Here is a 72,089-nt window from a genome sequence, read left to right on the forward strand (position 1 = left end):
CCTGTACTATTTGCTTCTCTATTTCTATGGAAGAACGGAGATTGCGGACATTAGATGTCAAGAGAATAGTATCAGTCCATGTGGACAGAATAAAGCCTTTCGGACAGGTTGATGCTTTGTTTATTACATTTGGTCCTGCACGTAGAGCATTGAAACCATCAAGGACTACCCTGAATAGGAGGTTGAAACTGGCAATTATAACTGCATATGAGACACAAGTGGAACCTTTGATGGGAGGCCGACAAGCTTTATTGTCGCCTCCTGGGCAGCTGTTAAAACTAAATCAATGCCAGAGATTTGTAGTGCAGCAACGTGGTCATCCCCTAACACATTCAAGAATCACAATAGGGTTGTATTTGGGGTAAATGTTTCTTCTGTTTTCGGTTCTTGTTGGTTAAATGCAGAACAGAATTATGATTGAATTGTTTATTGAAATTAAGACTGCATGTTGTTTTTACTTATCAAATCTACTTTTAAGATCCCGTTTTAACTTCTACTTATATTTATTTATTAATCTATGATGATGATCTGGAGCAGTCATTTTTTATTAATATTTTCTAAATTATATGATGCAGTTAAGTGAAGGAGTACCTATTTTAATATTGGATGTTCTTGTTTTTATGATGAATAATCGAAATAAAGACTTTATTGAATTGAATTGAATTGAATTGTTTATTGACTGTAATCTTTAATTCTATTAAAATTGAAAATTGAAGCATCACATGTGTTACACTGGTTTTATGATGAAGTCAATGTCATGCTTGGGGGGGCAGCTCATGGAGCAAGGACAGTGACGGGACAGGCAAAGAAGGAGGTAATGGCCGGTTACTTACAAGCATTCTTCATTTCTCCGAGTCTTAGGCTTCCCCGTCATAGTCCAGGTTTCACATCCCTCCTTGCCTAGTGGGGTTTTTCAACTTCAGATTTAGGGGTGCTTAAATATTACAGGATGTGAGGTTAGTGTACTTCCTTTTTATATCATGAGACAGGAAAAGAGGTGGGCTATGTTGGACAGATGGGAAACAGGTAATTCAAGACTGGTGACTATTCTGGAAACAGGCGCATTCACTCATGGATTAAGGACTGTTGTGGGGGAGTTTAGGACTCGGAGTAATGAAGATTACAGGTAAATAATCCACATTTAGAGCAAGTGGTCAGCCATTGTGGCATTTCTAAAAACAAAATTATAATATGTATGCTTGTTTATGAAAACTGGGGTATCTTGTCAAAATATATTCTTACATTTTTTGTATTTTTACATGAATAGCAGACTTCTGGCATATTTACAAGAAACTGGCAGAGCGCTGTGTCACCCCAAAATCGGTATCGCCGCACTACAACACTTTCAAAGTGCAAGGATGCACCGTATTCACAAGAATGAGGCGGACCCCTGCGTTACCCCTAGCACTGGTGCTAAAAAAGCTGCCTAGTGCCAATGCAGGCACCCTAGCGCCATTTTGTTAGGGTGCCTGCCCTGCTGGGGAAATTGTTTATGTGCTGGAAGGGACACTTTCCTGTACATAAACAATCTTTATAGGCGATTTCCTCTAACTATGTGTGCGGAAGAATGCAGCACACGTGGAAAGAGCAAAATACGAGGAGAAGTATAACATTTCTACTCATATCGCCTGCTAAAGATCAGGTATTCCCTAGCGGTATTTTTGTCGCTACCCCATACCTTGTACATATGGTGCCGCCTCAAAAAGCAATGGGTGCTGTGGCAGAAAGCCGACTGCAACAGCCATTGCACTCCCCTTTTAGACTACGTGCTGCATGATTAGGGGCCTTTTTAAAAGGTGGCGTTCAGCCACCTTAAGTGGCTTAACGCCGCCTTGTAATTAAGGCAAAGGAGTTAACGCCACCAGAATGTCAGAAAAAGTGACATTCTGGTGGCATTAACTCCTTGGAAATATGCCCCTACATTTTTAAGGGTGACAAGAGTTTGGATGGCAAGACTCTTATGTTTTTGATTTCCCTGCTGAGTGTACCGATAGGGGCATTGATTTAATTTTTACTAGTTTTGTGATAGCATGAACATAAAGAGGGGAAGGAAACATAACATCTACCAAAGCCTACGAGCAAGAACAGAATAAAGCATACAAGACAAAAACGGAAAATAGAAAAGAATAAAAGGAGAACTTTAAGGAGAAAGTGCTGTTTGCAATTAGGATTAATGAAGACAATGCAAGGTGTATTTGGAATAGTACAGTTAGATCATATTTAGATGCTTACGTGTTACCTAACGGAATTAAGTATGAAACTGCATCATTTGGTTTTGAAATACATTATGTTACAAACCATTGTAAAATGGATTCTTAGTCCTCACACTGTGTCTAAATATTGATTTGCAACAAGTGTTATCACCAAATGAAAGCTGACATTTCCAACATTGCTGGAGCAAGCAATTGTGCACATTGTTGCACTAGAGGATCATTCCAAAGAAGTGGTTATCACATGCAAATGTTGTTTAATGTTATGCTGTACACACAATACAGTAGGTCTAAATGATGAATTCAACAGAGTAACCAATCGCATGCAAAGTGGTGCTGTGCGATAACATTGACACCACAGTATGAGGTCAAAGTGCATTAGTGGTAGTACCATTTCAAAAAGTACATAGTTATGCTATTGAATTGAATAAATTACCATAACATGTATCTCGTATACAACAGTATTAGTCAAAATAGAAATAGAAGAAAGATCTCCTTTAGGTTAAGGAACCATTAGCGTGTGTCTGACAGCCGTTTAGAGGGGGGTGAAACTGCCTATATCCTTTGGCTGGTAGTTAAGCTGTGCTGTCTGCTCCACGAGTATTCCTCCTCCTCATAGTTAGATCTTTTTGCAAGAACTCCTCTGTTTTAATTCTTTTTTCCTTTGCATTGTCTGGATGGTGAGAATAACTTTTGTTCCGTGTCCATTTTATGAGTGATGAGAGTCATTCTATGTGTGTTTTCTGGTGGATGAAAATAAATGAAATTTCTTGTGTATTCTCTGGTGGGTGTATAACTCTGATTGGTTGTGATTTTTTTCAAGTTTATTTGAATAATTGTGATTCCTTCGCCATTTCTCATTGCTGATTATAACTATGATAATCTGCGTATTCTCTGGAATATGAGAATAAATTACTTGTATTCCTGAATTAGTGAGAACCATTAGAATTCACTATGGTGCATAGTCTCAATGACTTATCGCATAGTTATCTGCACTTTATCGCAGCCAAAGTGGCGATAAATGTATCACCCTATTCACAAGCTGGTGCTAACAGCCAATATCAACAGTTTCCCTGCAATAGCAGCCGCAAAAAAAGCATTGCCACAGATGACACCGTCAACTAATGGTAATGATATGCAGAGTAGGCTTTCCCGTGCAAAAACCCACAACAACACCACTTCTTAACATTCTCAACGACCAGCCAGATTGGCGATAAGACCCCAAAACAGGCGAAAAGGCATAACAGCAGCAGGGATTGAACACCTGTTCTTACCTGGTGTTAAATCGGACGACAACCTGCACCATAAAAGGGACCCCAGCCCAGAGCCACACCTGAAGAACAACAGATGCCATGGAGCTACTGATCATGCAGCTCGGAGCCCCAAAATGGCCACAACACCCACTGCCACCACCCCCAGGCCCGCCCCCGCAACCCCCCCGGACTACCACAGAGGCAGCGCAGACAAATACCCGGACCTTCAGAAAATGCACCAGCCTCACAGACTTACCACCAAAGCATGTCATTGCCCACTACAGGCGTAAAAGGACAACCATCCTTCGCATCCTGATCATCATTGCCCACAGGCTGACGGTACCAACACAGAGGACAACCAACATCCCTCCGCAGACAAAGCTGCTGGCTGTGCTGCACCTGTTGGCCTCTGGTACCTTCCAACCAACAACTGCCAGAGTCAGAGGAGTCTCACAGCCAGCCCTATCAAAGTTCATCACAACTGTCTTGGATGCCATCATCAGCTTGGCACCCCAGCACCTTCACTTCCCCCACACTGCGCACGAACAGTTGGAGACCAAGCAAGGCTTCTACGCCATAGCTGGCTTCCTGCACATGTTGGGGGCAATAGATTACACACATGTACTACTTGTGCCCCCTGCCGACAGTGCACCCAATTACCGCAACAGAAAGCACATACATTCCATCAATGTGCAGGCAATAGTGGATCACCGGGGACTCTTTACCAATGTTGTCGCAAACTACCCAGGCAGTGTGCATGATTCCTACATCTTCCGACAGTCAACCAGCTCTTCCAGGTTGGCACCTACGGAAATGCACTGCTCATTAGAAAGTACCAAATGAACACACCATACACCTCAACTCCACAATCATGCAACTCACAACTCTGGGAATGCACATGTTACAAACTCAGATATAACATGCCAAACAAGATGCCCACCTACCAGACATGACAGCACAACTTACTGTGGTAACACGGGTTAGCCATGTATATAAGCTATCAACGGCATGGCACCTCAGCCGCACAATAGCAGATTGTGGAGAGAAGAGGGAACCAGGCATGTGGGAAGGAGGCAAGTGACCCATCAATGAGAATGTACACAATGCCAAGTGTGGCGTGGATGTGCTGGACAGACTGCAGTATGCAGACCACAGACATATCCATTTCGACATACACTTCTGGTGTTTGGAGTGTAGTGGACAGTGGATGCAATCATGTTACCTCAGTCAGTGGGGAAGATCGCGGAAATGTAGCTTGTTACGCCTTCCCCGTAAGCGTGAGTGGAGTGGGCTGGCCCGGCGTACACCAGGCTAGCGTAGGGGTGTGAATAAAAAGCACTTAGCTCTGGGCGTGGTTCACTTCCGAAATGTCTGCCAGGGTGGCACCTCTCACCCCGCTACGAGGCCGACGCTGTGAGCGGAGTTGCCTGCGATCCTGTGCGCCTGCTGCACCCCAGGCCGCTGGTCCCCAGACCGGTCTTGCCCACCCCTTCGCACCCAGGTCTCACTGCTCACCTGCCGACACCGGTGTGTGTCAAAGAGGACCCACCACATGCCGGTGCAAGCTCCAAGCCCGAGGCCCACGACCTTGGCATCCTCCTCAGACCATCGCTTGATTTATTTATGGCAGAGTTTATATCATTGTACAGGCCTCATCGCAGACTACATCCCCTTTCAGACCTAGTGCCACTAACTCTGTGCCCTGCAATTCATGGACACTCTCTGGTGGAACTTTGGTGGCGTCTGAGTATATGGCCTGTGGGTTGTCTTCATCATCATGTAGCTGATACTGACTTGGTGTTAAGAATGAGCCTGTAGCATTCATCTCCTCCATATTGCCTGTTTCTGCTTGGTTCTGCCTTCTGCATCATGTCCTGGAAGAACACCTTCCACTGTACCCCGTAACACTCGGCGACTTTCTCCTTGGACATCAACGAGGTCCCGCTCAGCTCTCGGGGCCCTACCTCAGTGCACCGCAAGTCACCGCCCCGTGGCGCTGTGCATGTGCTGGCCGCAGTGCATCCGGGGCCACTAACTGTGCAGCTCAAGTCATGGACGCTTGCTATGTGAACTTTGAACTTCTGATTGTCTGATCACTGTTGTAGTAGTTGCCAGCACCAACCAACCTCTGAGGGCTGGCTTACACTCACCACACACCCATCCAGCACAGGCGTCACTGGACATGTGACCCTGTCAATAAATGGTGCCGGGCACACGTGCCAGTAGCCAGTTCCACAAACTATCTAAGTGTGTCTGTGTGGTCATTATGTATGCATGAGGGCCTCGGGCCCTACCACATTAAATTGTGCTGTGTACAGCGGACGCAACTGTGTCACTTCAGGCAGTGGGGAAGACCTGGGACATGAAGATGTGTCGTACCCCCCTGTAAGCATAAGTGGAGTGGACTGGCGTACGACAGTCCAGCGTAGGGGGTGTGGTTCATCAACCCGGGGCTCTGGGCATGGTTACGTTTTGGCCTTGCAAAGGAAGTAACTAATGCGTGTGTCTCTGTTGTAGTGTTGGCGCCACCCATCCCTCAATGGACAATGTTGCAATGTAGCGTGCCCCCGGAGTGCGGGCTCATCAGAAGGGCTAAATGAAGGAGCGCAAGCGCGCTCGGGGTCCGGGATCATACATGCCAACTGTTGTGTGTGTCGGTATTACCGCAGCATAAGCCAAAGGTCTACCCTCAACTGCATCGCAAGTTGAGCCAGCCATGAACTCTACATCTGTGTCCACCCTATCCTTACCATAGGCCTACACATACGTGGCCGCCCACCTTCAACGCGCAACATCACAGTATTGTTGTCAGGCTTGTGAACATGCGGAGACAGGCAAAAGAGTGGTGTGCCGTAGGAGTGCAAGTGATGCAACCGCACTGCACACACTAGTAAATAGGCCCGGGGGAGGGCGGAGCAGCAGTGAGGCTATGTAATACGCATTGATGCCACTCATTTGCTACAAGCAATACATGTCAAGCAGAAATCACTAAGTCACACATATCACACACCAATGAACCAGTGAGACTGCCAACACATCAGGCAGAACCAACTATTGACTCATGTCTCTCTGCACTGTCACAGGGGATCAAGAATATGCAATCTGTCCTTGGATGATGATGACACCCCTCCGAGACCCGAACACACAGGCCCAGAGGCAGGACAATGCGCCCCACAAACACACCAGGGGCATTGTGGAACGCACATTTGGCATGTTGAAGTCACGTTTCAGGTGCCTGGTCATCACAGGAGGAAGGCTCCTGTACAGCCCAGACATCGTGTGCAAGATGATCGTTGCATGTTGTGTGTTGCACAACATATGTGTACGCACCAATGCCCCATGGATACAAGTGCCAGATGCACCAAACGATGATGAGTAATATGAGGCAGATGGACCACACCCCACTGCAGCTGCGGCAGGAATAGCCCGTATAAGTGCAGCATGTAGTGCTAACAATCTCATAATTTGAAAATAGATGGTGGGTGTCTCACCTCTGTACAAAGAGGCTGTTTACGGTGTCACATAGTCGAAATGCCATTTCAGTGTGTCAAAGATAGTATGGAATCCCACTCCTCAGCGTTTCACGTGTCCCAAATTATTACATAAAGGCTGTCATTTGTGACCTACAGTTGACAACACGCCTTATTTTGGGGTCAAATATGTACAACCATGATGAAGGGATGCATCCTGTGACTCAAGTCCCACAACATGAGCAACATGGAGTTAAGGGGAATCACTGTCCCAACATTCGCAGATGCTTTCATACTTGATTAATTATTGACATGACACGTCTGTGTGTATTAGTATGTATTATTCACGTTCAGTGGAGTGTTGAAGCTGTCTTAGCAATGGGCCCTTCAGACAACACTTTACAATGTTGCCCTGTGGAGGGCCAGCCAGAGTCCTTTAGGAATTGACAAGTTACTCGGAAGGGGAAGAATCCAGTCCGCAGGCTAATTGCTGTTTCATTGTTTTACAAACAATATATGGCAGTCCATGTCAAGGTGAAAGGTTAGTGTCATAGAGTGTATCGGGGGACAGTGGAAGGTGGTATTCCAGGGCATGAAGCAGAGGGCAGAACCAAGCAGAAAGAAGCCATATGACAGAGATGAGAGCTACTGCTTCCTTCTTTCCACTAAGGCAGATTCATCCTCATCTTCGTCCTCTAACGTTTCATGTGCCTCACATGTGGGTGGTGGTGTTTGGTCTGCAGCACTGTGTGACACTGACACATCAGGGGCCTGAGATGTGGATGTAGAAGTAGCAGCAGCATTCATCTGCACAATGTCTTGTGGCATCACTCCCATGATGAGGATCTGCAGGGCATGGAAGATCCCATCTACAGCTTTCTCGTGTGCAGTAGTGGTAGCCATTCTTTGCGCCTGCATCCGCTCCATGTTCTCCATGACACTCCTCATGTTTCCCAAATCACGCATGACATCGTTGTAGCCACTCTGACTAGACAGTTGTTGTTGTCTCCAAGTCATGACTCCAGCGACACCAGCCATGGATTGTTGGAGGGCATGGGGCAGACTGTGGGTGTCCGTTAGGGAGTGTGAGTGGTCTCTGATGGGACATAGATACCCACAAATGGCATCTAGTTCGGCTGCCACGAGGTCGAACCCCACCGACACCTGTTGAGCCGGCTCCTTCTGGCGGTCTAACACACAGCGTTGGAACGCCATGTGTTGTTCAGTGAGGTGCTAGGAGCCAGACGTGGTAGTGGGTGCTTCCTGCTGTGTGGTCTGTGCACGGGGTGGGCTCACCTCAATGGTGCTGGGCTGCCCTGCTACTGGAGGAGGGGTGCGGTGGTTGTCCATGAACCGTTGGAGTACGTCCTAGTCGTTGTCCTGGGGGACGTCTCCATTATCACTGACGTGAAGTTGGGTCTGCTCTGCAGGAGGTGTTCATTGTCCCTCTGCAATGTCAAGGGGAGATGCAGTTTCACAGTGTGTTTGATGTATGTTGAGACATTGGCGAAGTTTACATAGAGACTGTATGACAATGTACATTGTGACTGTGAGGAGATGCTTATTTTATGCGGGACAGTGGACATTTGTACTACATCATGGATGTGGGGCTGTACTTGTACATTGTCATCTCACCATTTTTTTTCCTGCATTTATGGTGCATTTTCCCGCATGAAGCTTGGGAATTGCAGGCCTGTTGCTGGCTATCGGTGATTTTTGTATCGCAGTTTGGGACATTGACGCTTTTTCCGCCTTCGTGTTTCACATTTTTTAGGCGGTGTGTTCATTTTAACACGGTAATTTGACGCGTTATAGTGAGACTAATGCATGGTACCGCCGTGTTGACAATACAACGTTAACACAGCGTTATTTTCCTGCGATGGGCTGCGATGTGGAAAGTTGTGTTAAGCTAGTTTGCGATAATTATCATACGTTCTTGAGAATGTCCCCCTATGTTTTATCAGGTTGTCTATAAAAACTCTGAATAATGTACATTCTATGGTTTGTGTGAATAATTCTGAATCCTTTGAGTATTCTGTGGCACTGAGTACGACTTTGATTTTCTGTCTGGTAGGTAGGACTAATTCTCAATCACTCTGTATTCTCTATTTGGAGATAACAAAACTCTGGTTTTAAGGCCAGTCTGGACACTTGTATAATATACCCATATTTTATTCCCCTCTCCCTCTCTCACAACAATATAGATAAAGTGATCATCGAGACAGAATACTCCATTTCCATGTTACCTCATGACTTCTGGAATGCAAACTATTTCTCTGCTCTCTTAAACACAATTAATTTGGTCCAAACTAATTACATAACTATTTAGGTTTCAAGTCATTCAATTTGCAAACTAAATGGTGGCAGTGGCGGCTCCTCAAGGGAGTGCTGTGGGGTGGTAGGGCAGGCCGGGGAGGGGCAGGGTGGGGGGTAGTAAACTCCGGCATACGGCCGAACAGAGTCAAGTAAATAAATAAAACGAGTTACATTGCGTGCGCAGCATGACCATTTGGCCGTTCGGTCGTATGCCGGAGTTTACTACCCCCCACCTGTGCACTCTCTGATTAGGGAGAATAACTGTGATTCCCTTGAGCTCTTAAGTTAGTAAGAGTAAATCAAAGTGTCTGAGTGTATGCCCTGCACTACGAATATACCTTGGATTCCTTTTGTATTCTCTGCAGAGGGAGAATATATGATGCTTGTGCATTCTCTGGTGGTTGCGAACAATTCGACTACTTGTATATTCCTTGTAATCTGTTGTGTATGAGAACAACTCTGATTCTTGGTTTATTTTCTATATAATGAGAATAATTATGGCTTCCAGAGTACTCTTTTCTTGGTGAAAATAACACTAAAATCACGTGTATCCTCTGGTGAGTAGGAATAATCCTGATTCCCCTTGTATTCTGTGGCTAATGAGAATAATGTAATTCCTTATGTATTAACAGGAAGGTGTAAATAACTGATTCCCTGCATACTCAAGTTTGTAAAAACAACTAAGATTCCCTGTGTATTTTCCAGTGGATGGGACAAGCTGAATCTGTGTGCCTTCTCTGACTGTGGTTTTCTTGCATTCTCTTCTCAGGCTAGTGAGAGTAAATCTGATTTTCTGGTTTTATCTGGAATGTGAAAATACCTCTGATTTATTTTTTAATCTTTGGTGAGTCCGAGTAATTCTGATCTCCAGTGCTTTCTTTGGTTGGATTGAAAACTTTGAACTCCTTGTATATTAGCTGGTGTGCTATAACAGCGGAGTCCGGTGTGCTGTCAGGTCGGTGAAAATAACTCCAGGGCTTTAAGTGGAATGAAAAAATTAGGGGGTCTCTCAAATGGGCGTGGCCGATATGATTAGAGGCGTGGCTTAAAAATATGCATGTGGAAAAATATGTGCTGCACGCCTGGTATTTTGCTGCTTTGGTCATTGCATACAGATATATAATACAGCAAACAACATTACACCTACAACAAGTCAGGGCTATTGGCTTAGCCAATGGATGTTAGTTGTGTAAGATGAATATTCAACAACGATGGCTTCGTTTTATAGAATATTGAAAATCTTTCAGTTCTGAAATGATGAGACTGAAAGAACTATAGTGAATCTCTTGGCAGTTACCTCAAAGGCAGTAAAGGGTGGCACTGCTGCGGAGTTAAGATTTTTTTTCATCCTCAGGGCAAAAATGTAGAGCCTGATAGAGGCCTGTCTCATCACCTGCTTTTTCGAACTGCCGGTGCTGAGCACCGGCAGGACCCGGCACCACTTAAAGCCCTGAATAGCTCTACTCACTCTGCGAGCCTATGTATTCTGCAGTTGGTGAGAACAACACTCTCTCCCTCTGGGCACTGAATGGCGGATTAGAATAAATCTGAATTTCTTTTTATTCTATGGATGGTTAGAATTACTCTGATCCTGCACATTCTCAGATTGGTGATAGTAACTATGATTCTTCCTTTAGCATCCCAGGTTCCTGAGGTAGATTTGTGCCACTCGCCAGACGCTGAGGGTGAGTGAGATATTGCACTTAGTCTCTCTCCCTCTCCATCCACCACCACTGAAGAAGAGAGGGACTTATACGCAGAAGGGATACGCATTGCCACCCCATTGTTAGACAGAGATGTAGTTCGCACTTCTCGATTACTAGACTGGCATCGGGATGATGCCTCTTCCTTTGGATAAGAAACACCCACCTGTTTCTATCAATAAATAAATTAGTAAACAGTGGATATCATGCTGAGTCAAGCACCCCATGTCTTTCAACCATGCATCCAGCAGAATGATGAGCGCTTGGGCTCCATGATGCGTCATCGTGAGGTCAAGTTAAGGCTTGGTGCCATATCTTCGTATCAGATATCGGGTGCCATATCTTCATATGACAAATACCATTGCTTGGTGAGCTCTTGGTGGCAGGTGCTCTCATCTCCTCTTCCATGTGGCCGTCCACTCCTGGCTCCATGCACATGTGGTTTGTGGGGAAGCCAGCTGTTCGTACCATATCGTATTATTGGTCATAGGGCATTGTCATATAGGAGCCCCTATGCTTGGGCATCACGTGTCCCGTGAGGTTGACAGCATGGCTATGCTGGTCTCTCGACTCATAGAGCGCATTGTGCTTACCCTGGTCAGTTCATCCCGGTAGCCCTCCCTGAGCCAACAGGCTTTTCCGACCAGCACACAGAAGGCCCTGCGGAACTCACGCAGGCGGAAGGCATAGATGACAGGGTTAAGCACTGAGTTGGCATGAGAGAAAGCAATAGCCAAGTACATGAGCCAAATGGGTGGCCGTGGGCAGCCAGGGCAGAAAACAGGCAGGCAGTTTAGAATATGGAGGGGCAACCAGCAGAGAGCGAAGAGTCCCACAATGAGAGCCAGTGACTTGGCCGCATGAATCTCCTTGAGGAGGCAGGCTAGGGTCTTCCCGCCATTTCCTCGACCTACACCCTTGGGAAGCATCTGACGCAGCTGCTTGCAGGCCACATTGTAGATGCTGATGTAGAGGAACATCATGCACACGAGAGGGAGCAAGATGCAGCCGAAAAAGTTGAAATAGACCATGTAGTTCATGTCCACGACCACCTCAAAGTAGCACGTCACAGTTCGGCAAGACGTCCGCATCTCATTGGCTGGTGACTGAGTGACGTCCAGTGGTGAGACCTCATTGTTTGGTTCCTTGCAGCCACTTTCAATAGCATGAAGGTTGTTCCAACCGAAGAGGGGGATCATCCCAAGGAAGATAGCCAACGCCCAGAGGAGCGCCATCACCTTCTTAGCTTGGGCACCATTCACAAGGGCTCCGTACCTGCAATCAAGAACAAGAGGAAGGCCGTAAGAAACAGACATTCTTCTACTGCCATCCACATGATGTTTTAAATGGGAAATAGAGTGGTAAAAAACAATACTTCAGAAGTAGATGATATTATTTCACAGAAAACTGTGAAATATGGATTTCAATTAGTGGGGGTATGGACTCAGTCTGGTTTCTGTTCCTCCAGCTAACTCTATAGGTAATACAGTGCATTTAGATGACAGTACAAAAACATACTACAAAAGATTCACAATTTACCTTTGTCTAAATAGAAACCATTTCTTACCTGAGCAGTGGAGCAGCAGCTTCAAAGTCTCTGAGCTTAAACACTGCCTCTGGTTGGTTTAATAAGCAGGCTATTCATGAAATAAATTGTAATCCGGGCCAAATCTTAGCTTTGCGTTGCTAGTAGCAGCTCTGACTTCTATGGACCTACTGTGGCTTTAACCAAGTTTTCTCTAAAAATCCCACATTTTGAACTACCTAATTAAATAATTTTCTCTTCTTCTTACTACAATCAAGGAGTATAGTCCTGTACTTCAATTACTGTTTTCAGTAAACATTTCCATGTTTGGAAAAAAACACATTGTTTTCATGATAATTGCACTAAAATAAATATGTAAACAAAATGCATAACTGGTGCCATGTGTGGTATATCCCTGAACTGCAATCTTGGTGTTCTGGTGACCAGGGCCGGACTGGAAACGAAAACAGGCCCTGGCAAAGTGCTCGAACGTCCCCCTTCCCCCCCCCTCCTCCGACCAAGCTCTTTGCCGGGGCTGGTTTTCGGCCGATTTTGTTACAGGACAGATTTTGCAGCTATGCTGTAAAAACGGTCCTGTAACAAAAACGGCCCCCAGGGGCCCAAAACCGCCCCCCACCCTTGCGGCGCACCGGGGGATTGCCCGGTGCCCGCAACGGCCAGTCCGGACCTGCTGGTGACGCTCAATCAATCTATATTTGTAAAGCCCAAACATATCACCTCCTAAGGTTTCAAGGCGCTGGGGGCCGTCCGGGAGATTAAGTGAGCTATTGCCCAGAGTCACATGATGCTGAGCTGAGCTGCCACCGGTGCCAGGGATCGAACCGTTAGCCCCATGCTCCAGAGTCAGCTGCTCTGGCCACTGCAGCACACCTCTCCATGTTAACAAACAACATGGCCTCCGAACGGCTGTCAGACTACTAGTCGCTGAACGAGATGTCACCAGAATCCACTGAGGGAACTTTAGCACTATATCACGGGTTACCTGATATGTAAGCTATATGTTGTGTTTATTCCCCCTATACTAAGTGCCCCATGACTGCCACCCCTGTTATTACTTGAGAAATCTTTAAATGAGATGTGATTGAGAAGGTCAATGATTCTGTGGCATATTCTCAAGGAGCTATCGCTGAGCAAACGGCACTTTACCCCAGCCAAAGTCGCAATAAAGTTATCACCCCATTCACAAGCTCATGTAAACAGCCCATAACACCAATTTATATGGGATAGCAGCCGCAAAAACATCCCCACAGATGACCCCGGCAACTATCGCTAATGAGATGCAGAGTAGGCTTTCCTGTGCAAATAGCCGTGACAACACCACTCCACAACATTCTTAACGACCAGCCAGATTGGTGATAAGATCCCAAAACAGGTGATAAGGCGCGTTAGCAGCAGGAAATTAACACCTGCTCTGACCTGGTGTAAAGTCGGACGGTAGCCGGCACCACAAAAGGGAGCCCAGCCCACAGACACACCTGAAGAGCAACAGATGCCAAGGAGCTACTGATCAGGCAGCTCGGAGCCCCAACAGGACCACAACACCCACCGCCACCACCCCCCGGACCACCACAGAGGCATCGCAGACATAGACCGCGGACCTTCAGAAAACGCACCAGCCTCACAGACTTAACACCAGAGTATGTCATTGCCCATTACAGGCTCAAAAGGACAACCATCCTCCGCATCCTGAACATCATTGCCCACAGGCTGACGGTACCAACACAGCGGATAACGAACATCCCACCTCAGACAAAGCTGCTGGCTCTGCTGCACCTGTTGGCCTCTAGTACCTTCCAACCAACAACCGCCAGAGTCGGAGGGGTCTCACAGCCAGCCCTATCAAAGTTCCTCAAACCTGTCCTGGATGCCATCATCAGCCTGGTACCCCAGTACCTATACTTCCCCCACACTGTGCAGGAACAGCTGGAGACCAAGCAAGGCTCCTATGCCAATGCTGTATTCCCGCACGTATGGGGTGCAATTGACTGCACACATGTCCTACTGCCCCCTGCCGACACTGCACACAATTACCGCAACAGAAAGCACACACATTCCATCAATATGCAGGCAATAGTGGGCCACTGGGGACTCTTCACCAATGTCGCTGCCAACTACCCTAGCAGTGTGCATGATTCCTTCATCTTCAGACAGTCCATCATCAACCGGCGCTTCCAGGATGGCACCTATGCAAATGTTCTGCTCGTTGGTAAGTACCAAATGAACACACCACACACCTCAAATCCACAGACATGCAATTCACAACTCTGAGAATACACATGTTACAAACTCACACACAAAATGCCAAACAACATGCCCACCTACCAGACGCGACAACACAACTTACTGTGGGAACCTGGGCTGGCCATGTACATCAGCCATCAACAGCATGGCGCCTCAGCCACACAATAGCAGATTGTGGAGAGAGGTGGGAACCAGGCATGTACGAAGGAGACAAGTGACCCATGAATGAGAATGTACTCAATGCCAAGTGTGATTCAGAAAAGGGGGTGGTGATGAACAGAGTGTCTGAATTAAGCAGACCACTCTTACCCAGTCCAAAGATCAGGGCTTGATCCATCACCGTTATTTAGCTCACTGCCCCATCCCAGCTCAGAACCTGGCTATATGCAAATTAGTCTGTCCCTGGCCCAGTGCATCATGGGAACAGGGCAGACCAAACTACCAAGCCAATTCTTCACCAGAAAGGAGACAAGCTTCCGGGGACCGGTTTCTGCCATTTCAGGCGTCGTCGGCCCGGCTTGCTTGAATCCTGATGGAGCAGTGAGCAAGGGACTCATGTCTGAGTATACCCTGCCACACCTATAGTGGCCAAAAACGATTCAGAAAAGGGGGTGGTGATGAACAGAGTGTCTGAATTAAGCAGACCATTCTTACCCAGTCCAAAGATCATGGCTTGATCCATCACCGTTATTTAGCTCACTGCCCCATCCCAGCTCAGAACCTGGCTATATGCAAATTAGTCTGTCCCTGGCCCAGTGCATCATGGGAACAGGGCAGACCAAACTACCAAGCCAATTCTTCACCAGAAAGGAGACAAGCTTCCGGGGACCGGTTTCTGCCATTTCAGGCGTCGTCGGCCCGGCTTGCTTGAATGGAGCAGTGAGCAAGGGACTCATGTCTGAGTATACCCTGCCACACCTATAGTGGCCAAAAACGATTCAGAAAAGGGGGTGGTGATGAACAGAGTGTCTGAATTAAGCAGACCACTCTTACCCAGTCCAAATGCCAAACAACATGCCCACCTACCAGACGCGACAGCACAACTTACTGTGGGAACCTGGGCTGGCCATGTACATCAGCCATCAACAGCATGGCGCCTCAGCCACACAATAGCAGATTGTGGAGAGAGGTGGGAACCAGGCATGTACGAAGGAGACAAGTGACCCATGAATGAGAATGTACTCAATGCCAAGTGTGGCATGGATGGCCATACTGCAGTATGCAGACCACACACATATCCATGTCGACATACACCACTGGTGTATGGAGTGTAGTGGACAGTGGACACAACTATGTCACCCCAGCCAGTGGGGGAGATCACGGAAATGTAGCTTGTTACGTCCCCACTGTAAGCGTGTGCAGAGTGGGCTGGCCCGGCGTACACCAGGCCAGCATAGGGGTGTGAATAAAAAGCACATAACTCTGGGCGTGGTTCTCTTACGGAATACCCAACGTCTTTGCCAGGGCGGCGCCTCTCGCCATGCCACGAGGCCGTCGCCGTGAGTAGTGTTGCCTGCAAACCTGTGGACCTGATGCACCCCAGGCCGCTGGTTCCTGAACCAGTCCTGCCGACACCGGCGTGTGTCGAAGAGCACCCACCACGTGCCGGTGCAAGCTCCAAGCCCGATGCCCGCGACCTTGGCAGTCTCCTCAGACCATCACGGCCTCCGCGACATAGGCCCGCAGGAGTCCTTTCACGTTGACGTACTCCACCGGCATACACAGGTGACTAGTAGGTCTCACATTTGGAACTGAGACTTGAATACACCATGGCAGAGTACATTATTTAAGGTGAGGCTATGTCACTATACTCACTTCAATGTGGTGCCTCCAAGGCTGTGCATAGGACTCTCACCAAACGTGTCCGTGGGCACTTGCTGACTGTGGCCTACAGCCTACACTGCGGTCCTGCAGGCCTCACACCAATCCAATGCATTTCGTCAAAGGCAGGACATGACATCATCACTAGCCAAACACCCACTCAGCTCTGGGGCCACTACCCATGTCACCCACAAATCTAATACACATGCCATCCCAAAGTCATGTGTTAGAGATCCAGGCGGAGATGGCTGGACATCGGTTAACCTGCGCTGACCACAGCCTCCGTCTGACACAGCGCCCAACTAGGTTGAATTTTCGGAACTGAGTCTTGATATTTTCATGGCAGAGTTTATGTCACAGTACGCAAGGAGAGGAGTAAGAAGAAGACGCGCTTCATTCCGGAGGAGAAAAGGCTCACCTTTACGGAGGTAACGGGACACTACAACTGCACTGGTGCCACTGACTCTGTGAAGTGCATGCCCACCACACGTGGCTGTGGGCCCCGATGACCGCTGTCTCTGGAACACACTGCGATGGAGTAGGTCACACATTTTGAACTGAGTCTTGCCCTCTACATGGCAGGATCCATGTCATTGTACAGGCCTCATCGCATACTGCATCCCCTACCAGCTCTGGTGCCCCCGAGTGAGTGACCTGAAATTCATGTTCGATCTCTGTCTGTACGTCTGTGGTGTCTGGGTCCATGGGCTGTAGGTTGTCTTCCTCTACATGTAGCTGATACTGACAAGGTGGAAAAGTGGAGTCTGTAGCATTCAACTCCGCAATTTGCCTGTTCCTGCTTGCTTCTGCCCTCTTCATCATGCCCTGGAGGGACACCTTCCACTGTCCCCCGCAAACCTCTGCGACATTCCTCTTGGACATCAACTAGTACACGCTCAGCTCAAGTGGCCCTACCTCAGTGCACCGTAAGTCACCGTCCCGTGGTGGTGTGCCTGTGCCGGCCGTTGTGCATCCGGGATCACACACTCTGTGATGCTCAAGTCAGGGACCCATGATGTTCGTACCTTGTACTGCTGATTGTCTGCTCACTGTTGTGATTTTAGCCAGCACCAACCAACCCCTCAGTGGTGGCTTACACTACCCAACACCCACACAGCACAGGCGTCACTGGAGATGTGACCCTGAAAATAAAAGGTGCTGGGTGCACATGCCCGCAACCTGTCCCAAAAACTCACTCAGTGTGTCCGTGTGCTCATTATATATGCATGTGGGACCGGAGCCATTCCACATTACATTGTGCTGTGTACATCATGTGCAACCATATCACCTAAGTCAGGGGTGTAGACCTGGGACATGTTATCGTGTTGTATCTTCATGTGAGCGTAAGCGGGGTGGACAGGCGTACAACAGTACTGCATAGGGGTGTGGCTCCTTCACACGTGGATCTGGGTGTGGTTCAGTGTGGGCCTTGCCAAGGATGTGGCTGATGCGTGTGTCTCTGTTGTAGTGTCTGTGCCACACATCACGCAATAGACAATGTTGCTATGTGGCATGTCCCTGGTGTGCGTGCTCGGCCGAAGTAGTACATGGGGGATGGCATGCCCGCTCTGGGTCAGGGATCACAGAGGCCAACTGTTGTGTGTGTCGCTATTAGTGCAGCATGAGCCAAAAATGTACCCTCATCTGCATGTCGAGTTCAGCCAGGCAGGTGCTCTACATCTGTGTCAGTCCTGTCCTTGCAATGGGCCTACACAGATGTGGCTGGCCACATTCTGCGCAGCATCATCACTGTGTCATACTCAGGCTTGTAGACATGCGCAGACAGACAAGTCAATGGTGTGCCGTAAGGGTGCATGTGATGTTATTGCGCTGCACACACTAGTGAATGTGCTCGGGGGGAGGTGTGGCAGTGAGGCTACGTAGTACACAGTGATGCAGCTCATTTGCATCACGCAGTACATGTCATACAGGAATCACTAAGTCACACATATCACACACCAATGAACCAGTGAGCGTGCCAACACATCATGCAGTATGTAGTTGTGACTAATGTCTCTCTGCACTGTCACAGGTGACCAAGGTTATGCACTCTGCCCTTGGATGATGACACCCTTCCAAGCGCCGAATACACAGGCCCAGAGGCAGTACAATGTGGCCCACAAACGTAACAGGGGCATCGTGGAACGCACATTTGGCGTGTTGAAGTCACGTTTCAGGAGCCTGGACAACACAGGTGGTAAGATCATGTACAGCCCAGACCTCGTGTGCAAGATGATCGTTGCATGTTGTGTGTTGCACAACATATGTGTACGCAGCAAAGTCCCATGGATACGAGTGCCAGATGCACGGATGATGATGATGAAGATGAGGCAGGTGGACCACACCCCACTGAAGCCGCAGTAGGAATAGCCCATAGGGACTACATCATTGACAATTTCTTCTCTGGTTGAGGTCACATTGTGTGGGTCCTTCGCAGTAATGGCACAGTACATTGACTGCCACAGGCACTGCATGTGCTAATAAAAGAATTCCGATACACATTCCCTGCGGAGCATGTCACTCATCTGTACTGGCACTTCACTCAGACAAGTGTGGGTGCGACATGTTGTGCTGTCAATTGAGGGATTTGTAGATGGATGGTGTGTGTGTCACCTCTGTGCAGTGAGGCTTTTTATGGTGTCACGTATTCGAACTGCCAGTTCTGTGTGTCACAGTTGTTACAGTATCCCACTCTTCGGCGTTTCACATGTGTCCCAAATCATTCTTTTTGCTGTTATTTGTGGCCTACAAGTGACAACAGGGATTCTTTTGTGCTCTGATATGTGCCGCCATGATGCAGGGATGCACCCTGTGACTCAAGTCACACGACACGGGCAACATGTACGTAAGGGGGAGTCACTGCCCCTACATTTGTCTGTGCTTTCATTCTTGTTTGATCATGGACGTGGCACGTCAGTGTGCAGGGGGTATTGTTTCCCCTCTGCAATGTGAGGGGGAGATGCGGTTTCACAGTCTGTACCATGTTTGTTTCTGCATTAGCGCAGGTTACATACTGAATGCATGTCAATGTGCATTGTGGCTGTGTGTGGGGAAATGCCTATCTGATTTGGACAATGGTCATTTGTTCTGCTTCACAGCTGTGGGGTTGTGCTCGCACATTATCATCTCACCTTTTATTTACTCTGCTTTCATGGTGCCAGACGTGTGGGATTTGCAGACCTGCCTCTGGTTTTCACTGCTTTTTGTATCGCGCTTGACCTCATCACAGCTTTTTTTTGCGTTCGTGTTCCGCATTTTTGCGGCGTGGCGATTTTAACGCGCCCATTTGTTGCGTTATCCGGTGACTATCACATGGTTCTGTTGTGTTGTGAATACTTGGTTAACACGGTGTAAGTTTCCTGCGATAGACTGCGATGTTGGAGGTTGCATTAAGTTACTTTTGAGATGATTATTACACGTGCTTGAGAATATGACCCTCTGTTTTGACATGTGTAAAATGTTGTATGATGGTGTGACTAAGTTGTGGGAGTGACACAGCAGAAACAAAGGTAATTGAAGGCTGCATGATGTTTTATGTGTTGGCATATGATGGTGAGTATGAGGGTGTATGAGGCACATATGTACATGCATGATGGTGGTCTGGGGTAAGTGTTTAGGAGATTGATGGTGGATGTGTGGACATTTGACAGTGAATGTATGGACAGTTTTTGGTGTAAACTGGTGGTTGTGCTGAAGCAAAATGGTGGGTGTTGATTATATACGATGTTGGAAGGGTAGCTGTACAGTGGTGGTTGTTTCCATAGGGTGGAGGGTTGATTTATGTATGAAGGTGGGTGTGTTGGCATATTATGGTGAGTATATTGGTGTATTATGTTTTTTGTGTTGAGGTATGATGGTTAGTGTGTTTACATATGGTGTAGTTGATTATTTTTTATGTTGAGTAGTGTGTTACCTTTGGTTTGAACTGATGTGTGACATTGCAAACACTGTAAGCTGGGGGTGAAAATTAAGGTTGACTTGCTACAGTGTGTTTGGGGCACGAGACCTTAACTCATGAATTTCAGGACTTTTTAGCTAATATATTAGTCAACTGTAAGTCCATTTCAACTTTATGTTTTGTAGGGAAATTTATTGTTTTCCTGTGTTTCTTTTATTCTGCGTGTTGACATACTATGTTGTTTGTATGGATATAAAACAGTAGGTATGTTGGCATATAATGGCGGGTGTGTTTGTGTATTATGTTGGTTGTGTCAACGTCAACGTGTGATGCTACTTGTATTGGTGTATGATGGTGAGAATATTGTCCTATGCTGTTGATTGTATAAATGTATGATGTTGGTTGTGTTGATGTATTTTGATGAGTAAATTGGTGCGTGATGGAGGTTGTGTGGGCATAGGAATGTGGGTGTGTTGAGCTTTGGTTTTGTGTTTAATGGTAATGGTAATGCTGATGTTGGTAGTGGTAATAATGGGGGTGTTAAACTTGTTACTGCTGAAGATAATTGTGGTAAGGGTGGTGGTTTGGGTAGTAATGGGGATGCTGGTGGTAAAGGTATTGGTTCTAATGGTAATGGTGATAATGGTGGTGGGAGTGGTAGTCTGTGGGGCCCCCCATATGGCCATTTGGATCAGGGTATGTCCATCCGCATCCCTTATGTGGCCTTTGATGTATTTTTCAGGACGAGGGGACAGAGTCCCTGAGTCCTGTAATGGCTGCCACATCATATTCTCCATGTTATGGCCAACCAATCCTTTTACGCTCACCCTCTTTCAATGGAGAATTAGAGCATATCTGGACAGCATCGGTCCAGATATCTCTAGTTTTTTACTAGCTTTAATATCTTCATTCCCACAAACACCTTTTTAAACACTAATTTCTGGAAAACGTCAGAACAGATTTACACCAAATAACAAAATGTGTGGTCTCTGTGTAACGTTCAGCCATTTTCTTTGTATCAGAGGCCATACTTTCCTATGGTAATTAACATGGGAAATCACACTTTTGCTTGGACCCCCTTGACAGAGTAGTGTGAAATTTCCATTAAAGACCGAAATGGATGAACTTTTTTAAAACATATTTCTTGCAGATTTGTCGAACTGCACCAAAGATCTAAAAGAAATTTTAAAAAACTCTTACCTCAATATCACTACACATGGTGACTCTAGATAGATAGATAGATAGATAGATAGATAAGCCCTCTCACTGAATGTTTGCCCAGGGTTTCTTACAGAAAAGATATGTTTGCTAAATCCACTCTATAGTGTGCAAGGGTGTGCTTGTCAGTGTACTGATTAATGGTCTAAGAGCAGCACTGTAATTGTGAAAGCATTTTTTTCGCCACTGTGTAACCATAGGGCAGATTTTTCACAGGAAAAACATTTTTATATTGTGTTAATAACTGCGGGGTTATTTGACGAATCCTATTTAAACTTTCCAAAAAAAGTTTATTCACCTCAGTTCCATCCTGGAAATGTTTTCAGGGATATCCGTCTAGCAGAGGCTGAGAAAAAGGGGGGATATCCAAATGCAATTTGCCCATGCAATTTACATAGTTATAATTAGACAATGATAGAGACATAGGGCCACATGTATCATCATTACAAGTAGCGATTACCTAATTGTGATTTTCTCCAAATCGCAATTAGGTAATCGCTAATCCTAATGTACAAAACTGTTTTCAGTTTTATTAATAAATTCTTAATGGGTCGCAAATAGACCTATTGCAATTTGCAAGCCATTAGGAATCTACGCCATTATAGGGATGATGGCCTGCTGAGGTCAGCAGACCACTATGTCCGTGATTGCTTTTAATTAAAGCAATCTTTTTTTTGTAAAGCAGTCTGTTTTTCTTAAAGGAAAACGAGATGATTTACAAAAAGTAAAATGAAAAGTTTTCTTTTCATTTTTTTAAGGAAAGGCAAAGGTCCGTGGGACCAGTGCCTGCTCTTAAAAATGCTTTTACAATCATTCACAAAGGGGAAGGGGTCCCTCGGGGTCTACTTCCGATTTGCAAATGTGTTACCACCTACTTGAAGTAGGTGGTAATATGCTAATGTTTTGCGACCGAATTCACGGTCACAAAACATTCATGCATGCCGTTAGGATTCGCTATTTGGAAGGGACGCCCTAAACACGCCCCTTCCAAATACCGAAAGCAAACCCATTTTGCGATTCGGTAACAGGTTACTTAATTGCAAATTAAGGTTTGCTGCATCCAAAAAGCATTTTTTGCGTGTGCAAACGGGCTGATTCTGCGAATCGGCCTGTTTGCGAATGCAATAATACTTGATGCATGTGCCCCAAAATGGCTTAACAGAATAACACCAAAGATAGCAGAAAGCTAGATCTTTACCAAGAAATCATGCTTTTTGTGATTTGGTATAAATCTGTTTAGCAGTTTTGGAGATATTAAGGTTACAAAAAAATATATATAAATTGACAGTTGATCTCTCAGGAGTGCCTCAGCAGTCCCTCGAGAGTTCTGAGGGCCTGGGAATTTTAAAACAAAAGTGTTTTGATTGGCTGAGCAGACTTTATCCCCATCAGCCATTTTGCTCCTGTGGGACCAAGATTTGCCCACAGGAGTAAGCTCTCTGATTGATGTGCCAGAACAGCAGAAGAAATGTTGTGCCTGCAATTAAAGGACATCATGCAGGAACGTGCTGCAGGCTCTCTCACAGCAGATTTAACAGCCTGATTCATCAAGAAAGGAAACTGCGACTCACAACTTGCGATTCACAGCGAATCGCAAATGGAAAGGCGCAGATCGGAATTCATCATAGTTAGCGAGTAATTAAAGCGAATCGCACACGGGCGCAAAAATCGATAGCGAGAATATAAAATCGCCGAAAATTCGCTATTACCCAGATATTCCATCTCTATTTAGCGCCATCGCAAATCCCCATTAGCGACATCTCGCCAGTAGCGAGATCGCACCAACGGGAAGTCGCTTTTCGAGCGCCGTGATGACATCACAACCAGGAAGCAGGCAGTTCCCACCCCCATTCTGAACAGCGAGGCTGCAGCTAAACAGAGAGCTCCTACCGGGACACCACCAAAGTAGCGCAATTCACCCATTAGCGACAGTAGCAATGTCAGAGGAGTCTGCACCAGGGCCCAGTGACACCGGGCGCAAGAGAAAGCTCAAGTTTTCCGAGCAGGAGTTGGAGCAGCTCATCGAGGGAGTGGTTGAAAACCACGCAAAACTTTTTGGAAAGGACTCCCGGAGGGTGCCAGAGATGGAGAGACGTCGCATCTGGCTAGGAATCTCAGCTAAAGTGAACGCTGTGGGCGTGACACACAGGTCACTGGACGAGCTCAAGAAGAGGTGGTACGACCTCCGAGGTCGTGCCAAGGAGAGGGTGGCAGAGAGGCTGGGCGAGACATCTGGTACTGGGGGCGGAGAACCTACTGTCCCTCCCAATACCCCCATGGAGGACCACGTGGAGGACACCCTTGAGACAGAGGCGTGCATAGGTGTCACCAACCTGGACTCATCCCGACCCAGCCAAGACAGCCAAGGTAAGTGGCATGCGACTGCGACCCTGTCCCCTACCAATGGTCATGGCCCTATAGCCTCCCATATACATTCCAAGTCATTCAAACAATGCACATGAGATCATGGCCACAAGCATTGTGGGACATGTAGTCTGCCCATAATGTAAAAGAACCCCAATGCAGCCTCACATATCCCAAAATGAGCTATCGCTAAGCCAGGCAGGGAATGTCAACCAGCATGCATGTAGCAACTGTACGTGTGACAGATACATGCTATTAATGTAAGTCCAATTCCCCTCACAGGTGGCGCCGACTACAGCAGCGACAGCGACATGCTGCAGATCGATGAGTCAGAAGAGGATGCCGAGGAGGTGCCAACACCAACACCTCCCGCACCATCAGGCGTAGCACCACACACCGCAGCCAGGCCAACACCAACCGCTCCAGCACCATCATTGGCAGCACCTAACCCTGCAGCCAGGGCAAGACAAACAGCGCCAGCACCATCCGGCGCAGCACCTAACCCTGCAGCCAGGGCACGACAAACAGCGCCAGCACCATCCGGCGCACCACCTAACCCTGCAGCCAGGGCACGACAAACAGCGCCAGCACCATCCGGCGCAGCACCTAACCCTGCAGGCAGGGCAACACCAACAGCACCAGCACCATCTTCGCCAGCACCTAACCCTGCAGGCAGGGCAAGACCAACAGCTTCAGCACCATCAGGTGCTGCACCTTTGCCAACCACAACTCCACCACCAGCGGCACCATCTACTTCTGGTGCATCAACTGTGGTGACTGTCCACACACCCACTGTGGGCAGCCAGCAGAGCAGGCATGTCAGGGCTCGCCACCATGACACATCACACAGCGGCAGGAGGGGGATGGCTGTGCGCATGCCAGGCATGAGCACTGAGCGACGGATGCTACGCATTCACCAACAGCAGGCACGACGGCAAGGGGCCATTCAGCTGCAGCTACACAAAATTGGCCGCAATGTGGCCAATGTGGGTGACAGGATTGAGCGTATGACGGCAGCCATGGAGGCCAACACTGCTGCACTCATATCGCAGCGCAACTCCGCCCGCCGACGCCACCGGAAGCTCCTTACGCGCCTGACAGCCTACACCCGCTCAAACTACATAATGGGGAATGCCACCTCCCAGCTCTCACGACGGTGCCTGGCGCAGCAGCAGCAGCTGATCCAATGTGTCGAGGATGTTGGACGGGTGTTGGAGCAGGTCACCACTGCCGTACTGGCACTCCATCCTACTGGTGAAGGCAATGTGGGGAGGGACGACACCAGTGAGTGCGCCTCCAGTGTCAGCAGCCTGTCTGCCTCAATTGTTGGCGTGTTACGCCGCAGCACCAGGCCGACTGCAGGGACACGTGCCGTCCCAGAGGAAGAGCCAGAGCGTCGTTTGGGGGCAGCACGCCGGAGGCGCAATTGACTTACTAGAACATTTCCTAGATAATGCTGATGATACAAGCATGTCCAGTGGCTAGTTAGGAGCAGTATGGCGCAATACTGCTGCAATATCATGAATGTAGACATTACGTTATTATTGTGGATTTAACAATAATATTTATTCATGCAACATACATGGGCCTCCAGTCATTATTTACATTGCCATGCAGGAGTGATTGTTGGGTGAGTGGATTGTGGGCTTCAGAAACTGTTCATAGTGATGTGGTTGCGCCGTCTGTGTCCTTCAGCAGGGTTCTCCCCGCGTGCATGACGCACATGTGCTGGTGGACGGTCGTCCCCTTCAGACTCACTGCCAGAGATCTCTACTGGTATCCGGCGCTTGGTTGCAATGTTGTGTAACATTGCGCAGACAGCCACAATGCGGCAGCACACATCAGGACTGTAGTACATGGCCCCACCTGTCTTGTGCAGTATGCGGAACCGGCTCTTGAGTAGGCCGAATGTCCGTTCGATACAATTCCTTGTCCGTATGTGAGAAACATTGTACCGCCGTTGCTGTGGTGTAGCCGGGTTGAGGTATGGGGTGAGGAGGTATTCCCGGAGGGCGTAGCCACTGTCACCTGAATGAGAGGAGCAGAGGGTGAGTGCCTGTGCTGCGCAGCTACATCATTGCAATGTGTAATTGTTGACAATGTGTACTTACCAAGTAGGTGTCCTTCCCCAAATTCTCCCCTGGCCAGTCGTGTGTGGAGGCCGCTGTGCCGGAATATAAAAGAGTCATGGGTACTCCCTGGGTACTGGGCCACGATGTCAGTAATGATAGTCTTGGCATTGCAGACCATCTGTATGTTAAGGGAGTGGTATGACTTCCGATTCCGGTACATGTACTCCGTCGCAGCTGGTGGGCAGATGGCAATGTGGGTGCAGTCTATGCATCCTATCACAGGTGGGAAATGGGCCACATTGTAGAAGTTTAACTTTGTCAAGTCCAGTTCCTGTTGGCTGGTGGGGAATTTGCTGTGTCGGTGTAGCTGGGTGAGCATTGCGTCAACAAAACTCCGGAGGCAGCGTGACATGGTGGGCTGGGATATCCCCCCTGCAGCCGCTACTATCCCCTGGAAGCTCCCAGAGGCCAGGAGGTGCAGGCTACACAATACCTGTACATGTGTAGGCACAGCATTGGTCCGCCTTGTTGGGTCCTGCATCAGGGGGTCAAGGTCGTGTATGAGTTGAATTATCATGGCCCCATTTAGCCGGTACTTCGCATAGATCTGCTCCCTGGTTTGTCCCAGCAGGGTGATCCGCTGGCGGAATATCCTCTCCTGTATTCTGCGTCTCCTCCGTGCTGCTCGCTGTAGCCTTCGCCGCCTGACCAGCATGTACATTCCTGGCATTGTGAGACACCAACTGCTGCTGCTGCATCTCCTTATGTGTGTTTGGTCAGCCCTTTCCCTGTTCCTGATTGGCCAACGGTTTTTCAAAATTTTCGCTAATCACTTTCATGGTTACCACCTGCTTTGGGTTGTCCTTAATTTGCGCGGCGCTAATAGAGAAATTGAGGTTTTTCGCTATTTGAGAATTTTCATGAATTCCGATTGCGCTTGTATTGCGCATTCGCTAAATGTATTCTCTAATTCCGTGCTTTGGCGCAAACCTACAGGGATTCTGCGAATATATTAGCGAATTCGCAATCTTTGGTTAGCGCTTTGGTTATTTTCTTCATGAATGCCGATTTGGGAAATTGCGGGCGCAATGGCATTTTCGCTGCTATTGCGCCCGCTATTTAGCTTGATGAATCAGGCTGTAAGTCTTGTTAGGCTCTCCTATGAGCCTAATATACCACCGCTGTGAGACCTCCGCAGCACTGCCTGCCCACCCTGGATTAAAGTCGTAATCCGGCAGGAGGGCTCCCCACAGCCTTGGTGATCTTCCTTGGACCACGGCAGTCGCGGTCCCAGCCGAAGACCGCCAAATTCGTAATAAGGGCCTATGTATGTGCTTCCTCTGTCACAAATTACTGATATGCACATTTTCGAAACTTCGACCCTACTTACACAGATTCAGACACAAGATCCTTATCACTAGAGCAAAGTGATCTCATTCTTATTAACCTGCCCTGTTGGATGAAGCAGTTTATGTTTCCAGGGTGTGGAAATTTGGCCAAAAGGTATGTTTTAACATGGAAGTCTATGTTTGATGAATAGGAGAGTCATCTGCCTTTGCCTCTCCTATCTTTTATATGTGTAGACAACTGCCTATGTGCGAAAAGTCACTAGTAGTAACTTTACACTCGCAAATTCTTTCTAAGATGCCTCTGACACCTGATTTCAGGGATAGACACATGTAAGTTTGCATGCAGGAGTAAACGTACATTCTGAATTGATAAATAGTTAAAAGGATAGACTTACACCTTGTGGCAAGAGTAAATGTACATGTGAGTAACTCTTCAAGCGTAAAGTTACCTTTGTAAATAGGGCCCTTAAAGTCAGTCAGCCCACCTTAACCCCATCCATTCCCAACCCACAGCCAGTGGATTACCTGAGCGGGAGGCGAATGGCCAGGTATCGGTCCACGGCAATGGCAAGGAGGCTGAACACCGAGATCTGCGTGACGACCAGCACCAGGCAGGCTAAAAAGAGGCAGCCATGGAATTCCATGTGAAAGCCCACACTGATGGTGATGGCAAAGGGAATGACCAGCAGGCCCACAGTCACATCCGCTACAGCCAAAGACACAATGAAGTAGTTAGTTATGCTCTTCAAACGTGGGTTTGAGGCCACAGCCCAGATGACCAGTAGGTTGCCGGCCACGGTCAGGAGGGCCAGCAGAACCTCCACCGTGATGTAGACAGTGAGCACTGCACGGGCTGCAGTGTCCATCGCAGGCACAGACGGGCTGGGTGTCCACTGGATCATTACTCAGTCAGAGGGCCTGCAACAGATAGAACAAACCAGGGGTTAAAGGTCAAAAGTTCACATGGCCTTAGGTTATGTTAGAGGTCAAAGAGGACACCCGTTTATTTGTACCTTCATTGGAGGTCTAAGAGAAGAGCCATTTCACAGGGTGTTAAAGGTTAAAGAGAACCTATGTCATATTTGTGGTTAGAGGTCAGAAGTCGCAGAACCTACAGAGGGTATCTAGATGCGCGGGTCAGGCGTTGGAAAGAACACATTCTTCCTTGGGGTTGGAGGAAAAGGAAATAAAGAGGTGTCCCAGGGATTGAGGTGAAAGAAGGCACATAACTATATCTGGTAGATGCCAGTGAGGACAAGCCCTTTACACAAGGTGAGGGTGTCCAGAGGACACACACTCTTAGCAGAGGTTAGAGGTCAGAGGTCACAGGCCCCCATCATCTTCTGAGCTTCAACATCAAACCACTGCACCCACACTATAGATGATCCTACTCAGACAGAAAACACACTGTCCTCTGCATTGATGTCATGAAGACCAGGGCGTGAGGGTACTCAACTCCCACCATGCTGCAAAGCCACGCTAATGGTAACACAGCAACACACGAATGTCTGCTTCCAACCGAACAATCATAATGAAGTATCCCTTCATCTGTGTGACAGGGGCCAATGGCAGCAGCTTATGCCTCAGAAATATCCACCAAAACCCCTAGGTGCTCTAGGACTGGCAAGTTCATCTAATCACACCCATTCTTTGCACCACTCACGAAGGCTGAAAGATGGTCAGTTCCACTGGATTAAATTAAGACTGCAGATTCACAAAGGAGACTGATTTCTGAAGAATAGCACAGATATCCCAGGTACGGACAAAGCTGCAGAGTGATTAATCAGAAAGGAGGGAAATTATTTCCATTAGAGGATTGAATACACTACTGAAGGCAGGGGCACAACACACGCCTGTACGTCTCGGGAAGATTACACTCAAGCACCTCTGTGATCTTGTTACTGTGGTTTTCAATATGCTGTCATCAATTCTCAAAATTTGCAACCCAGTTCACACATATTGATAAACCATCTGGAGGTGGTCATAGACCCTGTACTATGTGATACATCACCCATAGCGTACTTTCTACTGACAGAATAAATTAATAACTTTATTGTAAATTAAATAAAATCAGCATAATAAAATTCATTAAAAAATTAATAATAATATGACAGAAGCGAGAAGTAGTACTTACCGATACAGAAACTAAATACCAGCAGTGGACGCCCCACATGCAGAACATGATCAATTAACAGCAATTCACACAGTGCTGTTGCAGTATAAAATTCCTAAATGTCATGAAGCGGCCCACCATTCTAAGAATCTCACCATAAAAAGCAACACGGTCATCATGAGAACTGCATAGCCACATATCTACGTATAAGTGGAGAAGCCATTTTCGTCTTGCATATAATAATATTGGCAGGGTCGGCTCCTCCATGTGGGCGGAGGAGCGTTGCCCCACTGCTTTCTAGCAGTGCAAGAAGCAAAAACATAAAATGATATTATGAATACCATTTTATGTTTCTGCTTCTCGCACTGCGAGAAAGCAGAAGGGTTTGGTTGGCAGTAGGTGCGTGGGCGGTCCTTCTGCAGGGCAGGGGAGGAGTGGCTTGCCCACTGTTGTGGGAGCTGCCCCAGGGCCAACCAAACCAGTCATACGCACTCTCTGTTTTCTACATGTAGACTGCATGTAGCCTACATAGAGAAAACAACCTCCACATAGACACCTGTGTGGTCGGCGTCCCAGCCAATCACAACTTTGCCATTGCAGCGTTTTACTTCACTTAGGGTAGGAGAGGAAGGCTGCCTGCTTCCTGGGACTCGGAGGGACGCGAGGCAAGGTAAGTTTTAATTTTGAAATTAACCCCCTCACGGCCCCCACCCGCAAGTCATGCCGGCCACAACTGAATATTGGTCAGGTGCAAATCAAATGCATTAAACTTTTGGTACTACATTGGTAAACGTGCAATACACACTGGACCAGAATTATTTAGGCTTTGCAGCATTGCAAAGTGATGCAAAGGGAAGCATTGATATTGGCATTCCAGCACAAATGGTATTTCGCACTGGGAAGGGGCCTTTTACAGGGGTAACTCACCACAGGCACCTATAGGTTTTGACAAAAAGCCAGATCTACTAGGATGGCCAGACTGGGCTTTGTGTCAGAAACTAACACTTCCTTGAAGTAGGCGCTAGCAAAGGGTCGTGTTTTCATTTCTCAAAACACCCACTCATGATGTGTGCTGAAGGCGCAGCTCACATCCAGTGCTTGGGGTCCTGATATGTTTGTCTCGACATAGGAATTTGTACAAGTAAAGTATGCTCCAGTGCACATTCTATACCAGATCTTTGTGTGTGTGGTTGTGCAACGAGCAAGGCACCATCTCCCCTTGTGCAACACAGCACAGCAGATTTAGTTGCTGCACTGCGTTGCATGAAAAATATCTTACATCTGGGACTCTGTCTTTATTTGCTTTCAATGGTGCTCTTATTTGACCTGCAACACTTACCTCACCAAATACCACTCTTGTGTCACCCTAAGCTCTTTTAGAGGTTTGAAAAAAATTCTGGCCAAAGATTGCCCGAATGGATGCCTTTCTCTACTTCCTGCCAAACTACATGTTTCAAGGAGTCTTCACTTGCCAATCACAATTAAAGGTATTGAGTCAAGAAATGCAGCCTCCAAATCGCAGACTGCTGTAATAAGATAAACTCCAGCCTGATTTGACACGGAGGAGGAATGAGGAAGAGGGTGGAGCTTTCGAAAATCATTACATTGTGCTGTAGTCGTACGGTGACCACCTAGGTCCAGGTTATCGCAGACTGCGTTTCCAGTCCTGAACCTTTCGCCTGCAGAACATTGGCTTGCCGAGCAAATATCACAATCAGAAGCAAATGAGGTGGATTTCCAGCACATGTGTGAAGGTTCAACACTATGGGCATGATCGAAATGCATTACAGGTTTCACAGCATCGCCGGGCAATCTGTGGAAGGTGGTGTTATGGGAGATTTGTTGTGTTTTTAGGCCTGGGTAGAAGTAGCCATCACTTCTCAATGTCCAGTTTCCCTTCAAGATGACTTAAAGCCCCATCCCCTTCAATGTAAGTCAAAGTTACATCGGGCCGTGATGGCCAGAAAGTCATGCATAACCGGTTGGCGGTCTCCCGGTTATGCGCTCTCATAGGCCCAGCCCCCTCCCTCACACTGTGAGAAATGTGTGGGTGTGAGTTTGGAGGGAGCGTCGCCCCACTGCTTTCAGCAGTGAAAATAAAGGAAAAATAGCATGATAATAACACGTTGTTATTATAATTGTATTTGTTTCTGCAGCGGGCAGCGTGTTTGCGGGGCAGGGCGAGGCTGCCCTGCTGTCAGAACAGGGGGGAAGAGTGTTGGCCACAGTGTAAGTGTTCCATGACAGATTGGACAGCCCTCTCAGGCCTGCCAAACAGTCATGCGTACTTTGCATGTTCTCCACACAGGCTGCATTACAGCCTGGGTGGAGAACATGCCCAGGCCCCAGCCCCTGGCTGAGTGCCGAACCACGACACTCAGACCAAGCACAACGCTGCATTGCAACACTGTGATTGGTCAGGGGAGCCTGGATGTGCTTCTTGTTCCTGGTTGAGAGAGATGTGGCAAGAAGACGGAGGAGAGACGCAGCGACGACGGAGGAGGGACGTGGCGAAGAAGTATGTTTTTTTTTCAATCTTTTTTGCAACCCTCTCTCTCCCACACCACGCCCCCGCCACCCCCAATCTATACCAGCCACCACTGCCCCTATTGCTATTGGTCCAAAAAGCAGCAGAAAAAAGCGTTCCGAGTAGACTCTGGTCGTACATTGTTTTAGTCGCGACCTATTTTCCAAGTTCTCGCAACTCTTCTCAAGCAACATATTTATTGTATCCACCATCTACGTGTTTAATTTACAGGGACTCCATACTGTGGAAGGCAGCCCCTGGATGCCAGCCTGCCACACCGACTCACTCCAACAACTGTGCGGTAATAAAAAGAAACTTATAGCAGCATGAATCAACGGTCACCAATGACAAACGCACTAATTTGTAGTTAAATGTATTTTTACTTACCTGTGTCCCATTAAACTTAAGGCAGCCATGCTGACTCAGCTCAGTCTTAACCTTGTCACACCAAAATGGGGGAGAGACGAGATAGAGAGACAGCCTCTACTTCTATCCCGCACTGCCTCACTTGACGCCGAAGAGCACACACTGCCAGGAAGCCCCTGATCAAACCATCGCATTTCTCTCTGAGTTACAGCAGCGCCAGGATTGGCTTGAGCAGGCGGCCTCACCGTTCATTAATGAGGCTGCGGGCTGCGACTTTGAGTCACCCCCGGCTCACTAATGCGCAAGTGGAGACGCCTCTAATGTGCATGATGGGCTGGCCGGAGAAAGGCAGCCGTCCACCCTGACAAGCGCACTTGGGGCCAGGTGCACGAAGCATGCTGCCTCTGTGCTTCACCAATACTGTCTGTTAGTCTGTGTCAATATAAGCCCCACCCCTCAGGCGCCGCCGCATTGGCTTCTCAAGGACCTTGCCTTATAGGCACTCTTCCGTGGCAAAGACTTTATGTATTTGTAACAGGGCACAAGTCCTGAAAAAAGAAGTGGGGGATGCTGACGTCACGACTGGAAGTGACATCACGAAAGGTGGCTTGCACCATCAGACTCATTGCCTCCCCTCGTTCTCCCCTTAGATGCGATTGCATCAGAGAAGCGAGTGCGTGACATACAGCTGAGACACTTCATGTGTACTGTCTTTTACAGCTCAAAGGAGGTGTCACTACAGCACACACATTAAGACTCTGGCAGTAGTTTGTTATCGAGCTCCCGGTAAAATAAGTGGGGGGACGCCGTCCACCCGCGTGGTGCCCTAACTCGAGCCCTGATTTGAAATAGCGCTCACCTTTAAGTGCGGGGGCTAAAATACAAGTGGGTCAATGCCGAAAAGCCCTAAGGGATGCACGATGCTGCAGAAGCCTACAAAAGAGCAGGCAGACACAGCCAGCCTCTTAACGTAATGACAGCAAAACAATTCAGGCAGGCAGAGAGAAAAAAAATACACTTTGTATTTGAATAGTGAATGATTATGAGTAATGACGGCCTTAAGAAACTGCTTTAGACTTCTTCCAAGTGGGAATGAGTCCAATTAATTGTCTGTCTTTCAACCTTTGTCTTGCTGTTTTTTCATACTTGCTTGTTACCTGCTTTGCCAAATTATCCCACGTCTTTTGGCGCCAATCTATACATGAAAAGTGAAGGATTGTTTGTGCATACCTGATGTGACAGGACAATACATGCAACTGATCTAACAGCAATACCAGCTCCTTATCCTTCCTATTAAACCTTTGAAGTTACACATTACTGTAAAATACGCCCACGGCCCTGAGAAGCATTAACATCGAATTCCTCTGCTTTGCAAGCAATTATGAGCACTGTAAGAATGCAGGAACACACAAGGAGAAGTAATTTACAACCTGAAATTGGAACATACTTCCCTTGCATGCAGGGTTGGATTGGGATTGAAAATCGGCCCGGGCACGCAAAAAAAAAAAAAAGAGGACCACATTTGCATAATCACTCCTCAAATCACTGCTTTGGCGTAATCTAATAAAAAAAAATTAGGAGGGGGTAAAAAAAATGAATGTGTTAGTTTACAGTGGTGAAACAAGTGAGGCCACTTCTACTCAGGCCCCCTGCCACCACTCAGTATGTGCACACATTAATGGGCCGGCCCAGCGAGACAAAGGGAGTGACACCTCTTGCTAAACGGAGGTAATGAGCGCCCATCCGCCTCTAGAAAGGCCATTCAGACACCCACTGGGTCGCTGGCTGTATTCGAACAATAGAGACAGCGCCAAAATGGCCTCCCAGACTGCTAAAAAAAGAGGCCCACAGCAGCCCTCGGACACCGGCCCCTCGGGCAATGCTCGCGTTACCAATCCGACGCTGCTTGCGTGAGGAATGCTCCCTAGTGGCGGCTTCTGCGCAATGGCGGAGGAGCGTCGCCCTACTGCTTGGCTCAGAGCCAGTAAATGAAAAATAAATCAATGTCATGTTTTTTGGGAGGGTTTTCTCCGGCTTGAGTCAGCTGCAGGGTGAGAGGGTTTGGGGGAGGAGTGCCATGTGCAGGCTGTCTAAAACACACATTCACACATAGATTCTCCAGCCCAGCTGCATTGAGTAGCCGGGCTGGAGAAACCCCACAGACTCCTTGGTCTGGACAGGGCGTCTTTCATGCCCACTCAGACCAATCCCCACGCTGCTCTCATGTAAGTGCAATGCGGTGATTGCAGGGAATCCGTGACGTGGCCCCAGTGCTTGATTCTGGGCTGAAATCTTCAGATAAAAGGCTGAAAATGGAGTTGTGCCTTTAAGCAGACATGCCAACCCTCCCGATTCAGGCGTGAGACTACCGATTTGAAGGCTAGTCTCCCGCCTCCCGATTCCTGCAAGCAAAAACCCGATTCCTCGGGGTTTGTTGACAGGGCTTAGTATTGTGTGAAGTGCTAATTTTTCCAGCAATAGTCAAAGTGGCCATGGAGGGGCTCTCGATGGGGTGAAAAAACAACAAAGGGTCATTAACAAGGCAATTGTCTTTTGAAGACCTGTGAAGTAAGGGGGGGGGCGTGTGTGTGCACAGGAAGCTGTTTTCGGCTGGGGTGTCACACAGGGGCGGGGGGGGGGAGGGGGGGACAACACTTGCATCACCCTCTCAGCCTGCCATTGCGCTCCATGCTTGTAAAAGGTAAGAAAAAAAACGTACATTTGTGTTTCAAATGTCCAATCCTGCAGCAGCACACTTCCAAAGCCCATACACGCCAGTAACCCAATTTGAAGCCCCATTCTCCCGATTTTAAAAAAAAATCTCCCTCTTTGCTCTTCTGAAATGTTGGCATGTATGCTTTAAGCCGTTTTCAAAGAGAATGCATGCATATTTTCAGAACATGAAACGTGTTACTGAAAAACGTAATTTAGCAGAAAGATTGGATCTGTAATTCTGTGGTGCGGTCGGAGGCATTTTTTACTTTCATAACACAGGACCTCCTGCTTCAGTGAGGTTACTGGAGCAGGGAAAAACTCTCAGTAGAAATTAAAACCCCAGTCAACCTTTCAGTTTTCATTTTAATGGCAATATCGCACACAAATACACATTAACATGTACAGCCAAGAGGATTGTGATTATAATTTCAATGTTTTATTCTTCTATGCAAAAATCTATTTTTTTATGTGTCATCTGTCTTTTGTAAAATAGTATTATTATTTACCTGGACAGTATACCATCATTGTTTTTAACACAGGTTTCAATGAAAACAGGATTAGAAATAATAAAATAATTTACCATGTCCTCTAATTCACAACCATACATACAACTCTACAAACATACAATAGTGAAAAAAATGATTTTCTGTGAAATGATAATCACAATCCTCTGAGCCGTACGTTTATGTGTACTTTTCTGAGGTATTTCTATGAAAATTCAAATTGAAATGTTGACGGGGTTCTAGTTCTGTATTGTCAGTCTCGATATACTTCAGATGAGAAATAATTTAATGTGTCTTTAAATTGGAAGTCAGGTCTGGCAATGACTCTGTACGGTATTGCTCTGAACGATTATGATTATGGGGCAGAGAGGGGGAGAATAAAAACAAAATATTACTCACCTGCTGTTGGTCGCCGCCATGATGCTCTTCTCCTACTTTCCTGGCAGTCCATGGGGTTGCGCAGTCAGGCTCCAAGACTCCTCTATGCGAATCCAGGTGCTGCGCTCATGCTGGTAATACTATTACCCAGCATGAGAGAAGCGCCAGGATTGGTCTGAGTGGGCTGGGTTTGTGCTCACCCAGGGACTGGGAGCCTGTGCCTGTTCTCCACCCGGCTGTGCAACACAGCTTGGGTTGGAGAAATCCAAGTGCGCATGCCGGTTTGGCTATCCTAAGACAGCCAGCCAAACCGACATTCGCACTTGCAGTGCCCACCACTTTTCCCCCCTGCTGCTGTCAGTCGGAATGGCCCCGTCCCGCCCTAAGACTGGCTCAGACGCTCAGTCGGCTTGATTGGAAACCTGCAGAACAAAAAATAAAATCATAATAAAGATTTTTTATTATCATTTTATTTTTCATGCTTGAATTTGCTGGCTCTCCGCAGTGGAGCTACGCTCCTCCACCCTTATAGAGGAGCCACTACTGTAAGGCGTGTCTGATGGATGAAAGAGGCAAGAGGTGGAATTAAGAGTACGCAGCCTTGATATCCAGCAACCTCAACATGTGGCAGCCCTTAATCTTGTACAAATTAACCACTGGCAACAGGTGGCCACGCCTTAATTCTGTCATCATCTAATCCGACTAGGAACATCTTTTCCATCACACACACTCTGTCTAATCCTTCTTGTGTGCTGCATCAGGGTACTCCTACTCAATTGCTTTGTGATGATTTTTCAGCCAATTTTAAGTCTAGGATCAAAGATAATCTTGCAACCTTAATATGACACATGCAATATGTCATATTTAAGGTCAGCTCCTCTCTTAGCATTGGATACCGGTTTGGTTTCCAGTGTCCTTAGATGTCCTAGGTCAAGTATCCGTCTGCGAGCTTCTTAACATTGCTAGTTCTATTACATCTGGTTCACCATTTGACTCACTACCTCCCAGAGTATGGAAACTGCTATCTGACCATCTTGCTCCACCTCTAGCAGCCATATGTAATTTGTCTCTGGAGACAGCCACTGTGCTCCCAGAGTGGAAAAAGGCATCAGCGCTTCCTCTTTTTAAAAAAAGCCCTCTGCAGATCTGTCAATGGTGCTCAGTAACTAATGGCCCATTCCCTTTTTGCAAATATAAGACTTTGAGGATTTCTGGAAGTACATACTTTATTAGATAAGTCCCAGTTTGGGTTCAGTCTCCTCCGCGAAAAGGATGGGGCTACGGTTACTGCAATGGATGATCTGCGTATAGTGGCGAATAAGTGTCATCAGGTAATCTTAATACTACGTGACCTGTCTGCTGCATTTGACACTGCCAATGATGACATCCTGATTGCGAGGCTGCCTGAGATAGGGGTCAAGGGAAGCGCTCTGCAGTTGCTGGCATCATTTTTGGAAAGAAGGGCACAAGTAATCCATCTATCAGTGGAGAAGCGTGGCTCAGTGGTTAGAGGCGGCAGACCCGGAAGCTGAGATCGACCGTGGACCAGGGTTCGATTCCCCGCCTCGGCGGGTCTCGGGCTCAAATAAATTCCACGGACTCGACAATTCTCGCTCTGGTGCCTACTCAACTCACGGGGTCACACTCTGCGACTCTGGGCAATAGCCTGCTTAATCTCCACTATGGCCCCTCGCGGCGGGATGCCTGGCTTTCACCTTGTGGACACCCTGCCGGGGTTTCTCACAGGGGAATACCAGGACGGGTTCCCTAAGCAAGCGCCGGGACGCTTACGGGCAGCTGTGCGCTTTACAAGTCCAGCACATTTACATTTACATTTACATCTACCCCCTTTTCACTCCTCCTTAAGAGCAGCTGAGCAGGGTGTCCTATGGCGTTCTTCTTTAAGCCCTACATTTTTTAATGAGTATCTAAGACCACTGGCCAAATTATTCAGATCACATGACATAAAGTTTGTGAACTATGCAGATGAAACACAATTAATACTTATGCTGAACTTACGCTGGACTGCATCTCTTGCTCCCTAATGACCTATTTTTTATGATTGCGTGCTCGATATCTCACAGTGGCTCAGAGTTAACTCTCTTAAATTTGACGGGGATAAGACCGAGGTTATGAGTTTTCTTCTGGGTCCTTTAGGCATTCTTTGGTAGGGGATTTTTGGTCACCAGAGAAGTACTCATTTCCCATTACTGCAACAACAGTTCAAAATGTAGGACGCAATATGGATAATGCTTTATCTCTCTCTAGTCTTGTTAATAGACTTTTCTCCATCTGCTTTGGTCTAATAAGGGCGCTTCGGGAAATATTACCTTTATTGCCAGCCCGTTCCTGCCTTCTTGTGGTCCAAAGCATCTTGTTGAGCAGATTGGACTATGGCATTGCCTTGTTTCTAAGTGCACCGGGCTACCTTAATCAGTGCCTGCCTAGTATACAGGCTGCGCTCTCTTTGCCATTTCACTCCTCTACCTAAGCTGCTCTGGATTCTCTTCATTGGCTCCCTGTAGCCAAGAGAATATAGTTGAAATCGCCATGCATAGTGTACAGAGTTTTTCATCACCTTGGGCCTCATCCATTTCGACAGAAACAACAACGCTTCATTCTGCCTAGATCTGTATGTCCAGCTAATGCTAATCTACTGAAGGTTCCCAAATTTAAAAAAAACTCAGACTGGTGGCAAAGCATTTTCTATGCAGGCGGCCAGTCTTTGGAACGGCCTACCAATCTCGCTCCACTCCATTAGTAACCTCTATGGTTTTAGGAAAGCCCTGAAAAACTTGTCTATATAATATCTAGGTCTTTGCACATGTCTGGACTGGTCTCTGATAGCTAAGCACCAGAACGCTGGTCTAGATAACACTTTGCACTACATGAATACTTTTAATAATAATGGAATATAGGACACATAACCTCACTGCCCTGTTTGAAAATGTGACAGGACTCCAAATCCCAGAATGCACTTGGTCACGTCAGAGACTCTTCTCTTTATTGCCCACCCTCCTAATCTACGAGTTAGCAAGGTGTTTTGAAAAATGTCCTATTCTGGTGCATGACGACGCTTTGAGGGATAAGGTGACGCAAACAAAACATTGCCGGATCTCTAGGCACTGAGATATACAGTCAGACATGGATGTCCTGTTTAGTTTCTCATGGCAGTGCTATCACCACCATTAACAATTGACATAGTGCACACCACAAACTGAACTGCCTCTTGTGTTTATAGTAATAGATAATGCCATTTCCTGACTCAACACTTCTAATTGTATTAACTTTGGAAGGATATATGGTTGAAGTGAACTGTCCGAAATAGCACACAAAATCTGCAGCTTGCGCTTAACCCATTGCGCTATTTTGCGTGGGTTGGAACCTGTGCCCTGTGCAGATCTCTATGGTCGGTGTTTAATCTCACTGGTATTCAGAATATATAATTTACGGTTTGCCCCCTAAATATCGAAGCTAGAATATCGAGGTATACAAATATCAAGCACAACATATTGAATCCAAAATATCAAAAGGTTTAAGTATACATTATCTATACCCACATGTATATACCTTGATGATGTATGGGAGAGGTGTGGCACAGCAGCCAGAGTGGCTCACTCCAGAGCACGAGTTCACGGTTTTATCCCCGGTGGCAGCTAAACTCTGCTCAGCATCATGTGACTCTGGGCAATAGCTCACTTTGGGCCAGATGTAGGTAATTCATATTTACCGACTCTTAAATACCGAATTTTACCGAATCGGTATTTAAGAGTTGGTAAATATGAAGGGGGGAGATGTAGGTATTATAGAATCTGTAAATATCGAATCTTTAAGATTCGGTATTTACCGATTCTGTAAATACCGAATCGGTATTGCCCATTGATTCCTATGGGCCTTGAAGCCCATAGGAATCAATGGGCAATACCGATTCTGTAATTACAGAATCGGTAAATACCGATTTTAGCAAGGGTGCCGGGGGGTGTCACTTTGACACCCTCTGGCATCCCAAAGATGGGCATGTTTGCCATGTGGCAGACAGATATGCCCTAAGGGCACGTCTGTCTGTCACATGACACAGGTGTGCATGCACACATGTGCATGCACACCTGGATTCGGTATTTTACCACCCAATTGGATTGGGTGGTAAAATACCGAATCTGTAAGGCCATAGGGACTCTGAAGAGTCCCACCTACATACCGAAGTTACCGAATCGGTAAAATTACCGATTCGGTAAATTTACAGATTCGGTAAATTTACAGATTCGGTAAATTTACCGAATCGGTAAATGAAGCCCCCTACATACCGAAAACCCATTTACCGGTCGGTAACAGCCGAAATCGGCCATTACCGGTCGGTAAATGGCTCCTACATCTGGCCCTTAGTCTCTTCGATGTCCACCAGCACCTTTTGCAAATATGAATTATTATTATTATACCCTCAAGGTATGTAGATGTGGAGTTAGGAATGGTAAAAATTATACTTTCTCTGTACGCACTTACCATTCAATAAGTGTTGGTCTTCTATATTTTGTCTAAAATGTTCTTGCTAGTTACAGAAAGAGGGTCACAGATGGTGCTCTAGTCCACTCAACCTGTTTACCAGATTGGGGCCAGTAAGGTGCAGGTTACACATAGATCAATGTGGAGGGTAGATTAGTACCCAAAGCTATATGACCATGGTAGGAACATGTGACTTACAGGTAACACACACACATCTGTGCTGCAGACAGACCGACTGACTCCCTGAGGTATCTCAACAGTACAAGAACATGTGACTTAACCATATCCTGGACAAGGGCGCATTAACCCACACATCTATCTATCTCCAATCTACTTACTACATCACCTGAAGGTTGTACAAAAGCCACTGCTGCATCTGGCACATATACTTTGGCTGTTTTATTAGGGCTGTAGCCTGTCACCTTAAGGCTCCACATACATCTGTGCAGAAGTATTCTCCCCATGAGTTATTTTGGCTGATCAATGGACAGTACTTGTAGAAGCAGTGCTTAATTTGAGACACTGGTTTCTGGTGCTCAGCACTGGCGCTTTTCATGAGCACCAGCTATGGACACATTAATTTACGGGGAGATTAAGTGATTTGCCCAGAATCACAGGATGTTGAGCCAACGCAGAGACTCGAACCTGGTTACCCAGCGCTGAAGTCTGCAGCTCTGGCCATTACACCACATCTGCTCCCCACTTTCATGGCTAGTAGTTGGTGCTGTTGTAGGCTGCGCTAACAGGAGAAATGGGCTGGTGCAAGCTGCCTCCTGACAAGAGACCTAGCACTTATTTTCTTTACAAATTGACCGCTGTGTAGGAGTAAGCCAGTATATTCCACACTTCTGTATTTTGCAGTCCATTGACGCACTGCTGCAGGGATCCATAAAGTAATATCAGCTCCGAAATTCACAAAGGAAATAAAAATCAATATATACATGATGTGAGCATTCGTGTCCATTGCCTTTCTTCTCATCCGCGTGAATTAGTTGGTTCATTTCATTTCCAGCCCCAGGAGCTAATCTGGGAGGAGTGACTGACTCAACTCAAGCTCAACTAACTTTGAATGCAAAGGCAGGGCAGATTACCCCTCCCCCCCACCCTCCTAGATGTGTGGTAACACACTATTGAGTATTTTTTTTAGATATTGAGCTGAGCCTATGTCGACTCCACAATACGGACTACCAACGTATATAATAGATGTTGAGTGAAGAATCTTTACTTCACTATCTGTGCTTACCCTGATGATATGCTGGTAGTTGAAAGTCTGCAGTCGAATTCTGTGCAGGTCGATATTACTAACTTTGATATTTTGACAGCCGGTCCTCCTGGCACCGCCCCTAGAGCTGAAGCCAGTCTTGGAGATATTCCATTAAGAACGTGGCACAATACCCTCTTAATATGGCAGACATGCATCCGGCAATTTCTGGTGAGTCGCCTGCATCCACCAAGATCTAATTGACCCTCTATATGTCTATACACTGCCAACCCTCGGGCAGAGTAGGGCCACAAATTAGGTGGTGTATTTGATATTTATAAAGCACGGCACATGCCTGACGGCGTCTTGGCGCTAGCGTCTACAAAAGGAGAGAAACGCTGCAAGTGAAAAATGAGAACCCAAAACTACATAGAGGGTGGGAAAAGCCACGTTTTGAGATGCTTTCTGAACATCATCAAATTCAACTGGCATCTGAGGTGCCAAGGCAGCTGATTCCGAAGCTTGCAGGTGGAATATACAAAGCTTCTGCCACACCACAAGGCCATATGGATTCTGGGAACCGTCTCTGTTTGTGAAGTTGCCGACGGTAGACATCTTCTGGAGGAGTACCAGGAGAATTTGTTCTCAAGGTAATGAGGGCCAGTAAGATGGAGTGTTTTGTGCGCTGTACACGGCGCTTTGAAAGCCACTCTCGTTTATCGGCACCAATAAAGCTCCTCCAGAGTCTTTTAGAATGGATCACGTTTCCTGATGTTTTTGATGAGCTGTGTGGTAAACAGTCATGATATCGATTCCAAAATATAGAATGGACATAATATCGAAGTAAAAATATAGAATGGACAAAATTTCGAATGGACACAATATAGTGGTTAAAAATATCGAATTTAAGGTAAGTAATATCGATTTTCAAAATATATAAGTCAAAATATCGAAGTATACAATATAGGCATTAAATATATCGATTTTTTAATAATATCAATTTTTTTCAATGTGTTGTGTATGTTAGTATATGTGTGAAAAGTGTATATTATTTTTTGTAATGTATGTTTAATGTATTTTAAGTAATGAATTTTATGTTATTTAATTTTTGCGTAATTTAATTCTGTTGGGGGTTTATAGGGGAATAGCGTGGGAAGTAATTTAATTATATTAAATTAAATATTACTTTTTAGCAATTATTATTAATTTTTAATTAAATGTTGCTTTCTAGTTCTGTAGCGGGTTGTGAGTTTATAGGAGAATAGGGTGGGAAGTAATTTAATTCTAATTAATTAAATATTTGTATTTATTAATTGGTATTCATTTTGACTTTATTGTTATTTTTTAATTGGTAATTAATTTTTATTAATTGCCAATTCATTTGTATTCATTGATTAATTGTTAATTATGTTAATTTTCTAAATTTATTTTCTGTAGCGGTTTGTGGGTTTATAGGGGAATAAGGTGGGAAGTAATTTAATTGTAATTAAGTAAATCATTTTTTCCATTTATTGGTATTGATTTTAAATGTATTGTTAATTAATTTTTAATTGGTAATTAATTTCTATTAATTGGCAAAAAAAATTATTAATTGGTAATTATTTTGTATTAATTAAATATTTGATAATTTTGATAATTGTATTAATGTATTTTCTGTAGTGGGATGTGGGTTTATAGGGGAATAGGGTGGGAAGTAATGTAATTGTAATTAATTACATATTAAACATACTTTTGTGTATTGATAATTAATTTACTGTTAAATATTAATTGGTATTAATGTTTATTATTAATTAGTTTTTGTTATTGAAAATTAATTTGTTGTTAAATAATTATGAATAGGTTATTAATTTTTTATAACTAATATGTAGTTGTATTTCTAATTAATTATTACATAATATTAAATTGGTTATTAATTTCAATTAATGTTTTATTGGTATTGATATTTCATTTATTTTAATAATATATTAAATCATTACTTTCCCTACTGTTAAACTCACTGGAGTGGGAATAGTAATTTTCACCCTCCCGCTATCCAACGCTTTCCCTACTGTTGCACTCTTTGGAGTGGGAATAGTATTTTTTACCCCTACGCTATCCAACGCTTTCCCTACTGTTGCACTCTCTGGAGTGAGAATAGTAATTTTTTACCCCTACGCTATCCAACGCTTTCCCTACTGTTGCAGTCTCTGGAGTGGGAATAGTAATTTTTACCCCTACGCTATCCAATGCTTTCCCTACTGTTGTACTCTCAGGAGTGGAAATAATAATTTTTACCCTTCCAATATCCAACACTTTCCCTATTGTTGCACTCTCTGGAGTGGGAATAGTAATTTTTACCCCTACGCTATCCAACGCTTTCCCTACTGTTGCACGCTCTGGAGTTGGAATAGTAATTTTTACCCTCCCGCTATCCAACGCTTTCCCTACTGTTGCACTCTCTGGAGTGGGAATAGTAATTTTTACCCTTATGCTATCCAACGCTTTCCCTACTGTTGCACTCTCTGGAGTGGGAATAGTATTTTTTACCCTCCCGCTATCCAACGCTTTCCCTACTGTTGCACTCCCTGGAGTGGGAATAGTAATGTTTACCCTTACGCCATCCAACGCTTTCCCTACTGTTGCACTCACTGGAGTGGGAATAGTATTTTTTACCCCTACGCTATCCAACGCTTTCCCTACTGTTGCACTTTCTGGAGTGGGAATAGTAATTTTTACCCCTACGCTATCCAAAGCTTTCCCTACTGTTGCACTCTCTGGAGTGGGAATAGTAATTTTTACCCCTACGCTATCCAAAGCATTCCCTACTGTTGCACTCTCTGGAGTGGGAATAGTAATTTTTACCCCTACGCTATCCAACGCTTTCCCTACTGTTGCACGCTCTGGAGTTGGAATAGCAATTTTTACCCTCCCGCTATCCAACGCTTTCCCTACTGTTGCACTCTCTGGAGTGGGAATAGTAATTTTTACCCTTATGCTATCCAACGCTTTCCCTACTGTTGCACTCTCTGGTGTGGGAATAGTATTTATTACCCTCCCGCTATTCAACGCTTTCCCTACTGTTGCACTCACTGGAGTGGGAATAGTATTTTTTACCCCTACGCTATCCAACGCTTTCCCTACTGTTGCACTTTCTGGAGTGGGAATAGTAATTTTTACCCTTACGCCATCCAACGCTTTCCCTACTGTTGCTCTCACTGGAGTGGGAATAGTATTTTTTACCCCTACGCTATCCAAGGCTTTCCCTACTGTTGCACTCTCTGGAGTGGGAATAATAATTTTTACCCCTACGCTATCCAAAGCTTTCCCTACTGTTGCACTCTCTGGAGTGGGAATAGTATTTTTTTACCCCTACGCTATCCAACGCTTTCCCTACTGTTGCACTCACTGGGGTGGGAATAGTATTTTTTACCCCTACGCTATCCAACGCTTTCCCTACTGTTGCACTCTCTGGTGTGGGAATAGTATTTTTTACCCTCCCGCTATCCAACGCTTTCCCTACTGTTGCACTCTCTGGAGTGGGAATAGTAATTTTTACCCTTACGCCATCCAACGCTTTCCCTACTGTTGCACTCACTGGAGTGGGAATAGTATTTTTTACCCCTACGCTATCCAACGCTTTCCCTACTGTTGCACTCTCTGGAGTGGGAATAATAATTTTTACCCCTACGCTATCCAAAGCTTTCCCTACTGTTGCACTCTCTGGAATAGTATTTTTTACCCCTACGCTATCCAACGCTTTCCCTACTGTTGCACTCACTGGGGTGGGAATAGTATTTTTTACCCCTACGCTATCCAATGCTTTCCCTACTGTTGCACTCTCTGGAGTGGGAATAGTAATTGTTACCCCTACGCTATCCAAAGCTTTCCCTACTGTTGCACTCTCTGGAGTGGGAATAGTATTTTTTACCCCTACGCTATCCAACGCTTTCCCTACTGTTGCACTCACTGGAGTGGGAATAGTATTTTTTACCCCTACGCTATCCAACGCTTTCCCTACTGTTGCACTCTCTGGAGTGGGAATAGTAATTTTTACCCCTACGCTATCCAAAGCTTTCCCTACTGTTGCACTCTCTGGAGTGGGAATAGTATTTTTTACCCCTACGCTATCCAACGCTTTCCCTACTGTTGCACTCACTGGAGTGGGAATAGTATTTTTTACCCCTACGCTATCCAACGCTTTCCCTACTGTTGCACTCACTGGAGTGGTAATATTAAATGTTACCCTTCTGCTATCCTACTGTAAAATATTGTACATTTTTTATTAATAACTTAAATTAATTATATCTTAATTTTAAGGTTATTTGAGTATTTTTAAGTATGTTTTAGTTAATTATATTTATTATTTCATTACTTTTAAATTACTTTTAAGACATTTTAAAAAAATCGATATTTTGACTGACTATATTTTTTACAGACTATATTTTGGATTCGATATTTTTGTACTTACCTGTTTGTAGATAGAAATTCGATATTTTGGCATTCTATATTTTGGTGACTATATTTTGGTAAGTCTGTATTTTGTCATTCTATATTATGTCAGTGATCCGAGCTGTGCAGCAGCATTCTGCACTTTTTGCAATTTCTTAAGAGAATCTTGCTGCATGCCCAAATATAAAACCGGAGAGATGATGACTGTTTTTCGAACATCGAGTGGAACAAAGGGCAATATTTTCCTCAAAGTTTTGAGCTGGAAAAAACAGGTGGAGATCAGCATTTTAGTCTGTTCAGTGAAGGTGAGTTTGGACTCAAAGATGACCTCAAAGTTCCTCACTTTAGGTCCCGGGGTAGGAAGAAGACCCAAGTACTGAGGCAACCAGGATTTGCTCCAGAAAGAGGAGTACCTGCTGAAGAGGATCACCTCAGTTTATTCCGAGTTCAATTTGAGCCAGTGACAGCTCAGCCAGCTAACCACAGCTCGCATACTGTTATTAAACTGATGCGCCACCTCCTCGATGCTGCTAGTGAAAGACACTACTATTTGTGTGACATCGACATAGGAGATGGTTGAGAAGCCAAAAAATCTTAAAAGATTTTCAAGGGGAGCCATTTAAATATTAAATAGATTTGGGCTGAGTGATGACCCTTGCGGGACACCACAAGGCAAGGAGAAAGGATTGGAGAGGAAATCTACAAACAAGACCAATTGCTGTCTTCCTGTAAGGAAGGAGCACAAGAGATCATATGCTGTCCCGCCAATGCCTATACCCGCTAGGCTTTGCTTCAGGGCAGAGTGGCTCACTGTGTCAAAGGCTGCGGATAGGTCTAGTAGGACCACTGCAGCCTTACCTCCATTGTCCACAATGTTATGTATCTCCTCTGTGGCTACTACTAATGCTGTCTCTGTACTGTGAGCCTTACAGAAGCCAAACTGGGGTCCACCCAGCAACTCGTTCTGATCTATATATTCCAAAAGAGCAACGTTCCGCTTTTTTCTCTAACATTTTTGCAGGTAAGGGGAGCCATGAGATGGGATGATAGCTCTTTTCTACTTTTGGGTCCAGCAGGGGCTTTTCTTAGCTATAGAAGCTTTTTCCAATCTAAGGGGAAGATGCCTGAGTTGATAATCATATTTAATAGCATAGTAAGCGGCAGAGTCACTGTGCCTACAATCTCCTGAAGAATTTTAGGCAGACAAGGGTCCGATGGAGCGCATGATTTAGTCTGCTTTATTAGATCTGACACTCAGTAATGAGAGATGGGAAATTGAGGAACTTCGGATGATTTGGCTCCAGGAGATCCTTCTCTACATAGGGGGTAATCGTGTTTGTAGCGGCATCTAAATCCTATATACTATCTCAACCTTATTTTTTTTTAAATTGGCAAAGTAATTGCAGAGTAATTGACTGGGCATCAAAATGTTACTAGAGGATGGACAAAGAGAGCTCCTGTACGGTCCTAAAATGCTCTCTGGGTGAACTTTTTGTCATTTAATTTTTTTCTGTATAGAAGTTAGTCTTCTCATCTTTAATAATGATTTACATTTCTGAATTAGCTGTCTGTACTTTATTTCTTCTTCTGTAAAGTAATTGCTTGTACTAACATGGCCTCTGTATCAGAACAAAATATCGGAAACACAAATATTGTGGGACGGAATAACGTTTCAAAAATATCAAGAATATTGTGTAGGTCATTTTCTAAGGGTAAGTAAAGTTTTTCTAAATATATAACTCCAAATATATGTACCTTCACGATATATAGATCTTCAAGGTACGTAGATCTGGTGATAAGAATAGTAAATGTATACTTACCTATTTGCACATACCTTCTCAGTATTCTTGTCACGATATTTTTGACACAATATTCTGTCCACACGATATTTGTGTGTCCGATATTCCGTCACTGGTCCCATGGCCTCGGAGTATCAGACCAACACAAGTCTTGCTTGAATGTAACCTGCATGTGCAGTGTAACCAAACTCAACAAAACATAACAAAGCGCTGTGGGGACCATTGCGTCTTGTTTGCTCTGTGTAAAACTGCCAAATAAATAAATAAACAGATCTAGAGAAATATCAAAATGCTGCCTCCGAAACATAACACACCTCTCCAGAGTTGGCAGTTAGAATAAGAAACAATTTCCAAATTCGACCTTCAAAACCTGCCACAAGCCTCTGGATTTGGGCTCTAGAACCGGACACAGTACTCTGAATGCAGCCTGCAGAACGAGGCACAATGTTCCAGACGTGGCACGGAGACCAGAATACAAAACTCCACAAGTGGGCAGTAAAGTGGGAAAAAACACTCCCTTCAGACATTGACATTTTAGTCCAGAAGTGGCCCCAGACCAGGACATGTGAGTCCAGATGTGGCCAACACAACTTAAAACGCTTTCCTTTTGAGAGATACCTTTCATACATTGATCCGCTGTCTAATAAATCAGACACTTGCACGTGGAAAATATGGCAATGCAGATTGTTAACACAAAAACAAACATTATTCCCCATGTCTGTAGGTAAGACATCACCCATTACCGATTACGTTTACAGACGGCAATCCGGTGAGAAAAGTTCGTTTTAATAGGGTGTCACGAGAAAGAGCTAGGGAAAGCAACTAATTTTAAGTATGTTCTTTCATTTAAAAAAGTATCATTCAAAAAATAACAATCAGGTCATCATTTGTTTGGGTTACAACATCAATCACATCACAAAGAATCGGTAGCTATGGCAACGGTGGGCACTTCTGTTTTTCTGTGAAGTTTATCACCCACGGGGACTATCACTGAGCAGCTCTGTTGGGCTGGACGGAGGACCGGCAAATACGCCTTGCCACAGCCACACGGCGCGTCGGCCGTGGAGCCGAGCTTTGACCGGGCCGTCTCAAGTTTCCACTTGTTTACGCGCTTAAACCAACGACGCCTCCCTCAGCCTCGGCTCTAAGGACCACTAACCTCCCTGCCCCCATGTGCCTTTTTTGTGTGCATATTTATATAGCGCGAACTCGACCCAACTGGTATTGGAGCGCTTTACATGAGCACCGTATTAACCTTACACATTCAGGCACGGAGAGATTAAGTGATTTCCCCAGATTCACAGGATGTGGACGCGACCCCGAGGCTCGAACCCTGGTCTCCAGCACCTCTACCCTGGTCCCTTAGTGTCCAGCGCAGGAAAGAACCATTTGCGTCACCTGCCCTTGCGGTGCGTGACGTCCCCCTGCACCAATCGGTGTCCGCCCCGAGCTCCCTCGCGCGCCCCTCGAGCTCCCTCGCGCGCCCCTGGATGTTACCTTTGCAGGGTCCCTGCTTCCCCAGCTCCAGGGGGTCCTCCAGCATATCCGATCCCAGCGTCTGCTCTCCCGAGGTAGGTCGCCCAGGTTGACTTTCCAGTCTGTGAGCTCAGCCGACACCCTGTGTTGGTTTCTGCTTTTCTCGCTTCCCTCCCTTGCCTCATCCGGCCCCTCTCTTTCACGTGTTGCAAGAGGAAACTTCCTGCAGCGACGTGGATGGGGCAAGGAGTGCACGAGACTTCAGCGATGAACATTATACTGCAGGGGCGTCATTTGGAAAAATAAACAGTGCCACAAATGTGGTGTTCAGAGTTGGATACAACATCCCTGATGCGGGCATCCACACCTGGGCACCATGCCCCAGGCGTGGCATCTGAAAGGCACACAGTACCCCAGATGTGGCATTCACTACTGAAAAAACAATCTTGATAGATGCGGGCCTGCAGGCATTGACAATAGACTGCAGGTGTGGCATTCGAAAAGGGCACAATAACTCGTGTGTGGCATTCAGAACTGGAAGCAATATACCAAATACAGGTATGGGAACCTGGGCAACATGCTCCGGGTGTGGCATCTGGAAAATGACACAATACCCCATATGTGGCATTCAGAACTGCGAGCCACATCGCAGATGCAGGCGTCCGTACCTTGGCAACATGCTCCAGATGTAGCAGGCATCTGAAAAGAACAAACCCCCAGATGTGGCAGTCGCAAGTGGAAAAACACCAACCCAGATGCTGGCATCCAGGTATAACACTATACTGTAGATGTGGCACCGGAAAAGGGCACACTTAAACAGATGTGGAATTCAGAGCTGGAAACAGCATACAATAATCAGGCATCCATACCTCGGCAGCATACTCCATATGTGGCGTCTAGTAATGTGGACATTTCCTCAGATGGGGCATGTAAATAATGCTCTACATGCAACTGGAGTCAAGCTATCCTGGTTGATGACGGGTGAAACCCCGAAACTATTCCCAGGATGCTTGTTTCTAGTCCAGGGAGGATCTGGTTTGGCAGTTCAGGCTGGACTGTTTCCATTGGATGCAGGGTCAAGACTGATTTGCATATGGCTGGGTTCAAACTGGAATAGTATGGGGAGCAAAAAACAATGGATTTAGGCCCAGATCTCTATACTGGGGTGAACGTTTGACATTGTTCTGCATTCTGTCCATCAATTGTTCTTTTGCATGTATCAAATGACACAATGCTCCAGATGTGCTATGCAGAACTCACCACAATAAATATTCAAGACGAGGCATCTCTAACTGCGAAAAGCTTGAGGTGTGGTCTCCAGAGTCAGTAGCTGTACATCAGATGTGGCTGAAGAACAGAACACAATGCTCCTCCACATGTGCCCTGACAACAGGGCACTATACTCCATAACAGGCCTCCAGAGCTGTACACAGTACTCGAGATGGGGAAACGGCTTTTACAACGAAGCCGTTTCCACGAAATCTTTAACCACGCATGCAGTACAACGCATGCGTGGTTACCACTAATGCCTTTACCACGCATACCTTTACTACGAATTTTGTAGTAAAGGCATATGTGGTAAAGGTAAAAATAAAAAAAGGGGGGTTTGGGGGGGTCTCCCCCCCCAAATAAAACAACTCACCAGAAGTCACGTCGGCATCATCGTCGTTTAAGAGAAATCGGAAAAAAATGCAGTTTTCTCTTAACGACGTATGACGTCACCACGCAAATAGTCGAGGAAAGGTTTATGCGTGGTAAACGAATTCCGTTGTAACGCATGCGTGGTAAAGGCATGCGTTGCAACGGAATTCGTTGTATCGTCATATATTCCTCGAGATGTAGCCTGATGACAGAACACAAGTGAACTCCGGAAACAATAGTCCACATGTGGCCTCGAGTCCCGGACACAATGATCCACATGTGATCTCCAGAGGTGAACAAAATGTCCCCCACGCAAGGCTTCGTTTGTGTGTACAATAGCATGACGACCTCCCTTTTTTGCCTTTCATACTTCTCCTTTGAGTCACAACTTTCCGTGTACCCCTCGGCCTCCTACCACTAGCTATCATCTTTGACGTTTCCCGATATCACAGCTGTGTCGTAAATTAAGCAAATTAACTTCCAATTTTCATAGCATCTACGCAGAGGATTGGTAGTTGCTAGGCCGGGCACAGCCCCTGCGACAGATATGTACATATGATCTCACTTCCCTTCTATCTTATCACGTTTCCTTGGTGAATCGATTTTTTTTACTATGCCTACTTTTAATCAGATGTTCACTATATGCAGTGTTAAAATGTTAGATGTTATCATATCTTCTGAGCTGGTGTGTGTGAGGGGGTGTGTGGTGCTTGCAACAAGGTCTTGGTTCCCTGATCAGAAATGAAACATGCTATGGCAGATCGTAACATCATTACTGGTATCAGGTTCTTTTCTTTTCTTTTTTTTATAAAGATTCATAGGGATGTATTCTTACAATAAAGACATTTTATACAGTGCAAACAGATTCTTAGTTATTCCATCGCTACTTATTAGTGTATCAAAATAATATAAGAAATAGTGTACTACTACCCAAAAATCATTAAAATGTACCCCTTACTTCCAACCCACTATTTCTTCTAGCGCTACCTTTTATTTGATATAAAGGAGCTTTAATTTCAAATATGGAACACATCCTGTGCCACAAATGTGAATATTCTGCTGTATAACTTTCTCTCCATTTTTGAGCAAATGGGATCTTTAGTGCCGGATTAAATGCTGGTCCCTAGACAGTTGAAATTTCGCCCCCCCCCCCCCGCAAATTATCTCCGAATACCCAATGCACTAGATTTTTTTTACAAACTGACAGCTGCCATAAGATGAGCTTTTAAGAGACAAACTGGTATGTGAATCTGATATCTCTTGTTTAGGTACTTTAAGTTGTTAATGGGTACATTACAAGAATACCGTATTTTCTCTATAGAGTAATGTAAAGTTTGCATTTCTTTGAGTTGATTCATTTTTACCTATCTTTTTGAAACAATAGTTAAGAAAGCTTGGTTGTAATTTTATTTCAAAATCAAATCAATATCGTTTTGATCCCTTGTCACAGGGCCCCAAAAAGGAGTGGGGCCCATGGGCCGGTGCCTACTTTTCCTATTTGGTACTCCAGAACTGGTGATCTTGGCAACAATTGTGGCAACAAAACATGTACCGATGCAGGAAGGGGTTATACTGGCACCCATATCCAACCCCAGAAGGATGAATGCTGTGCTAAGAATCGCACCAGTACCTACCATTAGATTTAACTTGCAACCGATCACGTGACAAAACTGCCTGAGCACTGTGCATGTGACAAACATGGGTCATGGCGGAAGCTTCAATCACCCTCTAGGACAATTCATCTTACGTTTATGTTTCATGTGTGTAGCCCACTTGGGGTAAAACAGAACCAGTGTAATGTCAAAAAATGTTGCAATTGCAAATTAGCAGCTTGTAAATATTTGCAATTTAGTGTAGAACTTTGCAATAACTTATTAGTGGAAATTGTCCTTATCAGACCCTTAGCCCAGCTCTCAGATAGTCCATTGTTACAGCTCGGTAATTGTTGATTCAAAATGCACATATGTTTTTAATTGTAGCACCTCAGGATATTTTCTAAGAGAAACTTGTTTTTTTTAAATTTAAAGTTTGTGTGAGCACAGATGGATGTGAGAATGAGTTCATAATCGGGTGGATGATGCAGTGCATCAATGTATATATGAATGGGTGAGTGGATATATGAATGATTAAATAAGTGGTTGCATTAATGTACCCATAGATGAATAAGTGTGTTATTTGATGGAAGCAGTTTACACTAATATTCCTTAGACAGCAGTAGGGACAATGGGCCAGATGTACAAAGCTTTTTTCTGCTTGCAAACGTTCCAATTGACAGAATCGGGCTGCTTGTGACGTGAAATTTTTTATTTTAGGGGACATGGCCAAGCCGGCGGTTAAGATGGCCGCTCGGTAGAGAAGCTCCGGGGAACACACGGGCCCATTCGCAATTTCCCCCGCATTAGCCACTCACTCTGTGTGGAAAGGCTTGCAGAGTGTGGAGGAAGCGATGCTGCACACCGGAGTCCGATTCAAGATAGCGGACCGTCCTCCGGCGCGACGATAGAACGACCCAGGCGAGACTGGGGAGGAGCCTGAGTTGATGCGCCCGGATTAGCGGAGCACTGGCGCATGGACAGACCTGATAGTGGGAGTGGTGGCACACACAGACTCGAGTGCTGGAGCCGTGAGTGGAAACTGCTCCGGTGTTTCTCTTCCCCCCCGCCTAGTTCCACATCCGTTCCCATACTGCCTAAACTGCCGACCTGGCCCTCCAACACCCTCCGGCTAGTGCTGCAGTGCGCGTAGACAGGGCAGCGCGCTGCAGTGATCGAGGGCCCGGGCAGCAGGCGCGCTCGGTAGAGGCGGGGGAGAGAGAGTCTCGCTGCTTAAAGGGCGAGGGCAATCTGATCGGCCCACCCAATACTGCCACCGTCTGATACCGTACACCAGACTGCCATATAGGCAGCAGCAGAACTGCGCCTGCCAGTACCCCATGCTTGGTGAAGCGCCTCAGCAACACGTGCACTGCCACAGAACACGTAGCCACACTGGGAAGCCACCCTTTGCTTGAACAAGGATAGCCATCACAGACTTCCCGTCCACCTCCAGTCTCACATACGGCGAACTTCCCTATAGGTGACAGAGAGGATACACGCTGGGCTCGGATACACGCTAGCTTCATTACAGAAACTGCGCTGAATAGATGCCATTTTGTCTTCAAGTGTCCGGTTAAGCCTTCCGCACGTCAGCCACTACGCAAATAGACTAGTGAATACCCTTGGTCAATGACTATACCATTTGCCACACTACTGATGTCAGTAAGCAGCTGTTCAGGCTAACAAGACTATACTCCTGGCGCCACTGATGAGGCTTTTGATGGAAGGGCCCCAAACAAAGAACTCTTCCATTCGAGAAAGTGGCGGAGAGCGCACCCTTACAACCCTCTGAAATGCCCAACACCACACTAGCCATGGAACATGCAACGGGTCCCGAGTCACCTGTTGCCGCTTTACTGCAGGAAATGAGGGCTGGATTCAAGGCACTGGACTCTCGCTTTGACAGCTTAGACAAGAACATTGCAGACATGGGGGCCAAAATACAAGTCCATGATCGGCGACTGGACGTTGCAGAGGCCCGCATTTCGGACATCGAGGATGGTACAGCGCAGTCTCTTAAGAGGCTGGAGAGAGCGGAAAGACTACTGAAGGAGGTGGTGATCAAAGATGAAGATTTAGAAGCCAGGAGCCACCGCAATAACGTCCGCATAACGGGAGTAACAGAGACAACGGAGACGGGCCGGATGGATCAATTAGTGGAAAAATTACTCACTGACCTGTTTGGAGTGGAGGCTTTAACGCAGGGCTTTGTGGTGGAAAGAGCTCACCAATCACTAGGCCCCAGACTCAATCCTGGCCTCCCTCCTAGACCAATAAGGCTATGGCGGGCAGATCTCAATCCTCCCCGCCGCACAGCGGCTCAGATGCAAGTGCTGAGCTTTTTACGAATCCTGGCACTGGTTGACGCCAGTATCTGCTTCTAACGTATTTCTGTATTCCATTTGGAAATTACTGACATCATTCAAAGTTCTCACATATGGCTTGTCTAACCCCATGCGGCCACCCCAGAAGGTGTATCTGCTTAGTTGGTTCACACCCACCATAGGGCTTTTAGTTGGCGTTATGTTTGCTCAACAGAGAGTTCCTTTGTACGACATGCTAGAGTATTCATTATGGGTCGGCCTCCTCGAGGTTGGAAGGAGGGGGGAGGTGGGTGGTGGGTGGGGAAGGGAAAAGTTCATTTCAATTGTTTGTTTTTGCACCTTACTTCAATGTTCTTGGAAATATTTGACGTTCAGTACAGTTCAGACAAGATAAGATACACACTTTTCCTAGATGACTCGATTTATGTAATATCGCTGGCCCTTCTGCACTAACCTTGATGTCCTGGAACGTCAGAGGCCTCAACGATAATCGCAAACATAGGCAGGTACTTCATTACCTACGCCGGCACAATATAGATATAGCGTACTTGCAGGAAACACATTTGCCCCCCACCGATGCACAACGTTTTTGCACTAGCTGGGGTGCCCATAGGTTCTTTGCAAAATATAGTAGCTATGCTAGGGGCACCGCCATCCTGATACACGAAAGAGTCCCCTTTAATCTCAGTGCAGTCCTTTGCGACCCGGAGGGCAGATACATTATAGTTGTTGGTTCTCTGTGCGGCCACAGAACTGCACTGATTATCGTCTATGCTCCGAATGTAGATGCACCCGAATTTTTTCAAGCAATGGGCACCCAGCTGGCAAGGAATGCACCCCAGAAGATGCTACTGGGCGGGGACCTTAACTTACTGCTTGACCCAGTGCTAGACAGTACTTCTAGTGCCCCTGACTCCAAGCCACGGGCGCGGAGAGCCCTGCGCGACCACTGTGACCATTACGCCTTGGTTGACATTTGGCAGCGCCGCAATCCTATGCTGACTGAGTATACTCACTATTCCAGCCTGCATCACACCTGGACCAGGATCGACTATTGGCTAGTTACCACTGACGTCCTTGACTGGTTTGCTTCCCACAAGACACTCCCTCGAACATACTCCAATCAATCCCCGATAGTATTACACCTGAAACTTCCGCGACCGGAGGGATCGAGCGGCAATGGCGCTTCCCAGGCAGGGCACTACAAGACGAAGTATTCAAAGCGGAGTTACGGGAGGCGATAGACGAATATTTTGAACTCAATACCGGTTCGGTTGACACCAGGGCGGTATTGTGGGAAGGCTTTAAAGCCTTTATTAGAGCTGTCTGTATTTCTAAACACGCTGGTGTGCTCAAAGATCTCCACAACACAGTGGCCCGTATTGAACAATACATCGCAGAGCTAGATTCTCAGTCCTCGGTATCCCCGACCCCTGACTATCAGGCACCTAGGCTTGCACTTCTGTCTGAGAACAGAGACACTGTGGACCGGGAAATAAGGTTTCTGGGGAAATACCACTCGGCTCGGTGTTATGGGGAGGGAGAGAGGCCGGGGAGAGTGCTAGCACAAATGCTGAGACCTCCGTATTGTAAGTCATACATTACAGAGCTCCAATTGGCTGTAGGCGACACGATTGACACTACCTCTGCCATCCGGGACAAATTCATAGACAATTATACCACCCTTTACACGTCTCGGGCGGGCAATGATGACACTGCCTGGACAGACTATCTCAAAGAAATCGCCGTGGTGTATTTGGAGAAATGCACGTAGGACTTCATGGCGGAGCCAATATCAGTAGACGATGTTATACATGCCATCGAAACAATCCGGGGCTCCATCGCCCCAGGACTGGGTGACTTCCCGGAAATTTTTTCTAAAGAATTTAAAGATCTTCTGGCACCGCAGCTCATCGAAGTTTATGCAGAGGCATTGGAAAGGCAGATACTCCCCCCACATTTTGGGAGGCAGTCATAATTCTCCTCCCCAAACCGGGCAATGACCATAGACAATGCGGCTCGTATTGCCCTTTGTCCTTACTCAACCTGGATTATAACATTTTGGCGAAAGCCTTAGCTAATAGGCTGGCTCAATTAATGGAGTTCATTATCTCCCCGGTGCAATCTGGCTTCTTTCCGCATCGGTCCACTTCATTGAACCTACGCACACTGTTCGCAGTGTTTCACAGAATACAACCGGACACCCCCGCTACTGCGATATTATTAGATACGGAGAAGGTGTTCGACTCTCTGGAGTGGCCTTTCCTTCTAGAAGTGATGAGACGTATGGGCCTACCCTTCAGTTTTATCGCAACAGTTGCTCTACTATACAATAGTCCTGTAGCGCGACTACGTCTAAATGGCACCCTTTCTACACCCTTCAAGTTATCTCGTGCGAGTATCCCCTGGAGTGGTGCCAAGACTCGGTAAAATATCTTAGGATACACATACATCGAGACACCAGTCACATCATCCGTCTGAATTACGGCCAAGCCGTCCACAAACTGGAGGAACAGATTGACAAATGTCTGAGGTTGCCATTGTCGTTAGCGGGTCGAGTTGCAATTCTGAAAATGGTAGTCCTTCCCAAATTTTTATATCTTTTTAATAATATACCAATACTGCTAACGGACGGCTTTTTTCTGACACTTTGTTCCCATCTGGTCTGATTGGTGTGAGGTGGGAAACAACCACGCATTCGCTGGTCCATCCTAACACTACCGTATGACAAAAGGAGGTACATTGTCCCCGACTGCCAACTGTATTATTTAGTGATACAATGTTGATATACACACGCCTGGTATCACCCTGATGCACGCATTCCATTTCTAAGACCAGAAGCAGCACCTAGTGCTGCCGGATAAACTGTCCACAGTACTCCCTGGAAGTTTCCCTCACAATAGATGTGACATACAGACAGTTTCTACCAGCTCCTGGGCTTGGGGGAAATTGAGGAAGGTAACAGGCACTGCACACCTATATTTGTACTCCCTTCCTCTACCTAACGCTCGATGGTTCCCGCTCACAGGTGAGGGCTTAGTACAACGTACGCTTACTACACTTGACATGTATTCTCCTTAGACGAAGACGCCAGGTGGGTAAGTTGCAGTTTTATGTCGCGATTCATTATGACCCGAGTCCGGTCAGCTCTCCGGGCCACAATTCTCACATTCCCACTAGAACTGGAATCCACCCCGTCCCCTTTCACTAGTGATAGAGAATCTGGATGAGGCCCGACGAATTTTCAGAATGTATAAGGCTAGCATTAACATGAAACCAGTAAATGACACTAAACTCCTACAGGCATGGGAGGCAGATATAGGGGGACCCATAACTGACGACCAATGGGCTAAGTGCTGCAAGGCCACTAAAAATATATCCCTAAACAGTAGACACAAGCTGATTCATTTCAAATTTCTGCGTCGGGCCAACTTTACTCCTACTATAGCACACAGGATTGATGCCAACAGGTCCCACACATGTTTGAAATGCGCCGTACCGCATGCAGATTTATACACTTGCAATAAATAATAATGGTTCTGTCGGACTGGACTTGCCCACAATTACAGGCATTTTGAACGGGCATACACACGACCCTGGGGAAAATAATTCACATCCCACTGAATCCCATCCCTGAAATGAAATAAATAAATAAATAAATTGTGTTGTTGTGTTATACAGTGTGGATCCCCCAAAAAGCCAGGAAGCTGGCCTCAGAAGGGCTACTTTTGTCCAAAAGAGAAGTCACCACACATCGGGCCAGAAGTCTTCTCCCAAATACAGGACTGGTTACGTAGTATCGCACATTGCAATTTTAATGCGGAATGTTATGCTAGCTTGATGCCGTTGACGTCCCGCCCTAGGGACATATGGGGGCCTTTCAGAGACTATGTGGCTGCTCAAAAACGGACATCAGAAACACAGATAGAAAACTGCATTGTACCGGAGGAAGTGGGTTGATTAGGTTGCTCCCACACACACAGCCCCTGTTCGAAATGGTGCATCCATGTGAGACACAGGGAGATCGGTTTGGGGTGGCAGTGAGATGATAATCATGTGACTGAAAGGTGGAGAAGGGCTTGGTGCAAGCTTTCCGCTACAGGATAAGTGTAATAATGTGAAAATGATTTTAATGCTGTTATGAACGCGATTGCGATGGAACTTAGAAGTGCGAAAAACGGAATTGACACAATGTTTGTTTGTATTATGTGCAAGATGTTTCATCAATCTAAATAAAGTGTTAATAAAAACATTTTTAAATGTACATAGCCCTATTTGCAATTCGGTAGGCGAATACCAGCTCCGCTGGAGCTTTGAGAACTATGCCCGTGATATAAACTTGAAATGCATTGCAAGTGTCACAAGAATACTCCTCTCAGATGTTTTAGTATTTGTTTGCAGGTGCCGACACAAATTCAACACTCCCATTCTTTCATCGAGGTGTGGGGTAGGGGGTCGTTGTAGTCTCTGGGCAAAAATGTCACCTATTTGAGTATATCCGTCTGAAAGATCACCAGTTCAATTGTCAGGTGCTGCTTTGTACCCCACGCAGAACCTGTTTATGAAGCAGCCGGGGTTATTTTTTTGTTAATATTTGCTAATAGTGCAATAGTTGGAGAGTTTGAAGCAGATTCATGTTTACTTTTTAAAAAGCGGCTAAGCAATTAATTGTATATTTTCGATGTCCCTAGCCTTAGTCCACTGTGGACTGTGTAGCTGCAGCCGACTTTTAAGAGTTGTCCCCAACCTTCATTCAGTTAAGAGCCCAATATGACAACAAAGTCATAAGAGACCTCTGATATGCACCTCTCAATCTGTTCACTCAATCTGTTGACTGCCAAGCAACTCCTGCACTCGCTGTGATTTGCTGGGTGCGTTTTGCTAATCTGCTGCACATGTAATGTTTTATGTGCTATAAAGGTTCAGACTGTGGTTGGTTCTGCACTTGTAATCATTTGTCTTGCCCGGAGCGGCAATACGTCATGTACTGAGTTTCATCAGCTGACTTCCATAGAGGTTGCTTCACCAAAATTCCGGGGGTAGCTGAAGTGAAAACTCCAAAGCCGTCAGGCTTGATAGCCCCGCAACGAAACTATATTGACTGCCGAATGGCAGAACAGCAACGCAGTATAACCAGCATTTGCAATGCAATAGGTCTTGCATTAGGAAAGTGTGAGCTATTGGTACTGTAAATGACAATTTTTTTAAATATGTGTTGGCTTTGAAAAGATATAAATTAATAGCATTGTTATTCACAAAGAAAATAGCTTACACTTTCCTAATGCGAGTCCTATTGGCTATGGCAATGCTTATTGGTAGCAAGCAAGAACAGTGCTGTTGTGGTGCTGAGTGATGATGTGGTTGGGCTGAGTGATGTGGTGGTGTATTAAAGTGATGTGGTGGTGGATTAGAGTGATGTGGTGGTGTCCCAGAGTGATGTGGTGGTGTCCCAGAGTGATGTGGTGGTGTCCCAGAGTGATTTTGTGGTGTTCCTGAGTGATGTGGTGGTGTCCCCGAGTGATGTTGTGGTGTCCCTGAGTGATGTGGTAGTGTCCCTGAGTGATGTGGTGGTGTTCCTGAGTGATGTAGTGGTGTACCTAAGTGATGTGGTGTTGTCCCTGAGTGATGTGGTGGTGTCCCTGAGTGATGTGGTGGTGCCCCTGAGTGATGTGGTGGTACCCCTGAGTGATGTGGTGGTGCCCCTGAGTGATGTGGTGGTGCTCCTGAGTGATGTGGTGGTGTTCCTGAATGATGTGGTAGTATCCCTGAGTGATGTAGTGGTGTCCCTGAGTGATGTGGTGGTGTCCCTGAGTGATGTGGTGGTACCCTAAGTGATGTGGTGGTGCCCCTGCGTGATGTGGTGGTGTCCCTGAGTGATGTGGTGGTGTTCCTGAGTGATGTGGTGGTGTCCCTGAGTGGTACCCCTGAGTGATGTGGTGGTGTCCCTGAGTGATGTGGTTGTGTCCCCGAGTGATGTGGTGGTGTTCCTGAGTGATATGGTGGTGTCCCCGAGGAATGTGGTGGTGTCCCAGAGTGATGTGGTGGTGTTCCCGAGTGATGTGGTGGTGTCCCTGAGTGATGTGGAGTGATGTGGTGGTGTTCCTGAGTGATGTGGTGGTGTCCCAGAGTGATGTGGTGGTGACCCAGAGTGATGTGGTGGTGTCCCAGAGTGATGTGGTGGTGACCCAGAGTGATGTGGTGGTGTCCCAGAGTGATGTGGTGGTGTCCCTGAGTGATGTTGTGGTGTTCCTGAGTGATGTGGTGGTGTCCCCGAGTGATGTGGTGATGTCCCTGAGTGAGGTGGTGGTGTTCCTGAGTGATGTGGTGGTGCCCCTGAGTGGTGCCCCTGAGTGATGTGGTGGTGCCCCTGAGTGATTTGGTGGTGTCCCCGAGTGATGTGATGGTGTCCCCGAGTGATGTGGTGGTGTTCCTGAGTGATATGGTGGTGTCCCCGAGCGATGTGGTGGTGTGCCCAAGTGATGTGGTGGTGTTCCCGAGTGATGTGGTGGTGTCCCTGAGTGATGTGGTGGTGTTCCTGAGTGATGTGGTGGTGTCCCCGAGTGATGTGGTGGTGTCCCCGAGTGATGTGGTGGTGTCCCTGAGTGATGTGGTTACAGTGGGGTGCCTCTGGTTTCAAGGAATTGAGTCTATCGGATAGAGAAGGAAACGGGAGCCAGCAAAGGTTTTGACTAAAAGGCGTATGGGCTGCCAGAAGAGAGAATAACATTTGAATACTATGGAATGTTTACATCTGCCTGGAGTTTCCCCTTTAAGTCACAGAAATTCCATGAACTCGGCTGCATATCATGTTTCTAAGAAGCGTGAAAGATAAACTCTGTTTTTTTTAAAGAAAAAAAGAGGAGTGCCTTGCGTGTTTTGGTATGAATGAGCCTGGTCCGCAGTAGTGGTCAATAAGAGAGTAGCGAACTCACTGACCCCTTGGTAGTAAACTCTGATTGGATCCAGTTGGGGCCTCTCATAGCTGCTCACAGTACAGAGTGCAAAAAAAAAAATACTGCTACATTCAGCTGCGTAGGGTTAAAGTTACCAGATGGCTCAATGACGCCAAAAACGCACCTCTTCAATCCTGGGCCTTTAATTTACCCATGATTGTTTCCAGGTTTGTTAGTTTCAGTGGATGAACTAACGCTCAGCTGCACTACAACTCCCAGGATTCATTAGGCTATTAAGGAGCTTGGTAGAAGCGCTACTTAAAAATGCAAAAAAAAAAAAAAAAATACACCAAGGCTGCAAGTGATTGGTGGCAGATCATTTTGTTAACTAATAGAGTGCATTGCGTGTTTTGGTATAAATGAGCCTGGTACGCAGAAGCGTCCAATAAGGGAGAAGCGAACTCACTGACAACTTGGTAGTACACTCTGATTGGATCCAGTTGAGGCCTCTCATAGCTGCTCACAGTACAGAGTGCAAAAAAAAATAATACTGCTACATTCAGCTGTGTAGGGTTAAAGTTGCTAGATGGCTCAATGCCGCCAAAAACGCACCTCTTCAATCCTGGGCTTTTAATTTACCCATGATTGTTTCCAGGCTTGTTAGTTTCAGTGGATGATCTAACGCTCAGCTGCACTAAGACTCCCAGGATTCATTAGGCTATTAAGGAGCAGATGTTGGGAAACGGCCAGAGTTGCCGACTTTGGAAAGGGGAACCTAGGTTCGAATCTTCGCGTCGGCTCAGAATCCTGTAATTCTAGGCACATTATTTTAATCTCTGTGTGCCTACAAAGAATCTGTCCTTGTTTAATATAACGGGTGCTTACGTAAAGCACTCCAATACCTTCCAGTTAAATTTGCGCTACTTTTGGCGTCACCACGAGAGGCGGGCGTCTCGGCTCGATTCAGGCTGATACAATTCAAGATACTTCATAGGGTATACTACACCAGGACCACCTTACATAAAATGCGCAGGGCAGACAACCCGTATTGCCTTAGAGGGTGTGGAGAGGAGGGGACACTATTGCACACACTTTGGGAGTGTCCAGCCATCTCAGGATACTGGCGGCAAGTCCTGCGCACCATCTCCCAGGCTCTTGAGACCTCGCTGACGCCAGACCCATGTGTATGTTTGCTGAATGTATGGGAAGGAACTGACCTGACACACCGGAAGCAACAATGGGTTACAATCGGGACTATGGTGGCCAAGCGAGACATTGCACAGAGGTGGGGAGTGGCGGAGACACCTACATTGGCGCTGTGGTGCAGGACTATGGACAAACTCATGTTGGTCGAACGTGCAGTGTATAAAATGCGAGCTAACCCTCGCAAATGGAATATGGTCTGGCAGTCGTGGAACAGATACAGAGGAGACCTATGCGATCCTCTTTCTGAAGAAGAAGTGGATAGCTCAGAGGATGAGGAAGAGATGGGCGAGTGAGACTTTAGAAGGTGGGGAGGAGCTAGAAGCAGGATGGAGAACCGGGCACTAGGGGGAATGGGTGGACTGAGTTCGGAGGGGTTGGGATAGTAATCTGAAAAATGTGATCTGGCTGGTGACATTATAGATACATTGCTCTGGCTATAAGTGACTATCTGTTAGTAACGAGTCTACAGTTTTGTTTGCAATTATATAAAAGTAAGACGGTGTACACTCGCCAAACATTTTTCTGAATGCCTTGCGTACTAATTAAACGCACGCTGCCGGACCGGAAGGTTGTCGGCTAAATAGCTGTGTAACACTGTAGATGTGCTGCCAAGTGATAAACGACGGATTTCTGTTGCACGTAATGATGTACTGTACTATTGGCAAATGTAAATAAAGTCTTACAACCAAAAAAAAAAAAAAAAAAAAGAAAATTGCGCTACTTAAAAATGCAACAACAAAAAAAAATACACCAAGGCTGCAAGTGATTGGTGGCAGATCATTTGGTGAACTAATATAGTGCTTTGCGTGTTTTGGTATGAATGAACCTGGTCCGCAGAAGCGGCAATAAGGGAGTAGCGAACTCGCTGACAACTTGGTAGTACACTCTGATTGGATCCAGTTGGGGCCTCTCGTAGCTGCTCACAGTATGGAGAAAATTAGGATAAAACTGACAGAATGAGAAAAAATAGGAAGTGACAAAATGTGAGTGAAAGATACAGTGGTGAAATAGAATGAGAGAACACTAGGCTATGACCTGGTCAGAAATATAGATGGAGCACAATCGAGAATGTTTGACAGACAGAGTCATATAATGAGAAGAAGCTAGGAGAAGGGAGTGAGCTCACGCACATTGTTGTTTTTTGCGATACACAACATTTACAGAAAGAGCGCCTTGGCGGGAGCTATCTTGGTAATGTTTTAAGTGAGCTCATGAAGTGTTAGCGTTCCAGTGCTCCCCCTAAGCGTGAGGCCTAAGGCTCAGTATGATTTCACGCTGACTCAGTTGTAAGTTGCGCACAAGTGCGGCATGTGCAGAGCAGTTTTGTAGGTCCCAGCCTCTTTAAGAATAGAATGCAAGGCAGAGGGACAAGCATAGTGAGTGTAGAAAATAAGTGTAACTGTGAGGATAGAGGACAAAGCAGAGTAACAGCCACGGGGAGTGAAAAGCATGAGGAAAAGTGGTAGGAGAGAGTGCAGGACACAGTGACAGGGACGCTTATTGAAACAAGAGGGGGAAGTGCACGGAACAGGAACAGGCACCCTCAGAAGCATCTGGTGAGTCACGGGGCGGGTGAGCGGGAGGCATTCCTTTGTAGTCTGATGGGGGGAATGCGAGGCACAAATGGTGTAATGGTTGTGGGCGAGCGGCTTCTTTTCAAGTTCGATGGGGGGTGGGGAAGCAGGGGAGCGAGCGAGTGGGAGGTAACAAGCATATGGGGTTTGAGTGAGAAGTGAGGCCGAGCGGCAGGGGAGCAGCTTGGGAGCGCATTCCATTGAAGTCTGGTGCGAGGCTGATGGGTTTGACGTGCACGCGCGTCTCACACGAGTGCATCACATGAACTGGACGTAATCCGCAGTTGGTAGAGATTTTGTTTTGCCTACTATATACTCACCTATTAATCCCTGCGGGATATAATAGGCGAGACCTAAAAACGAGAAAGACCACTGGGCTCTTGGTACAGTCAGTGCCTTATTCCTGTGGTTGTCATGTACTATGAATACGGATGTACCAAATTGCAAGCCAGTGCTAGCAGCTGCTGTTCCTATTTGATGTCTGTGCTGGCTGCCCTATAAAGGTTGGGTTGCAGTACTGCTTACGCCGTCTTTGAGCAGTTCTAGAATTGCTTGTCATTTTCAGCTTGGTGTTAAGTGGTCGGAAGTACTTTGGGCCATATGTATCATCAACCTGATTTGCGATTCTGAAATAGCGATTTTTTAGAAATCGCTATTTCAGAATCGCAAATAGGGATGTATGTACAAATTCGCAATTTTTTTACGAATTCTTAGTATTCCTTAATTGCGATTTGCAAATTGCGAATCGCAATTAAGGAATACTTTCCCATTCATTTCTAGGAGGCCCATAGGAATGAATGGGAAGTTATTCTCAATTTGCGATTCGAAATTTGAGAATTGCAAATTGAGAATAATATCAAGGGTGCAGGGGTGTCCAAAGGACACCCTGTTGCATCCCTGAAATAAGCATGGGTGCACATGTGGCGCACATACATGCCCTAAGGGCATGTATGTGCGTCACATGGCATGTTGAAAAACGCAAAAATGTACATTTTTCAAGGAATTCGCAAATTACCACCAACTTGAAGTTGGTGGTAATTTGCGATTCGTTAAGGACATTTAGCATTTTTTTTGCTTCATGCATTGCATTTAAGGAATCGCAAAATTTGCGATTCCTTAAATGCAATTGCAAAATAAGGAATCGCAAATTTTGCGATTCCTTGTTTTGCACCAGATTTTCCTTAATACATTTGGCAAATTCGCCAAATACATTTAATATGTTTAATACTTAATACATTTGGCAAATTCGCATTCGCCGAAATTCTGTGAATTTCGGCGTGTGCGAATGCAAATTTGCATGATACATATGGCTCTTTGTTACTTTCTGTGTGTTTTTTTTGGGGACATTTTCCTGTCGGAGACGTGGAAACAAATTAACAAAGCTGCTGTGAGTGTTGCAGTTATAGTGACTCACCTTTTCAGCCTGGATTCATATATAACACGTTCAAGCAGTAGTGTGATGCCTTATGTTTGAGATGCTCCTGCTGCGGCGGAAACAATTGTTTTCTGTACAGCACTTTGTTGGTATTGAACACTGTTGCTCGTTTTTTTGTTTTTTTTGTCGGATCACACATTAGTCTTTTAACTACTTTTGTCCACCTGCACATATCTTAGTGAGTCGTGGTGGTACAGTACCAAAGGATGTGGAATTTAATCAAATATCTACTTGTCCATGGGGCAAGTTGCTTCATAAATCTACTTGTCCTGTAACAAAATCCACTTGTTCCTTTTGTGCCATGTAATGTGGTGACAGATTATGGCAGCAATCTAATTATAAAAGAGCACTGATATAACCTCACTGATTATGCCGGGCTTATATAGTAGGATTGGAATACCAGCAATTATATTATGTTGCCGCGTTTCTGCAGATCTACAAACGGGCTGAATAGTTCCAGGGTTGGAATGCCATTTTGAGTCTGTGCAAACCTACTAACTTGCTTGTTTAAGGGTGTTCACCAACTCGTCTCTAATCTTTTGCTACAATGAGAAAGGTTGATAATTTATCCCGGACAATGACAGTCGTAAAACCTGTTCCAGGGTTGGGAAAAAAGTGGTTGAAGACAAAGTGAACATGCAAACACGCAGTTGACAAATAGTTTCGATTTTGTGGCCTGCTCCTATAAATTATTGTGAATTCATGAAAACCATATTATCTGCACTTAACGCAAGGGCATATACCATGGGCGCACTTTCGCGACTTTATTTAATAATTGGGTCCCTAATTAAGTCTGGCTTTAACCAGGACCTTTTGTGTTTATTAAAATGTTGTCTCTCTCTCTCTAGGTCCATTGGCTGGCTTCACTGTGAGTGACAGCATTCTGCTCTTTCACAAGGAGCATATTGGCACATAAAGTAGTTAGTTCAGTGCCAGGAAATACTGTGGCAATGTGTGCATTTTGAGACCAAAAACAATTTTTGCTTTTGCCAATGTTTGTTATAATGGTGAGGGCCCAGCAGCTCCCACGCCAATAAGGCTTTACAAAAACCATGCCAAAACAAGTCACGCACTGACATAACCAAAAGTCTGACTACCAATTTCAGACATATGGATTTGCCGATGCTTGTTTGTTATGTTTCCTATAATCTTATTGAAACTGGTTACACTTCTTTTCCATTTTGAATATTTTTGGGAAATACTAGCATGCAGCAACACAGGTTACTAAATGATGCTGCGAAAAAAGATGACTAAACGTTTACAGTACGTTAGCTAACTGTTTTTTTCCTACTTGCATTTTTTTGTGAACATTTTATTTTGAAAGCAAAGAATCATGAATCTTGCTTTTAAGCTTCTGCTAATATTTGCTTCTTATCAGAGAGCATTCTGGAAGCATTATACATAGACTCAAATTGCTAAACTTTGAAAATGTGTGCACACATTTTTATATCGGAACCACTGTCAGGAGTGCTGTCGGAGCTAACAACATTTATTTACAGCCCTCACCCTAATAATAAAGGCTTTCCATTAATGAACCATAAAAGCAAGTCTGAACAGCATTAACACATGGATACAAATATTACCTTTACTGCAGAGAAATACCCTTCCCTGATCCATAATGTGGTACTGTAAACTGGCAGCCAAAGAATTTGTGCTGTAGGGGGTTGGGCCTACTTGTCCCAAGGACAAAATGCACTTTTAAACTTGTTGCCCTTGACCCCAAACAATATGTCCTGTGCGTCGGGCTATAGGAATTCAACATCCCTGGACAGGTCATAGGGAGAGCATAGGATAGCGCTCTGCTAGTGTAATGTAGGCAACTCTATTGGTCTCCAGCCATATAGAAATATGCGACAAGACATTTGTGCATCTGTTCATTATGAAGGCCACTTTGAGCGCAGGTTTATTTGCATTGCTAAACTCCATATGTGTACATGCGCTACTTTTAATTTAAAGCTAGTTGACATGTTGAGCTATCCTCTGCAATGTTGCAGGCATGTGTGTGCTGATGGCAGCCATCGTGGAGTTTTTCTTTTCTTCTTGTAACCCTTCTGGTGCTATGGACGCAATGGGTTCCACGTCCATAGCGCTCACACCTGGGCACCACCACCATGGCAGACTGTTATAAGTGCAGGTGTTAGGAGTTGAGTGCCAGTGCCAAGCACCGGAAACCAGGTACTCAAATTAAGCACTGCATGGTATAAGAAAGGGAAGTGCGGAGATGGTCAATAAAGTGATCCAGTCATGAACAAGGGACTGACTCAAAGCCCATTCTGTTGCCATCATTAAGAGTGGCCAGGTATTTGGTGTGTGTATGAGTTTATCAAATACAATAAATAGCACCCAATTACTAGTTTTCTGTTTAATATTGTAGATGTTGATACTTGCTGCACAAACAAGCATTTGCAATGCAATAGGTCTCGCATTTACGTGAGTTTGAGCTTTTGGCATTGTAAATGACAATGCCTTTTTTATATTTTGGTTTTAAAAACATAAATATAAGGCATTGTCCATTACAATGCCAATAGCTTAACTCCCAAAAATGCGAGACCTATTGCATTGCAAATGCTTGTTTAAGAGAAGGCAGTGGTCCCACGGACCACTGCCTACTCTTAAACAACTATTTGCAATGCAATAGGTCTCGCATTTGTGAAAGCTTGAGCTATTGGCATTGTAAATGACAATGCCTTTTATTTATGTGGTGGTTTTCAAAACAGATAAATAAAAGGCATTGTTATTTACAATGCTAATAGCTTGAACTCTTGTAAATGCTTGGCCTATTGCATTGCAAGTGCTTGTTTGTAAAAGCGCCCCATGCTGCACTTTTACTTCAATGGAGGCCACACCCCTTTCTTTAGACGCTGCTGGTCTAAAGAAAGGTGCACGGCTGCCATTGAAGTGAAAGCGCGGTATGGGGTGCTATAAAAAAAAACATTTGTTTGTCAAGTTGACAAACAAATGTTTTTTCTGTTGTAAAAGCACCCCGTTCCACGCTTTCACTTTAATAACCTTTGTTTAGAAAAGCCGCATGTGCGCATTCCTTTGAGTTACCAATGCTGAGAGCAATCACATGAGTACAGCTCAAACATACCACATTGTGGGTACTTGGCAGACTGCTGCCCCCTTTGAAGAGGTCGTCTTTGAATGGGAATGCAGAAGTACTGTAACCCTGCACGGCATGGAGGTGCCCATCCAATGCTTAGCAGTGTCAGAATAAAAATGCAAGCTGACACAACCAGAGAAGTCTGATTTGAGTACCGCTGGTACCTGCATGGTGAAGCGGTGATTGTGCAATATACAGAAGCGAAAGAATACGAAAACACACCAACACAGAGGGAATGGTGCATATATTTCACAAACAAATCTAATGAAATACATTTTGCTTCAAAATTAAATATAATGAACGCATTTTCTGTTGTTAAATCATTGTTCAACCGAAGGCTATTTGCCACTCCAACATGGGTGAACCCCTTGCAGCAGGAGGCCATGTGCATGTTAAAACAAGACCATTCTCATACAAACAGGTCAAGAGTCAGGGAAACCATACCGCAAAGGGGTCTTTCCCTGCTGTGTGAAAAAGCTACATGTAGGAAATTTGCCCTTTCTGCCGGGTAACCCTGAATTTGTTTTGCCTTTTGGTGGACCCTATATTTTTGTTGACTGACTAACCAGGGATAAAGTGCTTATGCTCCCCCTTTCAACATGATGAAATTGGTATACACCTAACTGGCTTTAGCATATTTAAATTTTTTTTTACGTCCCTAGTAAATGGTACAAATTGTACTCAGGGCATGAAAGGTAAATACCACTAATGGACTGCAGTACGACTTGTGCCATCCACTACAGTTGCAGTGCAAACCCGACTTCAGGCCTACCATTTGTAGCCTGGTTGTTGCAGTTTTAAACTGCAAATGCAACCTGTCAAAATAACCCCTTTTGACTGGTCAAAACATTTCTTTTAAATATTTGTGTCACTCCTGTGTAGGTCTAATTGCCCATAAGCAATGGCATATTATATTTAAAAGTTTAATCCCACACATGTCCTTACAGTGAAAAAGAGAAATATACTTCAAGCACTCTTTTTAATAGTTATTTCAAATCCAATTTAATGATAAATTAATGATAACATCGAATCTGTAATAACTATAAAGGAAAAGACAACTGCATAAAGTTACCTTTTCCCTGCCTAAAGCCTATGGAGGCCTATTTGCATGAGCGCTAACTGTCACCTGTATAGCCACCTTCATGAGGTGCGAACTTGCTCCAGAAGCAGGGACAAAAGGCCTTGGGTGTGGGGAGGTGTTGTGCCCTCTTGACAGGATGGCCTGCGTGCTGGGTCCATGAACTTGATGAACTTGATTAACTTCAAAGTGGTCTCCCCTTTCACAGTCAAATGTTAGCTGGCAGCTGGGTAGGGCCCTTCCTTTGTCCTCTGAGCCAGGCAGGCTCCAACTACTGTGAGCCTCTTTTTGACACTACAATGTCAAATCCAGCTTGAATGTGAAATCCTGCTTGATAGGTCTTCTGATAGGTCTGATGGGGTTTTGCATATAACACTTGAGACACATCTCAAAGGGCAACAACAGGATGCAAAACAATTAATGTGTATCTACAGTCTAGTTGCTAAAAACCCTACTTTTTGTTCAACCAGATTTCTGTCTCTGGGTTTATTGTGGGTACGATAGCTGCTTCAAACTGGATTTTGGTGTTAGATGTGAGAGAACACTACGACTACCATAGTACATTCCCCACATACATCCCCGGCCCTCAGAGCTCATGTTTACTCTATTTGAAGAGTTTCACCTAATGCCCACAATTTTAAAGTGGGCCACAGAAACTCCCCCCCATTGGTAAGGGTGTGCCCAGAAGTCAATCCCAACCAAAAGCTCATGCCAGACGTAAATATGGCACCTCCGGGCACCCACTTCAGAAAACTTCTGGACCTGTGGAAGACCAGAAGAGGACTGAACCTGCTGTCTGAGAACTGGGAAGTGCCTAGAAGACTGAACATATCAAGAGGACTTTCCTGCAACTTCTAAGTTCACCAGTGGCAATTAGACTTGACTGGATCCTGCTGTTTGGTCTCTGACTGACACCCTGTGAGTCTCTAAGTGCCTCTCCTCTAAGTGCCTCCCCTGAAACCCTACGAGTTTTGAGAAGTGTACTCCTGTGATGGATTATGATTTGAAGGACTAAAGTCAGAAGGTAGAATCTTTGACCAGGACAAACCTGGTTGGTGTATCTGACCTGAGCTCCATCTCAGTCAGCGTCAAATTGTGCCTAGTATTCCGCAACCATTGTCTATTATTGCCACTTTGTGCTTCTTGGCCCTATTTTTATTTAAAGTGTTCACATTCATAGCTCTTTTTCCCATCATTGGATATTTGTCATTCTGATGTCATTTTGTTTAATAAATATTACTCTATTTATCTAACATAGTTTGGGATTTCCATTGTTTTGCATTTTCACTTTATAAATTGTTTTAGTACTGCATATATATATATATATATATATATATATATATATATATATATATATATATATATATTACACATTGCCTCTAAGTTAAGTATGTCTGTTCTGTGCCTTAGCTACCAGGGGTTTGAGCCCATAATAATTTAGTGATTTTGAGGGTTCATTCTGGCAAGGATTGTGATCATTGCTTGAGGTGGGTACATAACCCCTGCAACTAATACTCCAATGTTTTACCCTGCAGAAAAATCAAATATTATATCAAAAAAATAACATTGAGAATTATAGTGGATTTACATATTTATTGCATCAGAAATGCACTTTCATAATTAAACCATAGTTTAGCTAAAGGTTACCTGCCATTCTTAGATGGTTACACTCGTTGCCGTGAGGCCATCTTGAAAGAAGGCCATGTTCGTAGAAGCACACAATGGATCAAGTTTGTCCATATTAGAAAGCTGCTTTTCTAACTGCATGCAGTA

The 72,089-nt window shown here is 45.7% G+C and overlaps 1 protein-coding gene across 1 annotated transcript; it reads right to left on the bottom strand.

The window, feature by feature from the left end:
• Positions 1–3,673: 3,673 nt before the first annotated feature.
• LOC144768866 (adenosine receptor A2b-like) lies at positions 3,674–49,633 on the bottom strand. Its single transcript, XM_078652873.1, has 3 exons — positions 49,489–49,633; positions 27,987–28,379; positions 3,674–12,227 (listed from the first exon to the last, which is right to left on the bottom strand). The coding sequence occupies exons 2-3, from the start codon at positions 28,361–28,363 to the stop codon at positions 11,477–11,479; spliced, it is 1,128 nt and encodes a 375-aa protein (XP_078508999.1). The 5' UTR covers positions 28,364–28,379; positions 49,489–49,633; the 3' UTR covers positions 3,674–11,476.
• Between the last annotated feature and the right edge of the window lie 22,456 nt (positions 49,634–72,089).

This window comes from Lissotriton helveticus, chromosome 7, assembly GCF_964261635.1.
Source record: "Lissotriton helveticus chromosome 7, aLisHel1.1, whole genome shotgun sequence".
NCBI classification, from domain to species: domain Eukaryota; kingdom Metazoa; phylum Chordata; class Amphibia; order Caudata; family Salamandridae; genus Lissotriton; species Lissotriton helveticus.

Excerpts from the sequence above, each read along its gene's own strand:
- LOC144768866 (XM_078652873.1), bottom strand. The coding sequence starts at position 28,363 with ATGATCCAGTGGACACCCAGCCCGTCTGTGCCTGCGATGGACACTGCA. Across the intron at positions 12,228-27,986 it reads GCCATTCGCCTCCCGCTCAG|GTACGGAGCCCTTGTGAATG; the intron begins GTAATCCACTGG and ends TCTTGATTGCAG.